Source organism: Chenopodium album, chromosome 1 (assembly GCF_948465745.1).
Source record: "Chenopodium album chromosome 1, dcCheAlbu1.1, whole genome shotgun sequence".
NCBI lineage: Eukaryota > Viridiplantae > Streptophyta > Magnoliopsida > Caryophyllales > Amaranthaceae > Chenopodium > Chenopodium album.
In genome coordinates this window covers 8,947,047-9,011,757 of record NC_137834.1, presented here as the reverse complement: position 1 = coordinate 9,011,757, position 64,711 = coordinate 8,947,047, and the positions used below count along the sequence as shown (strand labels likewise).

At 34.7% G+C, this 64,711-nt stretch overlaps 1 protein-coding gene and 1 long non-coding RNA gene across 2 annotated transcripts; one reads left to right on the top strand and one right to left on the bottom strand.

Annotated features, from left to right (window-relative positions):
• Nucleotides 1-13,893: 13,893 nt before the first annotated feature.
• On the bottom strand, nucleotides 13,894-15,422 carry LOC145627867 (uncharacterized). The gene is made up of 3 exons (XM_081680211.1): nucleotides 15,327-15,422; nucleotides 14,678-15,182; nucleotides 13,894-14,594 (listed from the first exon to the last, which is right to left on the bottom strand). Exons 1-3 carry the CDS (start codon nucleotides 15,420-15,422, stop codon nucleotides 13,894-13,896), a joined length of 1,302 nt encoding a protein of 433 aa, XP_081536337.1.
• A 20,516-nt stretch (nucleotides 15,423-35,938) lies between these two features.
• On the top strand, nucleotides 35,939-40,036 carry LOC145557698 (uncharacterized). The gene is made up of 3 exons (XR_014092316.1): nucleotides 35,939-36,117; nucleotides 36,796-36,878; nucleotides 39,799-40,036. It is a non-coding gene; the product is annotated as an uncharacterized LOC145557698 (long non-coding RNA).
• The last annotated feature ends 24,675 nt before the right edge of the window (nucleotides 40,037-64,711 follow it).

Sequence of the window (64,711 nt, the reverse complement as noted above, 5' to 3'; positions counted from 1 at the left end):
CTCTCCTATCTCCTTTTTCTTTCTTTCTCTGTTGCCATGTTAGCTTTTTTTTTTTTCCTTTTTTGATGAGTTAACATGAAGTTCCACCATGAAATTCAACATAGATTATGAATTCCACCGTATAATTGACCATGGTTTCGGAGTTAGGGGTTTATAAGTCGAATTCGACTATGAAAAATCCAGATCTGGAGTTTTCAAGGTCGAATTTGACCAATCAAGTAAGCCCATAGAAGAAGAAATTTGAGAAAGGTATGTTGTTTTTGTGTAATTTTTGTTATTTTTGTTGTGCTCTATGTTTATTTTCGTTTCTTTGGTGTATTTTTTTAATTATGTCGGTTTATTTTTTATATTTAGGTTTTTAATTGCATTTTTATTTTGTTATTTTTGTTTTCGTTATTTCTTGGTTTCGATTTCAGTTTTTGTTAATTTTGTTTGATTTCGATTTATGTTTAATTCTGGTTTATTTATGTTTTCGTTTCATTAATTTCTTTTATTTTCTTTTAATTTTTGTTTCTTTATGTTTATTTTTGATATTTTCATTTATTTTTGATATTTTTTATTTGTTTTAATTTCGATTTTGTTATTTTCATTTCATTCCGATTTATATTTGTTTCAGTTGTCATAATATTTGTTTTTTTTGGTTAATTTCAGATCTACAATATGTGTTTGGGTATTTGTGTTTTTGGGTTTCATTTAGAGGTTTTTGGTGATTATTGGTGGCGATAGGTGGTTTGGGATGATGGGGTAGGTAGTTTGTGCTGGCGGTTAAGGGTTACTGTGGGTGAAGGGGCAAGAGTGGGTTTCTTTTTTATTTTTATTTTTTGCAATGACTGGCCGTTGCTAAAAATTGTTTTTTGCGACAGTTTCTTTAAGTGTTGTAAATTGCGACGGCTATAATATGTCGTAAGTTTATTATTGCGATAAAATACAAAATTGTCGTTGAAATTAGTAAAACCGTCGAAATTATTTTTTACGACAGCCAAACTGTCATAAAAATGAAATTTTACAACAATTTTCATTACGACAAACTTATTACGATGGTTGACTGTATCGTAACTATTTTTTGCGACGATTTCAGGTATTTCAGCAACGGGTTTTGGCTGTCACAAAACTGTTAATTTCTTGTAGTGGATTTTTCTTTTATTATGGTCTCTTTGTGAATAAAATAGGGGATTTGTATAGTTGTTTGTTCTTCAACCTCTTCGGTGGCTCATCAATTGTGGTGTCTCTTCAACAAAACAAGGACCAAAGGCTATTCTTAATGTCGCTCGAAAGGAATTCTGTTAATCCCGACGGTAAAGGTAAAGTTAAGGTTAGGGTTTCCTCGCTTTTTCCAAGGTTCGGTTCAGTGAGGTACCATGTTTCTTGCGTTGTCCTTAACGATTGTTCTTGCTGTAAGGTTGGTTACTGCTAGTGAGGTTTAATTTGGTTCTCATTGCTTTCCTTTGATCCAGGAATTTCCTGGTGTTCGTGTGCTTGTTTTCTTCCCTTTAGTTGGTTGTGATTAGTTTCTTGTTTTTGGTTTACCTTAGTTCAATTTTGTTGTCCTTGTGTAATTTGCTGTTTTGGTTGTTGTTTTTTTTAATAATTCTCTTTCTCTGATTGGTCATGAGTTAGAGTTCCATAGGGTTGTTTTGGTTATGGAGGTTAATGAAGTTTTATCGTTGTTCTTGGAGCCTTGTTGGTTAGTTTTAGGGGTTGTAAGGTTAAACAATCCCTTGCTATTTGGGTTGGTGGTTTGTGTGGTTGCCTTTTCGGGGTGTGACTATGTTCCCCTGTTTGTTAAAGTTTTTTGATCGGGTGAAGGAGAGTTCTCAATCAGGTTTTGGGGTTTCTTTCTTCGGGAGTATGGGTGGTTTTCCTTGTTTCGTTTTCCAAGGGGTCAAGTTACGTATGCAGTTGGAAGAGTTCACTTGCAATTGGAGATTGCAAAGGAGTGTAGTATTGAGAGAAGCGGTTTGGTTGCAGTCCGTGTTGCTTGGTTGTGGGAAGACATGGGCATTCATACAATTGCTATCATCCCTTCGTTGTTTATCTTGGTGATGACAAAGTCAGTCATTGCTGTAAATCAAAATCATCTTTAGTGTTTGTGATAAGTAAAGTCCTCCACTTTCTTTCGGCCACTTCACAAAATCACATACATTACTGAACTGAGTTGAACTGAACTGATTGGAGCTGAACTAAACTGAATAGAGTTAAAATTAATATTTTATGAGAAAAGGAAATTAGGAGTTGAACTGAACTGAACTAAACGAAACTAATTAGAGTTGAGCTGAACTAAACCAAACTAAATAGAGCTGGGATAAATATTTTATGAGAAAAAGAAATTAGGAGCTGAACTGAACTGAATTGAACTAAACTGATTGGAGATGAATTGAACAGATTATAACCAAATTGGAGCTGAACTGAACTGAACTAAAATTAAGCTGATCTAAAGTGAACAGGCCCTAAGTCTTGTTCTCTTCATTCTATTTTATTGATAAACTGAAATTATGTATATTGAAATAAAATTATTTTTTTAAAACTGAAATTAATTTTACCAATTTGTCTAATTTATTTCGAAATAATTCCCAACACATGTATTTAAACGGGTATTTACATATACGCGAAATTAGTAAAAAAAAACTTGTAATAAATATGTACTACCTTCGTTAACTATTATTTGCAACAAAGGGGTATTATTTGTGAGATATAAAATATTCCTTTGTTGCAAATAATAGTTAACAGAGGTAGTATATAAATATTCGAAAATCAAAATGTGTATAAGTACATAGTTTTAATAATTTTTCCGCAAAATAAAAATGTGTTTTTAAATTTAAATGTTATTTACAAAAATTTTCAAAAAACTAATATTTGAAATTTATGTTAGAATATATATTTTTTTTTTATTTATATACTAGGTTAGAACCCGTGCGATGCACATTTTAAATAAAACCTATTTTTAATTTGTACATTTTAAAAATAAATCGCTATTATACATGAATATAAATAAGAATTACGTATATTTTGTAATTTTTTATTTTAATCAAAATTATGATATATCTGTTCAACGTTTTCTAATTCACAATTTAATGTATGAGGTCATTTATTAGTGTGATATTTTAAATTTGTTCAATTTTCTATGATAAATTGATAGATTTTAGTTGTAATATAGAATCTTCCAATATTTAAATTTAAAAAATGTTTAATATGATAGCTGTAGGGAATATTTCAAGCATTATATATCCCAAACTTGAACCCCACTGTGATCATACACTTAAGCATGGTGGCGTCCAAAGGGAAGGAAGCTAGAGCAAAAGAGTTGCCAACAAGGTTTAGGAACTTGTAAATTGTTCACAGGGTGAAGGTTACACCCCGGCCTTAACGATCCAAGAGATCGTTAACTCCAATAGGTCTGGAACCAAGACTAGAAGTTCGGGGATGAAGGTACAAATTTAATCTAAAAGAGAAAGAACCTTCCCTAATAATAGACCTCTACTTTATTCTTCTCGTAATCATGTGCACTTTCTGACTAACATGCAATCAATAGGTTTACCCTAAACCTGTTTATCTATGTTGGTTGAATATTAATGCACAAATAAAACTATTATTGACGATCACTTGAATTATAATCATATTAACCCTAAACAAGATTATTAATTATCTTATTAAGCGTGATTACAAGTACAAATTCCCTTTAAACATGCATAAAAGGTATGATCAAGCAATAACAATAAATCAAGCAACATAATAATCATCATCATAATAGCAAAATCTTAGGCATGATACTAACAAAATTAATAACAAACCCTAGAATGTCACTAAACAATAAAAATCAAAGCTTTAACCCTAACATGATACTAACATGATATTAGGAAAGAAAATAGGAAGCATCATAGAAATCATAATTAATTTAAGGAACTTATTCTTACCCTAAACATCATACTAAGAAAAACATCCTAACATGATACTAGGAAAAGCATCCTAACATGATACTAGGAATCAAAATAACAACCTACATATGATTTCTATATCATAATATCAATAAAATAATTAAATAACTTACTTGGATGCCTCGTATCTCTTTCTAATAACAAAATACGCACGTTAGTAATTTCAAGGAAAATATAAAATCAAACAAATTAAATTAAATAATTGAAATAGAGATTAGGGATCAAACCCTCAGAAATATCAAACCTTTCACGTCTAGGGAGAAGGCAACATCGAATTATGCTAGGTGTGTCTAGATCTTGTGAATGCGGAAATTTTTTTGTACAAAGTTGGTTTAGACAGAGAGAAAGGGAGTATCAAGAATTTCTTGATGAGAGTTGGTTAGACTTAGATGGAGAATTGACGAGAATTGATAATTAAAAACGGAGGTCTAAGGACGCTATTTATAATGAAAATAGTCCGGATTTGATAAAAAAAGAATCAGAGTTTGCAAAGGAATAAAAAACGACGCTGTCGCCGCAACTGCCCTTGTCGCCGCGCGACAGGCCTATCGTCCGGCGCTGCAGGACAGTTTTTGCGTATTTTGCTTTTATCATATCTTTTGATCCAGAAGTCCAAATAAGGCATATAATATGTCGTTGAAAAGATCTTGAAGTCTACTTTCCAAACCAATAAGAATAAGATTAAAATATTTTTTAGATAAAAAGATATGGACGAAATAGTGGAAGGATGTCAGTTTTGGATAAAGTTTCATATTCCATTCATATCTTTTTCGTTATAGCTTGGATTTAATATTATAATATATCATTGGAAAGATAATTTCAATATCTATCCAACCATATAAAATTTGGATAAAGATTACGAGACACGAAAATATTATCTGAATATATTTCATCTCGTACAAAACAAGGATTCTTAAAAGGAGTATTTTTATTCAATTTCAAACTCTTTGAAACATAATTATCAATCTTAACTCTATTAGGATTTAAGAGAACCTTCTAAAATATTCTAAAGGACTATAATAAATCCTAAATCCTAATATCTTTAGGAATGATAATTAATAATAGGCCCTCCTCTAGATTATTGGGCCGTATGTAAGAACCAAACCGGACCCAGTTTAGTATTTAGGCCATAACTTCCTCATTATTCATCGGAATTAGGCTTATAATATATCGTTGGAAAGGTCTTTTCAAGCCCCACCCAACTACACTATTATTGGACCCATATAATGGACCAAACTAAACTAGAATGCACATTTTTCATAAATAGGGTAAGAAAAGAAATATTTTCAAAAATAGAAAGAAGAGATATTTTAATAAACACAAAGTTTTATATGTGGCTGGCCACACCATGTGGCCAGCCACAATTTTTTTTTAATTTTTTAAAAATTCTTTCTCTCTCCTCTCTATTCTCTTTCTCTCTCCTCTTTTCTTCTTCTTCAAGCCATAAGCTTCAGAGAACGTAACACAAATTTCGCAATCGTCATCGAAAGTCGTCTTCATGGTTCATTCGTCGGTGGTTCATTCGTCGGAAGTAGTGGTTTAACTGGGAGGGTAGTGGTGGTTTGGTGACTTCGTCGTCGGAAAACAAGTTCAAAGTTTTTAAGGCCAAATTCAGCCATGAAAACTCTAGATCTAGAATTTTCATGGTCGAATTTGGCCTTTTTAGCTATATTTCAAGTGATATTCGAAACCATTGTTAACATTTTAAGGTATTTGTTTGATTTGATTATTTTTTTAATGGTTTGGTTGGATCGGGGTTTGTTTGTGGGTTAGGGGCTAGTGGCAAGGCGTTTAGGTTGGTAGTGGTTTGTTGGTGGTGGTTAAGGGGTTACTAGGTGGTCCAGTTAGGGGTTACTAGGTCGGCGGTCAGGGGTTACTTGGGGTTACTAGGTCGGGGTTTATTAGGTCGGTTAGGGGTTACTTCGGGTTACTAGGTCGGCGGCCAGGGGTTACTTGGGCTTAATAGGTCAGGGGTTACTAGGTCGGTTAGGGGTTACTAGGTCGGGGGTTACTTGGGGTTACTAGAGGTTACTAGGTCGGGGGTTACTAGGTCGGTTAGGGGTTACTTGGGGTTACTAGAGGTTACTAGGTGGGGGGTTACTAGGTTGGTTAGGGGTTACTAGGTCGGGGGTTACCAGGTCGGTTAGGGGTTACTTGGGATTACTAGGTCGGGGGTTACCAGGTCAGTTAGGGGTTACTTGGGGTTACTAGGGGTTACTAGGTCAGGGGTTACTAGGGTAGTCAGGGGTTACTTGGTCAGGGGTTACTAGATCAGTCAGGGGTTACTTTTATCTTGGGGTTACTTTATCTGGGGGTTACTTTGTCATTTGCTGATTTGACAACCTGCCGCATGGTGCGGCCAGCCGCACCAGAAGCCCACTGTTTAATAAAAACATCCTCATCACTAGACTTTTCACACTTTCACTTCATTCGATTTATGATTCGACGTGAAAGATATTCATCACCGGGGCTGGTTTTGGGGAGACACAAATGGATGTCTACAATAGCTTTCCTAAAAAAATGACATCATTATTGCATTTAGGCGGGAAATTTTTTTTAAAAGCGCGACACATGGACAATGATGATATCAGCAACTATTATTTTAGTAATAGTTAATAGATATCTTTTAGTTACCATGAAAAAATATCTATCATGAAAGAAATCAAACCTGCGAGTATTTCATTTTAATAAGTGAATATATACAAAGTTAAAAGCATAAATTTAGGCTACCTATCAGTTAAGTGATTGCACCAAAAAAAAAAAAAAAAAAAAAAAAAAAAAAAAAAAACAAAACATAGCTAACTGATTTGCTAAATTTTAGAGTTGACTAACTAAAAGATACCTTAAAATAATTATGGAAACTAAAAGATACATACCAATAATTACATTATTTATTCTAAATATATTCTAACAATTTAAATGTTATGTTTTAATATTTTTACAAATTATTGTTGGCAAAGATAATTAAGGATAGAATTAAAAGAAAATACAATGATTTAAGGAAAACTTAACACACAAACTTTTTTTTGACACTATACATTACTCAAAAATAATTTGTTTCAATTTTAAATTGAAAATAAAAAAGAAATTATTAGAACATACTGCTGAAAACTACGTATTGAAAGGTTTTTTTTTTTTTCAGAAAATAAACTTTAGATTAGTGTATTAGAATATGTTATCTTTAAATTATTAGAATTATTATCTTTAAATTATTAGAGTTTTGGACAAAAAAAAAAATCGTTGAAGATGGAGTGCGCCAATAAAGAAGGTTGAATATGATGTGCACCATTAAAAAAAATTAAAATTTATGAAGCTTTTAATATGGGGATGAAACTGCAATTTTTTTTTTTCTTTTTTTAAAAAAAAATTTGGACAACTTTTATCAATTTTATAATTTATAAGAATTTTTGTTTATAATATTATAATTTGGAAAAGAAAAAAAAAATTACTCTCTAAAAGTAAGAAAAACAAATAACACTTTGTTGACTGGTCGCTGACTTATCATGACTTAAATGAAGTATATCTTTGATTTTTCAATTTTTTTAAAAAAATCTTTCAAGGAAAATATCAACGGTTCAGATTTAGTCTCTTATTGTATTCGACCATAGTCATCCATAGTCAACGACTACGTTAGTTACATCTAATGGTTTAGTTTTAACTTTTACTTTTTTATTTTTTAGTTTAACTTGTGATAATTTAATTTTGTAATTTTCCTTAACAATGTACAAACTTTTAATTTATATTATTAAATTCTAATTTATTTATTTTTTTTGAAAATTCTGATTTTAATTATATTATTGTTATTGCTATGTATATCTTTTTTAAGCATAAATAAATAAATTGATTGCTCCAGGTTCCCTCTAGGTTTTCTCCTTGGGAGAGTTTTTTGGTTCCCTTTAGGGTTTTCCCTTGGGAGAATTTTTCTAGCCTCCATTGCTAGATATGTTCAAGTTGTTTTTTTTTTTTTTTTTTTTTTTTTTTTTTTTGTAAGGTTTTCCTTCATTCTTTTCCTTTTTTTTTTCTTTTCTTTTCCATCTCTTTTCTTTTGATCTCAATTGTAAATTTTTGTAAGGGCTTTCACCGGTGGGTTTACCGGTGGTAAGCCCCAAAAAACTTTTTAATTGCTTTCAATAAATGGATCTCATCTTTATGATGGGGTTTATTCAATTAAACTTATTTTTTTGTTTGTTCGTGTGCTAAAGATTGAAGATTTAGGGTTTCATCGTCTCCAAAAGTATCTAGAAGGCCTTATAAGAATCTTCATCCAAACAACTACTCATTTGTGGTTCTCATGCCGAATTAGAGCTAACTCACAAATTGTATTGATAAAGATGAAGTTTTTTATTAAGGTGACATTTGATCGAATCTGTGACTTAACTAGTTCTAAGGTGATTTTTACTTGTATTGGAATTTTATATTTCCTAGGAATTGTTTGTAAGTGCCGTTTTGCTATCTTTCATTAATGAATTCCTTTTTCTTCCCGTCAGAAAAAAAATTGTATTATTATTATAAATTATTATTATTATTATTATTATTATTATTATTATTATTATTATTATTATTATTATTATTATTATTATTATTATTATTATTATTATTATTGTTGTTGTTGTTATTATTATTGTTGTTATTATTATTATTATTATTATTATTATTATTATTATTATTATTATTATTATTATTATTATTATTATTATTATTATTATTATTATTATTATTATTATTATTATTATTATTATTATTATTATTATTATTATTATTGGATTAATTAGGTATATTCATTGTGCGGTATTAGGTATAAGGAACCGTGACATTAGGGTATTTGCACCGTGGCATTAAGTATGCAAACCGTTGCATTAGGTATCATAGCTAATGCCACGACTATAATGTTGTCGTTGGATCAGGTATTGATCTAAAGTCACATATCATTAATGCCATGAAATTAGGTGTCAATTGGCGTTGCATTAGACCTACTAAACGCCAACAGATGCCACGGTACATAGTTGTTGCATTAGACCTAATGCCACCGATTTTGACGCCTTATGCAATGGATTTGAGGGTTGTAATAGGTCAAAAATTTAGCAGTGTAATTTCTTTCGCTTACTCTCAAATGAACTCGTAATTCTAAGCTTGTTAATTTACTTGAATAAATCGAGCTTGTTTACTGTTTTACTCAAGCTTAGCGGCTCACTCTGGTTTTTTTTCCTATTGTTGTTGTTGTTGTTGTTGTACGTATTCTTGCTCTGTAATTCATTTTGAAATCTAATAAAGTAATTAGAGGTAATAGTAATCTTAGCTACCTCTTGCATTATATATAATTATAATACAATAATAATAGTAATATTAGAAAAAAAATTCTCTGTTAAAAGTTAAAGTAGTACATGGTACTATCGTTGATGTATGTTAATCTATGCTTATGTAATTTATCTAATTTATTAAAAAAGTAATTTTAGGGTCTATTTAGTTCACCTTACGGAGTATTCTTGTTATAAGACAAATTATAACCATTTGGGGGCTACACAAAGTTAAGTATTTTTTTTATGCATGAAAATTAGTTAAGATCATGAGATGAGACTGTGAAAAATTAATTGGAAATTCTCATCGATGACCCTCAACTTCTAGTACGCACAAATGGTGACCCTCTTGAAAATCAATTTTATAAAATCACCTTAGTAAAATTTATCTCACTTCTAATCTTATTTCATTAAATAGTAAAGTAAAATTAAGGAAAAATTGCCCATAATAATCCCACCTTTAGGCCATCCGCTGAAAATAATCCCACCTTTGGATTATTTTTAAATAATTCGACCTTTATACTCAATTCGCTCAGAATGGTTCCAAGTGACCTGTGGGGTTGACCCGAACCCACAATCTTGGGCTAAGGTTGAACATTTCTTAACCCGTAATCTAAAATGATTCTATCCGAAATGACTCATGACCCGACCCGATTGACAGGTCTACACACAATATTAAAATTAAATTAGATTGTGAAGTATATTATTTGAATTGATTAGAATATATTACAAATAGATGTTGTAAATTTTGAACTACTTGCTTTGCTCCAATAAATTTAAATGATAACTATTAAGAGTTATAATATAATACTATTTTGAATAAAATTATAATTCAATTTGTATTTATGAAATATTCGTATTTTATTGAAAATAAAACTCTAAACTAACAATTTTATCCTTAAATCATGGTGCGACACTTGGCGAAAAACTTAAATGCCAAGTGTCAATATATATATATATATATATATATAATGAGAACCAAGGCTAAAATAAGATCTAAGAACTAATCTAGCCCCTTAGATCATGTTAATCAGACGGTTCACATGTTTCCCATGTCGTTAATGGCATTTTTGTAATATTTTAACTTTATAAAGTAGTTTCTAGTTTTATTTCTGAAAAGTAAATGAAAATTTAGAATAGTAAATAATATTAGTCTTAAAGTAATTGAAATTGCCTTAAAAGTTAAAAAAACTTGAAAAAGTTTTAAAACAGCAAAATTACGAGAATGTCATCAATGAGAACGAGTGCAACATGAGCCACTAGATGGAGTGCGATCAATGACTAAGATTAGTTTCTAATTCCTATTATTCACCTTGGTTCTCACATGATCTCAATTCTAAATAGTCATTTCAAATAATCTATTTTCGAGAGGGACATTATGTGTGCGTAGCAGAAGTTGCGGGTTGTTAAGATGGAGAAAATATTGGAGAAAACGGCTTGCCTTCTGTATTCCATTAATCACAAATATGTACCCCATACAATAGAATACCTAACTTGCCTAAAACTCCTAAACAAGATAAACTTTCCAAATATACAATATTAACATATATAACAAACCAAACTCTAATACTCCCCCTCAAGTTGGAGCATGTAAATCACGAATGCCCAACTTGTGTAAGAGAAAACCAAACTGTTGTCGTCCAAGAGCCTTGGTGAGTATATCTGCCAACTGATTACCTGTCAAAACATATGAGGTAGAAATATTACCGTTTATCAGCTCATCACGAACAAAATGACAGTCTACCTCTATATGTTTCGTTCGTTCATGAAGCACTGGATTCTTAGCAATATGCAAAGCCGACTGATTATCACAAAACAACTGCATAGGCTTTGAATGCTTAACACCAAGAACAAACAACAACATTTTCAACCATTTCAGCTCACGAGAAGTGAGATCCATATACCTATATTCGGCTTCAGAAGAAGATGTGGCTACAGTAGGCTGTTTCTTAGTCTTCCAAGAAACAGGGGAACGACCTAAGAAAACAAAATAACCTGACAGGGAACGCCGACTCAAGAGGGACGCCGCCCAAGCACTATCACGAAATGCTGTCAATTGTAAATCCTTCGTAGGTCGCAACAAAATACCCTGTCCCGGACTATCGTTAAGATAGCGCAAGACACGTATGGCCGCATCCCAATGTGAAACCTGCGGTACACTAAAAAACTGAGCAAAAACATGAACCGAATAACTCAAATCCGGTCGAGTAACCGACAAGTATACCAAACGACCAACCAAACGACGATACTGTTCCGGATGAGCAAGCGGCTCATCGGAAGCATGGGCAAGACGATGATTCTGCTCCATCGAAGTATCAATGGGTTTACAACCCAACATTCCTGCCTCAGTCAAAATATCTAGAGCATACTTTCGTTGAGAAAGAAAGATGCCCTCAGGACTTCGAGCAACCTCAATGCCTAAGAAGTACTTAAGCAAACCTAAATCCTTCATATAGAAGCATTTGCTCAATAGGCTTTAAAACGAACAATGGCATCATGAGAGGAGCCTGCAATGATCAAGTCATCGACATATACAAGAACATGCAAAGAGATACTGCCCTGTACATAGCTAAATAGAGAGTAATCAGCATGAGAGTTTTTAAACCTGAAACCTCGCAGAGCACTTGACAGTTTTAAAAACCACTGTCTCGGGGCTTGTTTCAAGACATATAAATATTTCTTCAACCTGCAAACTTTGCCAGGTGTCGGAGTACCGTACCCTGGAGAAAACTGCATGTATACTTCTTCATCCAAATCACCATGAAGAAATGCATTATGAACATCCATCTGATGTAACTCCCAATTTAAAGACACGGCAACATCTAACAGAATACGTACCGTAGTCATCTTTGCAACTGGAGCGAACGTCTCATTATAATCAACACCTTCAACCCGACGGTTGCCATAAACAACCAAACGAGCCTTGAGACGTTCCACTTTTGATTTGTCGGTATACTTGATTTTATACACCCAACCACTACCAATAGCTCTCTTGCCTGGAGGAAGGTCTACAACAGACCATGTGCGATTGCGTTCTAAAGCATCAATCTCATCTTGCATAGCCTTATGCCAACCGACGTCTATAACCGCCTCTTTGAATGAAGACGGTTCCTTTCCCTTAGTGATCGTTGCCAGAAAACACCTGTGTCTGTTAGAAAAACGATTATATTCAACATGACAAGCTATAGGGAAAGGTTTACCTGAGGAATGTAATTAAGGAGGGTCGATATTTGTCGTGGAGGGGTCTATATTTTCAGTAATGATAGTATGAGTAACATAATTCTGATGCCACGAAGGAGGTCTCTTTTCACGATGCCCACGACCCAAATTATTATCCGACGAACTCCCCCTTAAATATTCCGGGTTTATGGAAATATTACCACCGTCTAATTCGCTCTCAAGAACAATACCCGAGCTAAAATGTTGATTTTCAACCTCATCGGAGCTCATTGGAACTTTCTCCGGCGAGGCAGCCACCATCGATGGCTGGATAGGTGGCTGGACTGTCGCCAGCCACTGCTGGGTGGTGGCAGGCAACAGCAGCTGGCAGTCGCGACCTTGTTGCTGCTGCTGGCCAGACCTGCGGGCATTGGAAATCCTGCGGGCTGATCCCGCGGCTGGCAGCAGCCTTCGTGGAACTGCTCGCAGGATCCTGCGGGCGCATGCTGATCCCGCGGCTGGGCAGTCCTGACGAGGAAGGAGCAGCACCCGCAGGATAGAACCGTGGGGTTGGCTGCGGGGCTGTGGGAGTGCCTTCCTCGGCCGGTGCACGTCTCAAATGCACCTCTCGTTCCCCTAAACCGTCACCATCAAAATCCTCCCACAATGGGGGATTTGCAAAATATTTTTTCCACAACAAACGCCGTTCATCCGGAAGAGACTCAAGATATGGAAATTTTTCCTCGAAAAATTGCTCATCCCGACTTACAAAAAATTCATGCGTCTCTAAATCATAAAGACGCCAACCTTTCTTTCCATGAGGATAACCAACAAAAATGCATTTTCGGGAACGAGAATCAAACTTATCTTTAACCCAAGGACGATTCGCAGCATAAGCCAGGCAACCAAAAACACGCAAACTGTCATATGAATGCAATTGACCAAATAGAAGCTCATGAGGGGTTTTACCTTTCAACACCGGAGTAGGAGTGCGATTAATGAGATGCACCGCAGTCATAACACACTCACCCCAAAAATATTTGGGCAACTTAAGCCACATTCAAAATGTGACGATGTTTACGCTCAACTCTACCATTCTGCTGAGCCGTGTCAACACACGACGTTTGATGTAAAATGCCCTTCTGTGCAAAGAATGACCCCAAACTCAGAAATTCTTGGCCATTGTCACTACGAACCACCTTCACTTTCTTACCAAATTGAGTCTTTGCCATAGCACAAAACTCACGAACTAACAGAGAAGCCTGATATTTACCAACCATCAAAAACACCCAAGTAGCACGAGAAAAATCATCAACAATGGTTAGAAAATAACGAGCATCAAAACTAGAAACAATCTTATTCGGACCCCAAATATCACAATGAACTAAATCAAAAATTCCAGATGTTTTATTCATACTTAACGGAAAAGAGTTTCGGGGTTGCTTCCCCATAAAACAAATGTCACAATCAAAAGAACAAACAGAGTGACTACTATGACTACTAGAAACTCACGGAAGAGAGCTCACAACTTGCATTGACGGATGCCCGAGACGTCTATGCCATAACAAACTCGCATCTGAAATAACCACTTTGTTCGCCTGCAGATTTCGAGCAAGAACCGGACGAAAAATATAGACCCCATCACATTGGACCCCCGCTCCAATCAGGTTCCTCAAACTGTGGTCCTGAATAATGCATAGCTTGTCAGTGAACATAATAAAATAGCACTGTTTTTCTAACAATTGAGACACAGATAACAAGTTGCATGTAAGAGCAGGAACATATAAAACATTATCAAGAGTTAAATTATCAGACAGAATAACTCTTCCTTCCTTCGTTGTTGTCGTACTCTTCCCATTGGGTAAACTAACAGGCGAAGAGATGTCATGTAAATCAGTGAAAAGATCAATATTAATTACCAGACATATGATTTGAAGCTCCAGTGTGAATAAGCTAATCAATGGAATTATACGTACCAATATGTTGCCATCTGATGAAGAACCAGACTTGGCACCCTTTACTGCAGACATGAGTTCCTTCCATTGAGCATCAGTAATCGTTGGAACACTCCCACGATCAGAATCAGAAACCGGCTCATTATTACCACGAGAATTTCCAGCAGCACCAGCAAACTCACTCTTGCCCTTACCAGAAGACCGACCACCACTGCCACCACGATCTCCACGCCCCCACCCGGGAAGCCATGAAGCTGATAACAATGGTCCTTATCATGACCTGACCGCTTACAATAAGTACACTCAATCCGTTCGAAGGTTCGACCGGAAGCCGTACCTGTTGCATTAAAACCAACAGTCGTAAAAGAAGAAGAGGTCTCATGTGCCTCAGACACAGATTGCTTACGCTCATCAGCAACAACTTTAGCATAAGCAACATTCATAGAAGGCAAAGGGTCACTCATCAACAAAGTAGACACCACAGAACCAAACTTCTTAGGTTCCAAACCAAGATAAAGCTGATGCAACAACTCATTCTCATGCAACTTAGCATATTCTTTCGCGGCGGAACAAGTATAAACAGGCAATTTCACATAACTAGACAACAAATTATGCAATTTATTCAATTCACCATAATAAACCGCAACAGAGCGACCACGTTGTTTACAATCAGCAATATCATGTTTCAATTCAAAAATACGAGGACCGTTACCAAGAGAATAACGATCACGCAAATCATCCCATAAAGTTTTAGCATCATCAGGAATAATAACAGTAGAACGAATAGAAACATCAAGAGTATTATAAATCCAAGAAACAACAGTAGAATTAATAATACCCCACTACCGAAAATCAGGATGCTTAAGATCGGGTTGAACAATAGAGCCATCGACAAACCCAAGCTTGCTCTTGGACCGAAGATTGTTGCGAAATGACCTTGACCAGTCTTCATAGTTGTCGACAGTAAGCAACACCGGACATATCACCAATTGAGAACCTTCACTCGGATGAAGATAATAATCGGTGAAAGGCTCATACTTAGAAGGAGGAGGAGGGGGCGTTTGATCATTACCACCAGCCATCACACACGCAAGACAATAAAACAAAGGGGCAACACACTACGAGCAACACACTCGACACCTTGCAGCACCTACCTAGCACCTACCTAGCACCACGCACAAGACACCAACACCACACAGCACCACACGCACCTTGCAGCACAAGGCAGCACAAGAACAGGAGCAGCACGCAAGCACCACACCACGAGAACACCACGCAACAATGCAGCACACTCCAGCACCTAGCAGCACGCAAGCAGATGCGCACCACACATAGGCACAAGCAGCGAACTTGATGAAAACACCAAACCCAAACCGAGCAGAAATTAGGGATTGAAGAACCCTAATTCCGTAAAAAAAAAAAAAATTGAACTTTGTGAAATATGTGAAAAAAGAAAAAAAAAATCGAAGCCTAAGCTCACAAACAAATTTAATTTGCGGAATTAATGAGAAATCAAACCAAGGTTCGAAAAATTCTCTAGAAATTAGAGAGGCTGTGATACCATGTTAAGATGGAGAAAATATTGGAGAAAACGGCTTACCTTCTGTATTCCATTAATCACAAATATATACCCCATACAATAGAATATCTAACTTGCCTAAAACTCCTAAACAAGATAAACTTTCCAAATATACAATATTAACATATATAACAAACCAAACTCTAATACGGGTCACCATTGAGAATCTGCCTTCAATATATTGTGGTTAATATTTTGTCACAATATATTGTATTAATAAATCAAATTTTATAAGCATTTAAATTACAACTACTAGTATATCTTTTCTGTATTAATAATGTGGATATTATCAACAACTATATCTTTTCTGTTTTGACATAGACGCAAAATTACAACGGGCCTTTCACAAAATTACAACAAGTAATAACGAAATGAGATGTCGCAACAATCACTAAATTGCATAGGATCCCACATCAAGAAACATGCCGTTAAAAAAGAATAAAAGCTAACTAGCATTCTTAATTCTTATTCGTATATTTCATATGCCTATATAATAGCCCACACCTTATTTAGCCATAAATCAATGAAGTATCAATGTATCGTTTATAATTCATCACCTCTTAGAATTTATTTATTATTTTTTTTACTTTTACCTCCTTGCATCAAATTAAAGACTAATTATAAATTCATCAATATTTCTAACAAAATGAGCAACATAAAAGTGAAGAAATCAGCCATGGTGCGTCCAGCTGAGGAGACACCAAAAGGTAGTCTTTGGCCATTAAAGTTAGACATGATCATACTCCAACCTTACTCACACACTAATGCTATCAAAGTTAGACATGATCATATTCACACAAAATTAGACATGTGCTATTTTGTACATCACATGTATTAATCCCCACGAAAATGACCGACGACTAATGAAAGGTAACCCCTCTAAACAACTTTCCTTATTCTCCATATAGCTTTGATTTTGTTCAATAGATATTCAGACTACAGGTAAAAAAATTATATTGGCTTTTATTAATACTCCCTCTATTTTTAAATACTTATTCTATTTTTCTATGCACTGAGTGTTAAGAGAACTTGGGGAAAGTAACACTTCCTCCATCCCCAAAAGTTCGACTCTTTTGGCTTAATTTTAGTCGCAAAATTTATTTTAAAAAATTAAGATAAACCGTGCATCGCACGGATTTCATCTAGTATCCACCATTTTACAACAATATTTGTGCAAAATTGACTTCTCCATATAAAATTTTGTTTTCTCATGTATTTTTAATACTTTTTCTCTCAACTCTTTTACAAATCCAATGTCAATTTATATTTCCAATATGTTTTTACTTATTTATTTTACTTTCTTAATACCCGCGAAATCAACCCAAAATAGTCGTTTTTTGCGGAGACAGAGGGATTAAAATACAGAAATAGTGGGATAAGTGGAAGATAAATCGGAGGGAACAGAATACAAAAGTAATAAATTGGCTCTTACTAGTTGAAATAAATGAATTAAATATTACTCCCTCCATTTCATAATGTTAGTCCCATATAAAATCAATCACATAAAATAAGAAAACAAGTATATTTGCAATCTAACATTAAAGTACAACATAATTCATAATTAGTTTACCTATTTAACTTTTTTGATTTTTTATTAGGAAAGCACAAGTCATAATTGCATAATTTAAGGTAAAAATTTCCTTATTTAGAGTTATATCATTAATCCACAATCAATTAATCCCAAAAAAAATCAAGATATAAATGAAATATATTCAATATGGGTAGATCTTTTTGAAATGCCCAAAATAGTATATGGGACTAACATTATGAAACGGAGGGAGTATAAAAGTTTTCCAAATAAGAAAAAAGAACAAGTATTTAAAAACCGCTGCAAAATAAAGTGGAGCAAATATTTAAAAACAGAAGGAGTACTACGGTTTTCACTTATCTTAACAGTAACAATTTGCACTTTAAAGCATTTATTAAGCAAATTTAGACTCGGCTGATTAAATTTTTGATTTAGAATCTTAACAATTAAATGGGGGTGATTGAAGGTGACGACACTGCTATGGTTTTTTTTTTTAGTTGATTAAATTGTTTTATATTAGTGATATTTTAATTATTTTTTTTTTTCTTAAGTGGTGTTGTGTCTCCGTCTCAATTGACATTGTCTTTTAACAAAGTACACTAATTATTCCTCAATAAAAAAAAAAAAAAAAAAAAAAAAAAAAAAAAAAAAAAAAAAAAAAAAAAACCTACATGTAGAAGGCCGCTTTCCTCAAGATCATATGTAAAATGGTACGTTGTTTCCATTTAATATAAACACTAATCTTAGAGACACAAAAATGTTTCGAAAAAAAAAAAACAGTCAAATACTCTCTTCGTTTTTAAATAGTTGTTCTATTTCTCCATGCGCGAAGTTTTAGGAGAAAGTGGAGAAAGTAATAAAATATGGAGATAGTGGGTATGGGTGAGCAAACCGGGTACCCTGTCAAAATTTTAGGACCCGGACTTGGAATTGGTTGGAACCGGATCCTAAAATTCGAATCCAGAATTGGAATTGGTTCAACCGGGTCCTAAAATTTAGGAATTGGTATTGGAACCACCGGGTGCTGGTTCCGGTTCTTATGTATGTAATTGTTAAAATATAATACAAATTATAATTCTTATTTTAGTTAGGTTCATTTTTAGCATCTAATACTTATATTTATAAATGCATTAAGCTATTTGTATTTATGTTAGGTATTAATAATACTTTTTAAATTTACAAATTAGATACATTCATCATACTTTTATTATTTAAAATTTATTTAGTTTAGCATATATTAGGCAACCGGGTCCTTAATTTATTACCCATAATTGGAACCACCGGGTCCAATTCCGATTCCAGACCCGCCGGTTCCTAACCGGTTTCGGTTCCAATTCCGGATACTCGAAATTTTTGCTCACCCCTAATAGTGGGTAGGTGGAAAAATAAAAAAATTGTAAAAAGTAAAAGTAGTGGAGAATATTAGAAAGGAGATAATATGATAATAATAATACATGATTTATGGTGGGTCCACTAGGTGAGATAAATTAATTAAATATTAATAAAATTTTCCAAATAAGAAAATTGAGCAAATATTTAAAAATGGTCGAAAAATAAAAATAGAACAAGTATTTAAAAACGGGGAGTAAATATCTAATTAAATTGTGTGTACGTAATCTTGTAAAGATAAGATGGGACACATGACATAAATCGTTGCAAATAATATATAACTAGTTGTTGTATTGTGCCTACCATTCCTGCGAATGAATAACAATGGGACAAGTGATTGAACAAAAAATAGGTCCACCATCCCATCCAAAATCTAGGTCTACCATCCCATCCAAATTCGATTTCATAACAATGTAATCTAGCCCGTTGATTTGTAATAAAATTTGGACAAACATCCGTAGGCCATACTTTTATGGCCTACCATTCCTGCGAATGAATAAGAGCCATTTATTCCATTTAAATAAATGCCTCGTGAATCATGCTACATACCACAAAGATTTGCACGATGTGACAACTTTGCCCTCTTCTCCACATGTTGCACCCAGTTGTTGGCTCCATCTATCTCACCCGATAAAAAATTATTATGCAAGATTTTCACTTGTTCCTTTAAGGTCCCGTTCTTTAAAGCTGCTTTGCTCTGCAGTGGCGGAGCCAGAATTTCTAAGTGAGGGGGGTCAAGATTATACCTACGTATTACATTTACTTTAAAAAAAAAAAAACAAATTTTGTTAGCTTCAAGATTTGATCCCTTGACAACTTTCATACTATCACATGGAAAAAATCAACTCCTCTACACCAAAATTAGTGACAATTAAGAGTAAATATAATTAATATCTTGAGCCAAGGGGAAGGCCAAGGCCCCCGCCAACCCCCTGGCTCCGCCCTCGCTGCTCTGCTCTGCTTTGCTCTACTCTGCTTAAATCAAATTTGCCTGCTCTGCTCTGCTAAAAAAAAATCTGCTCTGCACTGCTTTGCTATGCTCTACTCTATTTTCAAATAATAATTAATAATAATTAATATTCAATAATAATAATTAATATTGTATTAATGATAATAATTTATTATTTTGAATAATTATAATAATTATTAATATTAAATAAAAAAATTAATAATTATTAATATAAATAATTATTAATATTTATTAATCATAATAATAATTAATAATAATAGTTATCATTATTAATATTTAATAATTCAAACTATTAATAATTAATATTTAATAATATTATTAATTAATAATTTCTAATAATTATAACAATTCTTTCAAAAAAATAAATAATAATAATAACAATTAATATTAATTTCTTTTATAAACATTTGATATTAGAATCACAATGTGTAGAAACATTTTATGTATGTGGGTATTGATTGTTAATTCATTGAGTTGAATTATTTTTCAAATCTTTCCATACAATTTAAGAATTAAAAAAAAAAAGTGGTTGTTTTCAAGTAGTACTTTGTATATCATTATTATTTTTAGGGTTAAAAAATATATGATTAAGACAAATTTATAAGTAAAATCATTATTAATCATTAAATCATTTTATTTTAAAATTTTTGTGAAATAAATATAAGTAAACCGTTTTCTTTTATCTTTCTACTGTTAACATAAGTAGTAGGATAATAATAATAAAAATAAAAATAATAAAAATAATAATAATAATAATAATAATAATAATAATAATAATAATAATAATAATAATAATAATAATAACAACAACATTAATAATAATAATAATAACAACAACAACAACAACAACAACAACAACAACAACAACAACAACAACAACAACAACAACAACAACAACAACAACAACAACAACAACAACAACATTAATAATAATAACATTAATAGCAGTAGTAGTAGTAGTAGTAGTAGTAGCAACAACATTAATAATAGTATTAATAATAATGTTGAAATTTGCTATGCTCGGCTCGGCTCGGCTCGGCTCTGCTCTGCGCGGCTCGGCTCTGCTCTGTAGTAGTAGTAGTAGTAGTAGTAGTAGTAGTAGTAGTAGTAGTAGCAGCAACAACAACAACATTAATAATAGTATTAATAATAATGTTGAAATCTGCTATGCTCGGCTCGGCTCGGCTCTGCTCTGCTCTGCTCGGATCGACTCTATTATGCTATCCTGAAATCTGCTCTGCTCTACTGAAATTTAATCTGCTCTGCTGACCCCTGCTCTGCTCTGCCTGAGAAGCTCAAAAGAACAAGGCCTAAGTATAATATCACGAAGGGTTGATCTAATTGGTTGATTATTGATTATAAGAAAACAGTTTTTAATTCAAAAGGTTAATTTAAATTATTGATTATAGAAAGGAAACATTTTCCTTCTAAAATCGCGAGGTTAAACACTTTTGATTTTAGTAAACAACACAACTACTCCTTAAACTTAGCCAAAAGTTGCAGTTAGCTCACTGAATTTTCAAAAGTTGTAAGTTACCCATTGTAACCTATTTTGGCCTTCATTTACAAATTAATTGGTAGAGCTCTCTAAACTTTCTAACATAAAAATCAACAACATCCTAAACTTTCGGACGTAAAAATTAGTGCACACCCTAAACTTTCCTATAACTCCCTAAACTTCCTCACTTGATTTTTAATTAACTAGCCATAATAATAATAATAATAATAATAATAATAATAATAATAATAATAATAATAATAATAATAATAATAATAATAATAATAATAATAATAATAATAATAATAATAATAATAATAATAATAATTACTTACGACTTCTACTGTTGTTTTGGATCGGATTAGGAGTTTTTCTCGTGGCACATCATGTGGTAGGGATGGTTTGCGTGCTCAACATTTTATGGATTTCTTGAGTGGTGTTGCTGTGGTAGTCTCAGATGAGTTGGTTAGTTCTATTACTGGGGTGGTTAATCTTTTTCTATCTGGAAGATGTCCTACGGAATTAGGAGAGTATATTGCTAGTGTTCCTCTTACACCACTTGTCAAGCCCGGTGGTGGTATTCGTCCTATTGCTGTGGGTACGATTTGGCGGCGTCTAGTTTCGAAGGTGGGTGTTGTTATGGTTGGTCAGTCTTTATAGAGTTACTTTGATGGTCTTCAATTTGGTGTTGGGGTTTCTTCAGGGGGTGAGGAAATTCTTCATGCAGTGAATCGATTGATTGAGGATCGTGGTTCTGATGTTGGTCTTTTTATGTTGTTGGTGGATTTTCAAAAACGCCTTCAATTTAGTTGATCGTTCGGTCACATTACATGAAGTACGTTATCGTTGTCCCGGAATTTCGAGATGGGTTGAATTCTGCTATTCTAATCCAGCTAGATTATATTATGGGGACAAAACCTTATGGTCGTCTCAAGGGGTGCAGCAGGGTGATCCCCTTGGTCCTTTGCTTTTTGCTTTGGTTTTACAACCCCATTTGTGTAAAATCAGATATACTTTTGATGTATGACTTCAGGCTTGGTATTTGGATGACGGGACTATTATTGGTGACACGTTGGTGGTGGGGAAGGTTCTGTAGTTGATTATGAAGGAAGGGCCTCGTTCTAGGTTACATCTTAACGTGGAAAAAAAATTGAAGTTTTCTGGCCTACAGAAGACCCTCGAAGCAGGCATGTGGGTGTTTTTCCACCTAACATTGCTCGCCCTTTGCGTGGTGTTAAGTTTCTTGGTGGTCCCGCTAGTTCCGATTCTAGTTTTAGTGGTGAGCTTGTAATGCAGAGGATGACCAAGACCATTGCCCTTATGGATCAGGTTGCTATATTGGATGATCCTCAATGTGAGTTGTAGTTACTTAGGGCATGTACCAGAGTTTCTAAACTATCTACTTTACATTGCGTACTTTTCCTCCTAGTACTTTTGAGGCGGCTCAGCGCACTTTCGATGGGGCTCTTTGATCTTCCTTGGAGCGTATTGTTACTGCTTCGGGGCCCTGGTTTTGGCGATTGGCAGTGGCAGCTTGCCACCTTGCCATTTGCGTTTGGAGGGCTGGGTGTTTATTCCGCAGGTGATGTTCGTCATTATGCTTTTCTTGCCTCTCGGTTGCTGTCTGCTGGGTTGCAGACACAACTTCTACGACATGCTGGAATTGTTGGTCTTGGACATGCTTTTGAGGATGCGTTGAGTCTGTTTAATGGAACGGTGGCGTATGACATTTTGAGTAACCCTAGTGAGGTCGGTGCCCATAAACTCATGAAGAAATTGGCAAATGTATATTTCACAAAGGTGCAAAATCCGCTTATTCTTTAACTCCTCGACAGTTTGCCTTATGGAAAACACAACAAGGCGATCATACCTCTGCTTGGGTTCAGGCGGTCCCTATTTCGGGGTTGGTTCAAACTATGAACGCTAAAACTTATCGTTGTGTGCTGTGCTACCGGTTGGGTGTTTCTTTGTTCTCTATCTTGACACCGTGCTCTGGTTGTTCAAGGGTTTTTGCTGGGGATATTTTTGGTGATCATATGCGGTGTCTTGTGCTAGTATTGTGGGCATTAAACATTGACATAATGTTGTTCGGGATACCCTTGTTGATGTTTGCTATCGGTTAGGGATTTCAGCTAGAAAGGAGGTAGACATTGGGTTATCTGGAAGGAACGACGGGGCTCTCAGACCTGCAGATGTGTTACTGGTCGGGTCTAAATCTACCGCAAGTGTACGAGTCAATTACAGTAAATATAGGGTGAGCAAGGTATCGTATCCACAAGGAGGTCTACTCAAGTACCAAATTAAGAAACTAGAATATTATTTAGAAGACGAAAATATGAGAAAAGTAGTACTAAACTATAAACGATTAAGGCTTGCAAACTAATAAAACGATAGACAATAATAAGAAGTAGTTCTAGATTTCGGGTTTCGCCAATTACTCTCTATAATGAAATTAAACTAATTGCAGGGTTGAACATATATAATATAACAATAATCGAATTACCAATAGTATGTAATCTCCTCTTCCAAGGTAGAAAACGCATATTTAAATCAACATTATGTCTACTTCCGTGATCACAACAATTGAAATAAACTCATTAAGAATAGGAATTCAAAAAGACCACCCCAAGTGTATAACTATTCCTAAAATTATACTACTTGACGTTTAATAATCCCACGAACTAGTATTGAAATTTCACTTCCGCTAATAATCCAATACCTTAAACATAAAATCAATTGGCCAGATTAAGAGTACGAATTAAAACAAGATTATCAAATTGCAATTATATAAATCAAACCCAAACAAAGTAATTCAATTCATTGATAGATAATAAAGGACTACATCCCTAACCTAGAACAAACGAAATTAGCTAGAAATGGAAATCAAGAGAACACAACTAATTAATGAAGAGTCAATACTAAACATATAAAATCAAGCAAAAACCAGTCAATTGCATAAAATTCAGTCACGGCTCTCGCGAGGTGCTGTTGCTCCGTCCTTAATCTCCGGCTGCTCTTCATCTCTTCGTGTGTGAGTGATACCCCCTTCTGCTGCGTGGCTGCTCTTCTATATCAGTGAGTTTTTTGAGGGTTTTTCGTAGGTTTGCCTCTTGCTGCCGCCGCTACTTTCTTTTGGAAGTTTTGAGGTAATGGGTTTTCAATCCACTTTCATTCTTTCTTTGGTGAAGTGTATCACGTTAGGAAGTCAAGTGGGCTTTCTTTGTTTAATTATTTTCTTTTGCTTTATTTCACTTAACTAATGAACATTGACTTGAGCTCCTTTCCCTAAAATAATAAAAATAGATTATGCTCATTATAATTATCAATTGGAAAACATATTAAAATACAAGGGAAATCAAATTCATTGATTAATTCTTAAAACGAGCTTATTATGAGTATAATTCACTAAATCCAGTATTACAATATAAAATCTCATAATAAGACAACAAAGCATTATAATTTTATAAATTTATACTCTAAAATAGCATTAAAATGATATAATAAAGTATATAAAATATTGACTTATCAGTTACTTTATCCTTGGGATCGTGGTCGTGATGTCTGTGTTGACTTGACAGGGTCTTCTCCATTGACATAGTCTGGGCTTTCTGACTTTTTTCCTGGACGGGTAGTGACTGATGCGGCCAATCGGAAGCGGGTCAAGTACGAATCCAGTTGACGAGCAATTGGTATGGCTTCCTATCTTTCTTTTTCTCTTCCCTTGGGGAGTTGGAAAAGGAGGCTGTTGCATTGCTAAAGCGAATCCAAAAGTTCTCGAAGAATCAGGACATTGTGGCACGTGCTGCAACTCATATCTTTTCTAGGTTAAGCTTTTCTATAGCTAAAGGAGTGGGGGCCCAGATTTTATCTCAGCTTCCCACTAATTTTCTATAGGTTTTATAAATTTGTATGTTTTTGTGATATAATAATAATAATAATAATAATAATAATAATAATAATAATAATAATAATAATAATAATAATCGATTATTATACATAAAAAAATTCTAACAGTAGCTATATATATACTCCGATGTATTTTCGATACTCTGTTATTATTTTGTAAAATAGAAAGTGAAGAAAGCTCCCCCCAAAAAAATGAATTATTCTGTTAAAATGAAACAAAAAAATGGCTACTATAGCAAAGTCTTTTTTCTTGAATAGATAGCTAATTCTAGTTTTCCTTCCTTTAATAATTATTATCAATCTGCTTTAGCTCCTGTAAAAAAAATAATTTTAAATAAATAAATAACTTTATATATATTCCCTTCGTTTTTTTTATTTGCATCACTTTTCTTTTTGGGGTGTTTTTTTAAAATACATCACTTCTTTTTTTTGGTAAATTTATACTATATTTTATCATTACTCTCTCCTACTTTAAACCCCACTTAACTTATTTTATCATTTCTCCATCCCTCTTCCATGGTCCCCACTAAAATAATAAAAATATATATATCCTCTCTCACATACTTTTTCTTTCATGATCCCCATCTTACTTTTACTATAATAATTTATTCACTCAGTTACAATATTATATTACTCTCCTAAAACTTTGTGCAATCCAAAGTGATGTTAATTAAAAAAACGGAGGGAATAGTGACAAAACATGAAAACAACGGAGTTTTTTTTACCAAAATGACTAATTTATTAAATATATCTACCAAATCAACTATTTATATACTTTAATTTCATAACTAGCTAAAATTTTTATTTGGAAGGAAGTTATTTATTCATCTCCTTTAAATTGGTTTAGTTCAATTTTTTTGGTTTTTTATTTATATTTTTGGTTTTTTTTTTTTAATTTTATGTTTTTGGGCTTTTTATTTAAAAAATTTTTATAGCCACGTACTAATATAAGTAAACAACCGCTAGTAAGCAACCCTAATATCAACAACACAAAAAATTCTAAACTTTTTTCTAATTCATGATCGTATCAGAAAAAAAAAATGGAATTATAAGTAGTTCTTTTTTTTTTTTAATTAATTTTCATCTTTTATATCAATGCACACAACTGCAAATTCATACGACGATGAAGGATTTTTTTTAGGAGACGATAAGAGATTTTTAGTATTATATTCTCTGCTACAGTCTGCTAATTATAAATTTTATTGAGTTTAATGTGTATAATAAATCAAACATTCAAACTAATTACTACTTTGTATGTGATATATAATGGTACACAATGAATAATATGCTCATCTTGTTCGAAGAAAAATCTGATTCCTGATTGTTTGATTTGGTAAGTCATTCTTTCTCCTCTGAGGGCAGCGATAGGCTAGGTTTCCACGTTCTTTTTCCGGCAGATTCTCCGGCGCTTCCCGACGACCAGGTCAGTGCGTATTGGTCAGGAGTGGGTTCTCGGTGTTTTGGTCCAGTTTTCTCGTCATTTTGGTGCAGTTTTGGGTTGGTTTGGTGCAATTTCCACGTTGATTTGGTGCAGTTCTGAGGCGTATTTCCGGCAACATCTCCGACGTAAGATCAGAATAGGTGAGTGGTTATCAGTGAGGGGTATATCAGGCGGTTTTTAGGCGATTTTTAGGCGTGTTTTCCGGGCAGTTTTTAGGGCTGGTTTTAGGCAATTTTCGAGCTGGTTTCAGGCGTTTTCCGGGCTGGTTTCAGGTGTTTTCAGGGCAGGTTTCAGGCGGGTTATAGCAAGGTCAATTTGAGGTCGGTTTTTCTGGTCTTTTTGGTGCAGTTGCTGGTGCAGTTTTGGTGTAATTTAAGTGTAGTTTTTAGTGCTTTTTTGGTGTGGTTTTAGTGTGCAGTTTGGGTGCCTTTTTGGGTCATTTTTGGTCCAGTATATGGTGTGTTGTTTTGTGTCTTTCTTGTGGCTATTGTGGGTTTTTTGTTGTGTGTAGCTTAGACAACGGCCATGGTGCAATTTCATTATCCCTTTAAGGGGCTTAGTGGTTGTCAAGATGGGTATGGAAATGGCCTTACTAAAAGTTCTTTAATCAAGCATCTTCATGATTGTCATCGTTCTATTGGTGCGCGGGATATTATGCGGCATTCTCTTACTTCTAATTTGGCCGTTTATACTGAGGCACAAGCTACCTTTAATTTTCCCGTATGGGGATTTGGTTATGTGGGGTTTGTTACAAAACTCATTCGGTTCGTTCTAAGTGTCGTCATAGTGTGGGTGAGGATGTGTCGCCCCCTGATGAAGGAGATGGTATTGTTCATTTTGTGCTTTATAATTTCTCCAAGCCACAAGCTCCCTCTTCTCCGGCTCGTATTGGACATGTGGATGGTTTAGTGCGAGATCAGTTCGGTGGTTTTGATGTGGCTCTCCTTAATTGTTTGTTCTCTAAGGGGTTTCACACTGTGATGTCTATCCCTCCCAAATGTCGTTTGGGGTTCTCTCGGGTTTTTAAAGGTGCTCTTGATAAGGTCATCTCTAAGCCTGATGACATTTCTAGTTGGGTCTCGTTATTGGTGTTACCTCTTTGCACCCTTAAAACCTTTCGCCCTCGGAGTAGTCGTGAGTCTAGGTCTTTCGTAAAGCGTCGGCATCAAGAGGAGAGTATTTCTCGTGCTATATGCTCTTGGAGTTCACCAGGTGGTTGTGAGCAGCTTGTGAGGGAAACTTTGGCAGGGGATTTTCTTACTTTGTCGGTGGTTGATGATGAGGACCTTGATTTGGATGAGCGTAATATCAAGCAATGTCGTCGGAAGATTTGTGATGGACATTACACAGCTGCAGTCCGGGTTCTTTCTTCTTCGGGGGTTGCTCCGTATAATGAGTCCACTCTTGCAGATTTACAGTCAAAACACCCTTCTTATCCAGCTCCATCCTTGCCTACTGATATACCTGTTGATCAACTTCATCTCGTTGCTACCTCTGCTATTGTTTTGGATCATATTAAGAGTTTTCCGCATGGTACTTCATGTGGTAGGGACGGTTTACGTGCTCAACACCTTATGGAGTATTTGAGTGGTGCTGATGTGGCTGTCTCAGATGAGTTAATTGCCTCTATTTTCGAGGTGGTTAATCTCTTTCTTGCTGGCAGAAGTCCTATGGAACTAGGAGAGCATATTGCTAGTGCTCCTCTCACACCACTTATCAAACCTGGTGGTGGTATACGTCCTATAGTTGTCGGTATTGTTTGGCGACGTTTGGTTTCGAAGGTCGGTGCTTTTATGGTTGGCCAGTCTTTTGGCAGTTACTTTGATGGTCTTCAATTTGGCGTTGGGGTTTCTTCAGGGGGTGAGGCTATTCTTCATGCTGTGAATCGGTTGATTGAGGATCGTGGTTCTGACGCTGGTCTATCTATGTTGTTGATGGATTTTCGAAATGCCTTCAATCTAGTTGATCGTTCGGTCATGTTACGTGAAGTCCGTCGCCGTTGTCCGGGTATTTCGCGGTGGGTTAAATTCTGCTACTCTAATCTAGCCAAATTGTATTATGGGGACCATACATTATGGTCGTCTCAGGGGGTGCAGCAGGGTGATCCCCTTGGTCCTCTCCTTTTTTCTTTGGTTTTACAACCTCTTGTGTGTAAAATCAGAGAGACTTTTGAGGTATGTCTTCAGGCGTGGTATTTGGATGACGGCACTATTATTGGAGACACTTTGGTGGTAGGGAAGGTTCTAGAGTTGATTATGGAGGAAGGACCTCGTTCTGGGTTACTTCTTAACGTAGAAAAAACAGAAGTATTCTGGCCTACAGAAGACCCTCAAAGTAGGCTTGTGGGTGTTTTTCCACCTAATATTGCTCGACCTTTGCGTGGTGTTAAGTTGCTTGGTGGTCCCGTTAGTTCTGATTCTGGTTTTAGTGGTGAGCTTGTGATGCAGAGGGTTACCAAGATCATTGCGCTTATGGATAAGGTTGATATGCTGGATGATCCTTAGTGTGAGCTGTTGTTACTTAGGGCATGTACTAGAGTTTCTAAACTCTACTATGCCTTGCGTACTTGTCCTCCAGGTGCTTTCGAGGAGGCTCAGCGCGCTTTCGACGAGGCTCTTCGATCTTCCTTGGAGTGTATTGTTATTGCTTTGGGGCCCGGGTTTGATGATTGGCAGTGGTTGCTCGCCACCTTACCATTTGCGTTCGGAGGGCTTGGTGTCTATTCCGCAGGTGATGTTCGTCATTATGCTTTTCTTGCTTCTAGGTTGCAGTCTGCTGGGTTGCAGACACAACTTCTGCGTCGTACTAGTATCGTTGGTCTTGGTTGAGCTTTTGAGGATGCGTTGGGTCTGTTTAATGGATCGGTGGAGTTTGACATTTTGAGTAATCCTAGTGAGGTCGCTGCCCCTAAAATCATGAAGAAATTGACAGATATATATTTCACAAAGGTTATCGGTTCTACAGAATCCACCTTTTCTTTGTCTCCTCGGTAGACGGCATTGTGGAAGCCGCAACAGGGTGATCACACCTCTGCTTGGCTTCGGGCAATCCCTATTTCTGGATTGGGTCAGATGATGAACGCTAAGACATACCGATGTGTGTTGTGTTATCGGATGGGTGTTCCATAGTTCTCTGTCTCGACACCGTGCTCTGCTTGTTCGAGGGTTTTTGCTGGGGATATTTTCGGTGATCATGCGGTGTCTTTTGCTAGTATTGTGGGTATTAAACATCAGCATAATGTTGTTCGGGATACACTTGTTGATGTTTGCTATCGGTCAGGGATTTCAGCAAGAAAGGAGGTTGACATAGGGTTGCCTAGAGGGAATGACGGGGCCCTCAGACCTGCTGATGTGTTATTTTATTCATGGGATCGTGGTCGAGATGTCTGTGTTGACTTGATAGGGTCTTCTCCATTGACACAAACAGGGCTTTCTGACTTTGTTCCAGGACGGGTTTTGGCTGATGCGGCTCATCAGAAACGGGTTCAGTATGAAGCTCGTTGTCTGGTGATTGGATATGGTTTCATTCCCTTTTCTTTTTCTTCGCTTGGGGAATTGGAGAAGGAGGTCGTTGCGTTGCTGAAGCGGATTAAGAGGTTCTCGACGATGCAAGATATAGGGGCTCGTGCTGCGGCTCATATATTTACTAGGATAGGCTTTGCTATTGCTAGAGGAGTGGGGGCCCATATTGTATCTCGGCTTCCCACTAATTTAATGTAGGTTGTATGACTTTTGCTTTTGAGATATAATAATAATAATAATAATAATAATAATAATAATAATAATAATAATAATAATAATAATAATAATAATAATAATAATAATAATAATAATAATAATAATAATAAAAGAACTAAATTAGTGTAAAGAAAAAATAAATAAATAATTTTCTTCCAAGTCAAAAAATTAGTTAGTTTTAGACTTTAAATTTAGCTAGAGTTCCTATTAGCTTATTACAAATGTATGATTAGATTGTTAAATTGAGAATTATATATATATATATATATATATATATATATATATATATATATATATATATATATATATATATATATATATATATATATATATTAAAAAAAAAAAAAAAACCAAAGTTTAGGGAGTATACCTATTTGTACAATAGTTTAGGCAAAGTTTAGGGAGTTAACATGCTATATCAGGTTACTACTTAAAAAATGACCTCCAGCCACTTGAGTAGTGAGTAACTTGCAACTTTAAAGATTTTAGTGAGTAAAGTACAACTTATGGCTAAGTTTAGGGAGTAGATGTATGCTTTACTCCTTGTAATTTTGCTTCCTCACAAATTCAGCATTCTCAAGGAAACAAAATTTTAAATAGATTTGGCTCACATTAATTTATGGATAACTAATAGTTTCTAATTATAAATTTGTAATTCAAACATAAAGGTTGTTATATTAATAAAAAAAAAAACTATGTTAAAATAAAAGTTATTATAATAAAATAAAATTTAGGCAAATTGGCCTTATCACCAAATTTAGGTTGGGTTTAGAGAATAGCCCATCCTAGATTGGTTGCACTCTACATCACTAACTGTTAAGTTTGGTGCAGAAAAATGTCATAAATGAGATCAAGAAGTGTATTTTTTTATTTTAATATTTTTTTAACCAATATTCACCCTTTTGTTTAACTTATTTTGTAATGGCATTCATGAGGAATTACAACAAATGTCTTATGTTTGGAAAAATAAAGTTTTCTAGCAGGTGTCATAAACCAAAATCTCAAGACACAAATTATAGAAATTCATCCAAACAACACATCAAGCTCAACAAATCATCATAGCACCAATCAATACATTTATTTCATAAAAGAAAAGGTATTGCGTGCATACGGACGCATGAACTGTTTGGTGCGGGAGGCTTGACTGATATATTTTACTCGTTGGCTGATATGTTTCATTTGTTGGCTGATATATTCCTTTTGTTGGCTGATATGTGTTTTTTTTTCCTTTTGTTAGCTGATATCTGACATAATTTAGCTTATATGTTTCTTTAGTTGGCTGATATATTTATTTTGTTGGCTGATATGTATATATTAATTGTTGGATTATAAGTTCGTCTTGATTGCTAATATGTTTATTTTGTTGGTTTACCTGTTGCTTTTATTTCATCATTTTGTTGGCTGATACGCTTCGTTTGTCGGCTGATATGTTCCTTCGATTTGTTGGCTAATATGTATATTTTGTTGGATGATATATACCTCTCATTGGCTTATATGAATCTTTTGTTGGCTAATATATTCCTCTGATTGGCTGATACATTTTTATTAATGTTTGATATGTCCCTAATATAATGTTGATTGATATCAGAAATCAATTGGCTGATATATTCATCTTAATAGCTAATGTACTTCTTTTATTGACTAATATTAACAACATACCCACAATCATTTCTTTCTCTCTCCTCTTTCCCCCTCTAGCTTCCTCTCTTACTTTCTCAAATAACCCACAAATCCACGCCATCCTAGGCCATTGATCCCATTACACCCATCAATAGTATATTCTATACTAGGGGTGAGGAAAAAATAGATAAATTATCTTGTGAGAGGAATGGTGTCCTTCGAACAAGTATACGTATTATTCCGACCAAGGATTCAGAATTAATTTCGAAGCTAATTATTTAGTTAAGTCAAGTGATTGGAATGCCTAGCTAGTCCTTCGAATAAGTGTACGTATTATTCCGACCAAGGATTCAAAATTAATTTCGATGTTACTTATTCAGTGAAGTCAAGTAATCAGATTGCCTAGATAGAGGCCGCTTTCGATTAGTGAAATTAATTAATTAATCTCACGGCTTGCTCTTGACTGAACCCAGCAGGTCACACCCAAAGAACGTAACCATAAGAAGCAATGAATTAAGCCGGAAGGCTAAACTACGTCGATAAATATATTTAAGACTCAAATGTTGGATTTCGAGCATCAAACGTTCAAATGATTCAAGAAATCGGATTAACAAAGAAAATCATTTAGAGACATGACGTGCTAGGATCGCAAGCCTAGAATGAGGACTTGCCACACCACACCACGCATGTGGGGGCAAGGCCCATGTGGTGGCAAGGCCAAACCACAAGCCCAGGACCTCGCATTAGCCTAGCATGGTGATGGTCACGCATATGGGGTTGGGCGAGCTATCATAACTACTAGCTAGACGCTAGCATGATTGGGCTAGGCGCTAGCACATGATAACATTTCTAGCATTCTAGAGCCCAACCGTCTCTAGCATGTTGTGCGCTCATCAAGGGGCCATCACTCCTAGCCAGCCCTTGCGGCAAGGCAGCTAGCTAGCAGCGCACACAGCCTAGTAGGCTTGCACTAGGCCTGTACTGCGTGCTGGGAGACCTTACCGAGAGCACAAGGCAGCCAGGCCTTCAAGGCCTAGCTGACCAAAAGTGGCAAGCAACCCTTTTGCCTTGATCTCCAAGGGATGGGTGGTCCTCCCACCTACCCATTCCCTTGTAATATTCTATTTCTCTTTGGTAAAATGCAATAAAAGTTATCATCATTGGTAATCTTTTATTAATTATACTAATTTAATTATAACATTATAACTTTTTAACCATGGTTAAGTTGCTAATGACAAATGAAAAATAAAATGACATAATTGCCCCATTTATTTTCTACACACCCATCTCTTTTAACTTGCATTGTTTAATCATCTTTCTTTCCAATCTCTTTCACCAAATTAACCATTCACAACCTAGCTAAATCACTAACAAACATCTCCCTCCTCTGTAGGTCCTCCTTCACCAAACACCAGATTACCACAAAAACGACTACCAACCCAATGTGTGGTTCCTACACCCAGGTGTATCATACAAGTAGGGATGGCAGTGGGTCGGGTTAAATGGGAGATCCGTCCCATCCCCGCCCAAATGGGGTGATGATGGAGGGAGGTTTAGCAGGTGATGGAGCGGAGATGGGTATAAATGTGTACCCACCATGGGTGATGGAGTGGGTATGGATTTTAGAGTAGACCCGCCCCATATCCACCCCGCCCCGCCCCGTACCCACCTTATGCCCGCACCATATTTCTTTTAGAAGAGTTTAGAATTTATGAAACTTGATACCCCTTAAGACCCAATAAGCTTGAATAGTGAAAGTCCTAATTTTCTTAACCTGATTTGATATAATTGTCATTAATTTGATACAATAAAGCATCATGGCAATGAGTTTGGGACGATTTTGGGGCGGGTATGAATATCCAAGTGGGTGATGGGGTAGGGATGGATCCTATCTTGTATCCGGTGGGGCAGGTATGGATGTGGATATATATTGTACCCGCCACGGGTAGTGGGGCGGGGATGGGTATAAGATTGTTTGGCGGGTATGGGTATGGAGGTAGCATCATCCGCATCCGACCCGCCCCATTGCCATCCCTCCATACAAGTGTACCATGCCCTGGATCTAAACAACATGCCCAAAAGAATAAAATACCTGCTAATTAGAGCAGAGAGAGGCGGAAAAGAACATTAGGTATAGATAAAAAGAACACGACATTAAATATGAATATTCAGTTTCCTTTAATTTAGGAAAAGATAATTACTAATTGATTTTTAATTACTCAGACATTAACTGTCATATCTTTTCAAAATATTTGACTTTTCCAAATTCGTTTTTTTTTTTCTCTTCATATTAAAATATTCAAACTTTTCATAAACAAAATGTTCAAATTTGTATTTGGAATTTTTTTTCAATAAAAAAAATTATATCCCTGTATTTTTTTTAAAAAAAAAGTTCATATTTTTCACTTTAAAATCCTCTCTTTAAATTTAATTAGTTTAGATCTTGTGATGGTAGTCTAAATTATGATCATGTGTATCTCATGTAATGTTAATTAGATGATTTAATAATGTTCTTTATTGGAAAATATGATGTACTTTATATTTGTTTGTAATGTATAACTAGATAATAATAGTATAGAGTATTATTTTTGCATGTTCGTTATTATATCATATATTGTATGTTCATTATTCGATCTTTTGGTAAACTATTTTAAATATGCATGTTCATCAATTGTAATCGTAATGTACTTTTACTATCCCATAACTAACGTTCATTGCTTGTTGTAAATTGTTATTTAAATTTTTTCTTATAATCATAGTGATTAATTAATGAATTATTCATTACATGATAGTATCATGTTCTTTATTAATAACAAGAATATCCTTTATTAATATTATGGATGTTTAATATTTGAAAGTCCATCATTGTCCCAAAAACTTCGTTCTCATCATCAACCTCGGCAATCCTAATTACAAAAAAGGGAAAAAAATTATTAGATGATATTCTAAATTAATATAAAACAATAAAAATTCAAATAACATAAAAGAACATAAGGATAAATCAAAACAATATGGATACAAAATAATAATAATAATAATAATAATAATAATAATAATAATAATAATAATAATAATAATAATAATAATAACAATAATAACAATAATAATAATAATAATAATAATAATAATAATAATAATAATAATAATTTAAGGGATAACTAGACAAACATGTTTACGTATAATACTCTATTTTTCTCTAAAAATAAAAATAAAAAAGCAAAAGAACATGAGCATGAAAGTATAAGAATATACTATTAAGTAGAAAGAACATTCTTGGTACTATCGAAACCCAAATAACATTTTTAATTAACCTATACCTTAAACAACATAATTGGTAATTTAAAGACTCAAATAACATATGGTTTAATCACAAATAACATATATTAATCAAACTAAAAAGTTTCTATTTCTCTTTACAAAAATATGGATCGAACAAATTAAAAATATTAAATGTAGTTTGAAAAACATCATCTTCAATTTCTGAAATTAATACAAATTAGACTTAGAAAAAAATGCAAAAAATTAAAAATAGGTGAAAAATAGATACTTTCAATAACGAATTTGTTATTAAGGATCAATGAACAAATATAAATTATCATCAACAAACATCAAAATTATGAAATTTCAAATATAATTAAAAAATCTAAAATTACCTTTTAATGGGGTCACAAATCACTACTACAAATCCCTTAGTTTTTGGACGCTATTGACTCGACGTTGTGAATGTGACGTCACTGTAAAAATAGATTCCTTTTTTTTTATGCTTTTATGTGCCAAAATAGTTTCGTGACGAGAAAAAGCGTCGACAACTTCGTTTGATTTGCACGTGATTCAAGGCAACCTAAAAACAGTGTACAAGAAAAAAAGAAATATCAAAACCGCCTTATACCCATAGTTCTAAACGCATAATTCTCTATCTTTCTTCTCTTTCTTTCTCTCTATAACTCTAGATCTCAGCACTTCAAACAATTTATACCTAATTGTTCATCATTACCCTTCATTTTTATACGATCTCAGTTCATCTTTTGAAATCGCATGAAATTTAGCGAATTTGGGTGGAAGCCATGATATAATTTCCTTCCTCTCCTTGTCAATTTCTTCAATCTAAGGTAATCTCATTCTTCTCCTCATCAATTTCCATGATTTTGTGCTAAAACACCATTTAGATTTAATTTGTTACATATAATTGTTGTGAAATAGCTTTGAATTTGTAGTTATTGTATAGAAGTAGAAAGTTATTGTATTGAAATGTAGGGTTTTTTGTATGTCGTGCTGGGTGCAGGGAATTTATCATTTTTGGTTGTTAATTTTGTTTAGACTTAGAAATTCATGTATTTTTTTTAATTTTGGGTCTAATTGAAATTCTTTCAGAAATTCTTTGTGGGTGTTTCAATTTAGGTTTTAATTGCTTAGCATTAGTACACATATATCTCCAATTGTTCTTCTTTTTCCTTTAATCTCTAGTTTATGTCCTTAAATATCTATGTTTGGTTACTTATCTGAGCTAATTCATAGCATTTTGGTATTCCAAGGCACGTCAAAATAATATTGAGAGTGAAAAGGGTATTAAATAGCATCTGATTATTGCATAAATGCTCCCAGCTGCCTGATGTCAAGGATCAAAAGCAGATTTAATTTTTAGTTGGCTATTTGTAGTGTGGATTACAGACTAGATTTACCTAGTTTAGAAGCTCTAACTGTTGGAGCCAGTTTAATGCATACTTGGTTGAGGACTTCAGGTTTTGGTTTGTAAGTGCATGTTTTGATACATATTATTCTTGTTTCAGGCTGGTTTCTTCTATATCTCATTTTGCTAATAAAGTTTGCTATTGTTTCGACACTCTCTACAAACTGGTTAGTGTCCACTAAGGTTTGCACCTCCTGAATTAATATGCTATATATAATCCTACTTGAAAAAACACAATACATATTTGATTGCTTTTATCCTACTTGAAGGATTATAGTACATATTTGATCGCTCAAATCCTACTCAAAGGATTAGAAATTTACAATACATATTTGTTTGCTTGAATCCTACTTGAAGGATTACAAATTTACAATACAGATTTGTTTGCTTGAATCCTACTTAAAGGAACACATGTTAAATTTTAAAAAATTTATTGCTTTATTTATAGTATTAGTAACTGATATTCACTATTGCTTGTTCATTACTGATCATGCACAAATAAAGATTCTAGGGAATTAACAAATTAAAAGAGTATTATATAAGTCAATAGAACTCTAAAGTATACAACTGAGAGTTGGCGAATAAGATCAGAACTCCAAACTATCATTTTAGTTGTTTCATAATTGTTTTGGGTTTAGCGGATTTGTCAGATCCCTTTTTTTAAAAAAAAAAAAAAAAATCTTCGCAACTTTACTAGTACAGGAGATATTCCATCATCATTTTGTCAATCTATTTGGTGCTTAGTTATCAACCCCGAGATTTTCCCTTTTCAACTGAATTGTATGATGTTTTGATAGAGGTGTATGCTGAAACATTTTTTGTGGCCCTTGTTTTAGCACCTTTATATATGAAATATCATGAATGTTAGTCTATTTTGTAACTATTTAGATTTTGTACTATAATTGAATGGATAATGAAGAAGGATATACCGATATATGTCTATCTCGACTCATTAATGAATCAGGTCATGAACATAATTCTTATTTAGTGTGAAATATTTGACTTTGATATGAAAAGCTGGTTTGATTGTTTAATTTTTTTCAGCTACTTGGCCCCTTCTCTTTCATCTCTCTCTCGAGAATTTTATTTAGCTCTTGTTTGTCTTCTCAATCTTTCTCTTTTTTTTATTATTATTTTTATTGATCTGTTTGATATTACTGGATTAATTTGTCTTCATTAAATACAAATTACTATATAGATTCAACTCGATTTGTTCCGATTCAATTCAATCATTACTTATTGTTTGTAGAGAAAGCTTCAAAGTTTGTTGATTTGGTAATTGTAAATTTTATGCGTGTAAGGGGTTAAGATTTGTGTATTCAGATTCAAGCTATGGTGGATGACTCAAAGAATGGGTAATTGTGGAGGGGACATTCCATTTGAAAATTAATTCTTGATGATTGAAGCAATAACCACTCTATTAGCTCTAAATGGCATCAACAACCTATGTTATGATATTACCTATTTTATTGACCTAACTCTAGAGCTATGCTCAAATGAATGCCCAAGATGAGCTCAAAATATGCCTTGAAATTGTTATGTCAAACTTAATTACTCACTTATTCTGTGTCAATTTTACATATCATCGAAATAACACATGTATCGGTTGGCATGGCAGGGTGAAGTTGATATTTTTTGTGGGACTCGTGTGCTGTATGTGGCTAGTAGTTTTATCCTTTTTGCTGTATGTGGTGTAGGAGTTTATAGTTACTAATTGCGGAATAAACATGAATCATATTCATACAGTACCTAATCCCAAGATCTAATGCATAACACATAAAGAATATATAATTGTACCTTTGAAGCGTGATTCCACGTGCGATCGAGCAAGAGCAATTGGAGATAAAGAACCCCAAGCGTGATTCCTCTACTTGGTCCACGGGCACATATTAAGACCTCTACTAATGCTAGTTAGTTGCAATTGAACCCTTCAATTGACCTCTACGGAGAAGAATGAGCAACGAACCACCATGAACCACCACGAACCACCACACGCACCACCAAGGGTGGCCGGCCGCACGGACAAAGGGAGGAGAGAGATAGCCGTGAGATAGAGAGAGGAATTAGGGTTTTTTGGATTGGTTGCCTTGACGTCAAAATACACTGTGTGTGAATTATGACTGCTTGCAAGCAACCCTAGGCATAGATCTTATTTAATTTATAGATCTCATCTCTAAATAAGAGCCCATGTCAAAAGCCCAAAACCTAATTCTCATCTAACTATGCTAGCCCAATCCATTTCATGATTAGTTAAATGCTCATGAGGCCCATTAATGGGCCTCTAACTTGCTTAACCTAATACCCTTGTGTGACCTCATAGGATCCATTCTAGCGAGCTTTGGACTATTTGACTAGTCCAAAGATCATCTCTCATAGTCTAGCAACAGATGATGACGACCCAAGAACACGAACTTATTATCTCCATAATAGTGATCCTTGATATATCTAGTAATTGCACTTATCAAAGACACAACTCCTTCATGTGGGTGTGTATTGTACTTTTATTTTAAGAAGTTCTACAGCTTTATTATTCATGCTGATATTAGATATAGAATTACAGTGGAGTCCTGCTTCTCTCCTTAAATTGACGAGGTCATATATTTTTCTTTGAAGGATGGTTGCCGAATTCTTAACCTTGAACATATTCTTTTGGTGTACATGGTTTATAGGTCAATAATATACTTAAAATTAGGGCCTGAAAATGGATGCATGTAGGCTGTAATGTTAGTTACGTTTACGAGATATTTTAACTTAGACTGTTAGATATACAGGTATGGAATAATATGCTTTAGCTTGCATAACAAATGTGCAGGCCATGGCTCCAATGTATGTTAAATTTTGAGCCAATCGTGACATATTAAATACTAGCTAATGATGTCTTGTCTTCCGAGTATGAATGCCTTGATACTGTTGGCAAGTTTTCTACTCCGTAATTGCATAGGCTTTGAAAGTTGGTTGTGATTTTAGTTTGATTAGGTGAAAAATGTTTTTAAGAAAATGTATTCTTTATGTTTTTTGGCATATCGCTTCCTAGTGTTATTAATTTTGGTATATCTTTTTTGTGCTTTAAGAAAAGCTAATTTTGGTCTATTATTTTATTTAGATTCGTTTGGTGATGTCTTGATGCAAATGCTGAACTTAGTGCAGAGTCAAAAAATTATGTGACATGTATGAATACTAAGACGCAATAGAAAAGGTATATTATCTAATGGTGCAAGATTACAAGGACGGAAGAAAGATATTTTTTTAACGTATAAACTGTAATTATATTTGTTGTAATGGAAAACTCATTACTATGAGAGTATGAGATATTGTACATATATATAATAAATTTATTTATATGTGTAGACACCCAATTGTGTCTCCCCAAAACCAAACCCAGTGATGAATACCTTTCATGTCGTTTGATTGTCGAATGAAGTTAAAGTGCGAAAAGTCTAGTGTTGCGGTAGTTTTTATTAAAAATCTCTCTTTCTGTTTTCGAAAACCTACTCTATTTTATGAAAATGGCCAGTCCAATTTAGTTTTATCCATGACAAGGTTCCAATAATAGGGTAGTTGGATAGGGCTCGAAAAGATCTTTCCAACGATATATTATAAGCCCAATTCCGATGAATAATGAGGAAGTTATGACCAAAATACTAAATTGGGCCATTTTTTTCTTACATGCGGCCCAATGATCTAGAGGAGGGCCTATTATTAATTATTATTCCTAAAGCTAGTAAAATTGATTATAGTCTTCTATAATTATGTAGAAGGTTCTCTTTTATCCTAGTAGGATTAGGATTGATAATTATTATTTTAAAGAGTTTTATTTGGAATAAAATAAGTGTTTTATGATAAAACGGATTTTAAAACTGATAAACGCGGATTCTAATTACTTAATTATATTAGGAAAAAGATTCACTATAAGCGGATTTTTATCTTTTAAACAGCGCCAGGCGACGAGCTTCGTCGCCAGGTGACAGGCTCCGTTGCCTGGCGACAGCTTTGCAACAGAACCAATTTTATTCTAATTTAAACTTAAACTCTTTTCTATCGAATTTCGGACTTTTTTTCCTTATAAATAGGGTCATTGGACCTCCGTTTTCAATCAACCAATTCTGATTAAGAGTTCTCTAATTATCTCTCTTCTCTCTTGAGCAATATATCTTTCTGTTCTCACTCTTTCTAAACCAACCTTTTTGCAAGCACAATTCGTATTCACAAGTTCTAGACACACCTAGCCAAGTTCGAAGTTGTCTTCACCCTAGACGTGAAAGGTTGATAATTTCTGAGGGTTTGGTCCCAAATCCAGTCTAAACCTTTTTAACTTTTTCTTTCAATTATTTGATTTAATTGTTTGATTTATTATTTTCCTTGAAGTTACTAACATGTGTATTTTGTTATTAGAAAAAGGTACAAGGCATCAAAGTAAGTAATTTAATTACTTATCTATTATTTCGATGTAGAAAGCATGCTTAGATTGTTTTATTACTTCCTAGTATCATGTTAGGATGTTATTATTGCTTTCTAGTATCATGTTTAGGATGTTTTTTATGCTTTCTAATATCATGTTAGTATCATGTTAGGGCTAAAGCTTTAATCTTTATTATTTAGTGACATGCTATGGTTTGTTATTAATCATGTTAGTATCATGCCTAGATCTTGCTATTAATATTATGAAATTTTGTGTAGAACTACCCTAAATATAGGGTCATTTGTGAACAACTACCATTTTTTTTTTATTTGTGTAGAGCTATCCACAAGTTTGAAAACATTTGGGTAGCACTACCCATTGACATTTTTCGTCCAATTAAGACGTTATCAGAACCCACTTTTTTCACTTTTTCCACCCAATTAACTCTCCCAGTTTGTATAAAGGTTCTAATTTACCTTAATTAACCTAATTAGGGTTTTAATTAGAATTCATTTTAGGGTTCATGAGTTTAGTATTATTTGGGTATTTTGAATTCTAAGGTTTGGGGGTTTAATTGAATTGGGATTTTTGCTTATTTTAGCATTAGTTGGCTAATGTAATTGATAAAAGTGAAAAATATAGCCAAAACAACGTTTGAATTGGACGGAAAACATTAATGAGTAGTGTTACCCAAATATTTCCAAACTTGCGGGTAGTTATAAACAAATAAAAAAATTGGGTATTTGTTCACAAATGACCCTATCTTTAGGGTAGTTTTACACAAAATTTCCTTAATAATATGCTCAATTGAAATTATGATTATGATGATGATGATTGTTGTGTCGAATTTTATGTTTCACGTAATTTGTTAATTTACAAATTGTTTACGTAATTTTTAATTTACGAATTGTTTCACCCAACACTACTACAAAAACTAGAATATGAAACGCAAGATACAAAACGGTTAATTTAGATAAGCGTTCTTTATGAATATATAGAACGTCATTCACTTTTAACCGTTTAGTAAGTGGACAAATAGAGAATGTTATGTACATAACAGTTCTATCTTGTCCCCCCACCCCCCAAAAAAATAATAGAAAATATTACTCATTAATTATGAAGAACGACTCTTTAATTAACTGTTGTGTATGAGCTTCATTACTCTATGTTTAGAATAATTTTTATAGCTTTGACTTTTTTTTAAAAAAATATGTTTTACAGCCTGTCTTGCTACATGTTCCCCTCTTTATTTTTATACAAAATATTTAATTGTATCAACAATCTCTTTTGCTCCTCAACCCTAAAACTTCTCGCCTCCCTTTATTATAATTATCACTTTTAATTAGCTTAACCCTTTCATTAGAATTTTCCAAGTCATGGGTGGAATTTTCCAAAATATTGATATTATTAATGGTGGGTTTTCTCAATTTCTCAATTTTTGTATATGAATTCATGGCTAATTATGGTTACAGAAGGTGTTTTGATTGATCTCCTCCTCCGCCTATTTCCGTTTCCATTGATGGTGATCTTGTCATGCAGATTAATTGGTCATGACCATTGACGCTTCACCAATGATTTTTAATTATATATGATTTTAGATGATTAAACTTGATATTTAACATTTTTAGTCAATGAGATGATATGTTTAATTTAACTTAGATTGAATTTACGGAAACAATAATCATTCGTTAGTATAGTTTTGAGATGCTGGGTTCAATTTTTTTTGGTTTTTTGAAAAACATGATTTCAATTGATATGAAGTTTATACTGTTTAATCCTTTTTATGATGTTCTTTTTGAAATTAATTTTAAATGATTTCTTTTCTTTCAATTTGAGTAAATATGTTGTATATTTTGATCTATTATCTAATTATGCTTTTGTTGTTGCAGAATTTACATAGTCGAAAAGCATTTGAAGCCAAAAGCACTATTCAACATAGCCGAAAGAACTATTCATCAATATAACAAAGATCGATTTTCCCGTATCAAATGCCAGTAGTTGAGAAATTGATGGAATAAATTGATAGTACATGACATTTTTATAGCCTTTAATTTTAAGGGTTTAATTTAAATTTCTAATTTGTATATATGAAATACAGGATAATTTAGTCATCTAATAATAAAATAATTCTCAATTCAATCTATATTTTGTACCTACTGAATTATTTTTACTTTTTTAGGTTAATACTGCTGCCAAAACTACTGAAAGATGTTGGCAATTTTTTTTTAATTTATTTAAAAAATAGTATAGAACTGTTAACCCACATAACCTTTCTCTTTGATAAGACAAAACAAATCAGTCAAGTAGGATAACCGTTCTCTATTCCTTCTTTATTTTAAAATTTTCGGATGGGTATAGACAACGGTTGTTCCTACGGACCGTTCCCTATGTCTTGGCAAACACAACGCTTCATTAACCCGTTCTATAAAGTTTATACATCGCTTAGCAGAAGAACGGCTGTAAGGCGTTCTGTAAGACCTATTTCAACAGTTCTCTAAGCCCTTTTTTTGTTGTAGTGCAATTTGTTAATTTACGAATTGTTTTTTGTAATTTATTAATTTACGAATTATCTCATGTTATTTGTTAATTGACGAATAATTTACATATAATTTGATGATATTATATTGCTTGATATATTGTTTGATATATTGTTATTGTTTGATCATGCCTTTTATGCAAGTTTAAAGGGAATTTGTACTAGTAATCACGCTTAATAAGATAATTAATAATCTTGTTTAGGTTAATTTGATTATAATTCAAGTGATCGCCAATAATAGTTTTGTTTGTGCTTTAAAATTCAACCAACATAGATTAAACATGTTTAGGTTTAATCTATTGATTGTATTTTAATCAGAAAGCGCATATGAATACGAGAAGAATAAAGTAGATGCCTTTTTTTAGGTTAGATTTGTAACTTCATCCCTGAACTTCCAGTCATGGTTACAGACCTATTGGAGTTAACAATCTCCTGGATCGTTAAGGGGTTTATCTTTCACTTTGTGAACGGTTTACAAGTTCCTAAAACTTATTGGTGACTCTTTTACTTTAGCTTCCTTCCTTTTAGACGCCACCATTCTTAAGTGTATGATCACACTAGGGCTCAATTGTGGGATGCTTGAAATATTCCCTACAATATGCAATAAAAAATATTTTGGCCTAATATATATACTTCCTCCGTTCTGTTAATATTGCAACAAGGAGGAAATTACGCATCCCGAAACACCTTTTATATGCTAAATATCTATAATTGTGTAAGAGTAAAAATTATAAAAAGTTGATATTTTGAAAGTATTTTATGAGACGAATCCAACAAGATCCCACTTGACCATATTTTGCTTAACGTATAACTCATATTATATGGTCAAACAAGAGTGATGAATAGTGCAAAAAGTCCATTGTTGCAATATTAATAGAACGGAGGAAGTATTATTTATATTTTGGTAATCCTAGTATACAAGTAATAATTATTAGTGTGAAATACTCGTATTTTTGGTAATTATGTTCTAGATTTATTTTAAAGAATATGGACAAGAAAAAGCGTCCCAACTTGGTAAATATAGACAGAAAAAAGCATCGCCAAAATGATAAACATCAAATATATGAAGCTTTGTACACTAAAAAGCGCCGCCAGTTAATATATGATCGCCAATAATAGTTTTGTTTATGCTTTAATATTCAACCAACATATATTAAACAGGTTTAGGGTTAATCTATTGGTTGTATGTTAGTCAGAAAACGCACATGAATACGAGAAGAATAAAGTAGATGCCTTTTTTTAGGGCAAGTTCAATCTCTTTTAGGTTAGATTTGTACCTTTATCCCCGAACTTCCAGTCATGGTTCCAGACCTATTGGAGTTAACGATATCATCTCCTGGATCGTTAAGGGGTATATCCTTCACACTGTGAACGGTTTACAAGTTCCTAAAACTTGTTGGCGACTCTTTTACTCTAGCTTCCTTCCCTTTAGACGCCACCATGCTTAAGTGTATGATCATGGTGGGGCTCAAGTGTGGGATGCTTGAAATATTCCCTACAATATGCAATAAAAAATATTTTGGCCTAATATATATATTATTTATATTTTGGTAATACTAGTATACAAATAATAATTATTAGTGTAAAATATTCGTTTTTTGGTAATTATGTTCTAGATTTATTTTAAAGAATATGGACAAGAAAAAGCATCCCAACTTGGTAAATATAGACATAAAAAAGCATCGCCAAAATGATAAACATCAAATATATGAAGCTCTGTACACTAAAAAGCGCCGCCAGTTAAGATTCTAGACACAAAAAAGCGTCGCTAAAGTTGAGAAAGTGCGCCAATTATTGCCAATTTTGACACTTCGTATAAAAACTTGGACACAACATAGTGTTGAGATTTGCAACGCTTTTTTATGACGCTTAATTTTCTCGACTCACTTATTCTTGACGCTTTTGACGTCGAAAAAAAGCTTAAAAATTAAAGCGTCCAAAAAGAATGGATTTTCTAGTAGTGAATTCCTCATTTTTTCATTCTCAAAAACATTATTCTCATAAGTGTTCATAGGAGATCATTAAACGTAATCGTAATGAAATTCACCATGCTTTATCATTTCTCTCTATGTAAAACTTTTTTTCTCTAAATTTTTTTTCTCTATATCTCATAAATTAAATTGTAGAAATTTACGGAGATTAATATTTTAGAAGCTATAAATATGGAAAAGAATTAACAAATTCCTTTGATAAAGGAAGACATATTAAAAACTTGTTTCTTTTTTCAAAAAAAAAAAAAAAAAAAAAATTAAAAAATAAAGCGTTGTAGTTTTTCATCTTGGTGTACCAAGCATGGTACAAATGGGTGTATTAAAAAAATTTCACTACCCACATCGTACCAACAACTCCCAACTACATTGCTCTTCAAATTAACGAATTCCAGCCTTTGTTTTGCAAGGGTGCTCGAAAATCCTAGCGAAGGCCTAGCTTAGACCGATTTTGCTCAAGCGAACCATAAGTTCAGATAACATTATTACCATCAATCCTTCCATTTAGATAAAACCCACCCTCCTAACCCCTAAACTCGAACCCATTTCCTTTTACACATTCAATTCCAACTCCAATTTCTTTAGTCTGATCAAATAAACTTTCATTCTCAACTCCAATTTCTTCACACTAGTAGAAAAAACATTATGGGAAGCGGCTCAAACCCCCAAATGGGAAGCGGTTCTGAACCGCATGGGTTTAGGGGGCTTCCCAATTGCCATGTAAATGGCAAGCGGTTCAGAACCGCTTCCCATTTGGGGGGGAATGGCAAGCGGTTTGGCGCCTAAACCGCTTGCCATTTGCACTTCACATAACATTATGTCCAGTGCAAATGGCAAGCGGTTTTGGCGCCAAACCGCTTCCCATTTGCAATTTTTTTTTTATATATAAATATAATAATTAATAATAATAATAATATTACTAGTGACCTGTTTTGATATGCACATTAATCTGTAATTTTAAAAATTATTATTATTATTATTATTAATATTATTATTAATTAATATTAATAATTAATAACAATTAATTAAAAATATTACAAATTTTGGAATAATAATAATTCAATAACAATAAAATGCATAATAATAATAACATATATAAAACTCATAAATAATGTATAGTACTAATTACAAATAAGTAATATAATGTACATATGGATTTAATAAAAATAAAAAAGATATAGTAACTAAATATTAATTGTTCATAAATAAAAAAAAATCAATCTCATTCATTATCTAACTAACACATATATATTATATATTATACCTAGATGCCATCAAATGTCACAAAAAAAGCCCACATGTTGCGAATTTCATCAACTTCTTCCTTTGTCAAAGGGCCTTCCCTTTGAATCTTACAAACCTTTGAAAAGAAAAAAATACCAAACATTAAACATAATAATTCATATATTACATAAAATTCAAACTAATAATTTAAAAATAATAATGTATATATGTTAAATATTTCAAACATCATTCTAATTTGCCCGATTTAGCATTCTACTAAGTTTTAGGACGACTTTTACCAAAAATCGCCTATTTCACTACTACTTTGCCCGTTTTCTACATTTCTTATCTAATGAGCTATTTATCTATCATAACATGTCAATTACAACTAGTCTTAGGTGTCTAATATTTGAAATCATAGCAACTTAGCATTCTACTAAGTTTTAGGACGACTTTTACCCGAAATCGCCTATTTCACAACTACTTTGCCCGTTTTCTACATTTCTTATCTAATGAGATATTTCTCTATCATAACATGTCAATTACAACTAGTCTTAGGTGTCTAATATTTGAAATCATAGCAACTTAGCATTCTACTAAGTTTTAGGACGACTTTTACCCGAAATCGCCTATTTCACAACTACTTTGCCCGTTTTCTACATTTCTTATCTAATGAGCTATTTATCTATCATAACATGTCAATTACAACTATTCTTAGGTGTTTAATGTTTGAAATCATAGCAAATTAGCATTATACTAAGTTTTAGGACGACTTTTACCAAAAATCGCCTATTTCACTACTACTTTGCCCGTTTTCTACATTTCATATCTAATGAGCTATTTATCTATCATAACATGCCAATTAAAACTAGTCTTAGGTGTCTAATGATTGAAATCATAGCAAATTAGCATTCTACTAAGTTTTAGGACGGCTTTTACCCGAAATCGCCTATTTCACTACTACTGTGCCCAATTTTTACATTTCTTATCTAATGAGCTATTTATATATCATAACATGTCAATTACAACTAGTCTTAGGTGTCTAATGTTTGAAATCATAGCAAATTAGCATTCTACTAAGTTTTAGGACGACTTTTACCTGAAATCGCCTATTTCACCACTACTTTGCCCGTTTTCTACATTTCTTATCTAATGAGCTATTTATATATCATAACATGTCAATTACAACTAGTCTTAGGTGTCTAATGTTTGAAATCATAGCAACTTAGCATTCTACTAAGTTTTAGGACGGCTTTTACCCGAAATCGCCTATTTCACTACTACTTTGCCCGTTTTCTACATTTCTTATCTAATGAGCTATTTATCTATCATAACATGTCAATTACAACTAGTCTTAGGTGTCTAATGTTTGAAATCATAGCAACTTAGCATTCTACTAAGTTTTAGGACGGCTTTTACCAAAAATCGCCTATTTGACTTCTACTTTGCCCGATTTCTACATTTCTTATCTAATGAGCTATTTCTTTATCATAACATGTCAATTACAACTAGTATTAGGTGTCTAATGTTTGGAATCATAGCAAATTAGCATTATACTTAGTTTTAGGACGGCTTTTACTTGAAATCGAACCGGAAAAAAGTAAAAACAAGTAACTCCTCAATGTGTTGGGCTTCAGTGCACCTATTGACTATGTGATGTATTCATTTTATATAGTATTTTACCCCCGTCCCTTGGTCATAATTAGTAGTGTTTTTGGCTCTTTAGAGCCACTTTTATTACTAATTGGTGTTTTCTAGTGTTTTCGTAGATTTGGTTGACTTTTGCAGGGATTTATGCTTTTGGAGTATTTTCCCGAGATATTTAGGAGCAATCACGAGCATTGGAAAAACACGACCAGATTTTATAGCCCAGGGCCGGTTAGAGCCATCGAACCGGTGATTAAGGGCTCGGTAGAGGTGATACTGGGGCATTTGGACCGAGTATTCAAGACCCAAAGAGGAAACCCAGGTTGGCCCGAAGAATTTGAGCCCAATCGAAGTCCAAATATTGGCCCAAATGATCCGCCCGGCCAAAAAGGCTGGCGCCCGGAGGCGCGCCCGGCCGGGCGGGAGAAGCGCCCGGTGACGCGCCCGGCCGGGCGCGAGATTGCTATTAGAGATAAAAAAGGCGCGCCCGATCGGGCGGTGCCTCGCCCGATCGGGCGCGTGTATTTTTAGGGGACGATTAGCGTCGTTTTAATTTGTTTTAGTTTAGGATTTTTGTACGGAGTATAAATACTCCTCCGTAATACGTTTTTAGATTGTCTCTTCTTTTGGGAGGAGATCTTCTTCTCTCTTCTTCTTCTCTTAATCTTTTCTCTTAGACTTTCTCTCTCTACTTAGTTTTCTCTCTCTTAATCTCTCTCTAAACCTTTGTTATTATTTCTTTAATTAATTTCAGAATTATTTTGGTAACGATTTCTCTTCCCTTAATCTTAGTTATTTATTTTATTCCTTTGATCATGATTTATTTTATTGCTTTGCTTAGTTTATATTTAATTATGTGTGAGTAGTTTAAATTCTAGGGTTTATGGGGATCTAATAAATAATATGAAGGGGTAAATTATTGTTGTTGATTATCAATGCTAGATTAATTTCCTATTGATTGATTTAATGCTCTGTGACTAGATTAGGCCTATCTTTTATGCATGAGTTTGACAATATTGATTCAAGAATCGAGAGATGAGAATTAATGTTTAGGTCTAGTTTCAATAGGCAAGTTAATTTATAAATGGTTAAGTCAAGATTCGAGAGATGAGATTTAATACCGATAAATTAATTGTGTGATTGTAATAAGTAGCGAGAGCCCTTTACAATCTGGTTAATTGATGCATTGATGATTGACTATTATTGATTGTTGGTATTGCATGATGATTTCTTATTGGATTGTTTTAATGTTTTACAATTGCGGCTTGTAAAAGTATAGCAATATTAAATTGATGAATCGAGCAGATGTTAATTTGATATTAAAGGCTATTTTCAATAAGAACTTAGATCTAGTAAATTGCAAGAGCCTGTTAGATCTATGTTGATTAATAAATTGCGAGAGCCTGTTAATCATGTTATTTATGCAATGTCAATGATTGATTACCCTATTTTACCCCGGAGTATTATTTATTGGTGAACCTATGCCCTAGATCCTTTTATATATTATTTTCTCCCTTTTCCTACTCTTTTTAGTTTAGTTTCATATTCAACTTTTAATATTGGTTACTTAAATAATTTAGATTATAATATTTAATTAGGAGTAAAAAGACTTGTTTCCCTGTGGAGATCGACCCTACTTCCCTATCTACTTTAGTTAGTGAATTAGGTAATTATTTTTGATTAGGGGATACGACTTTACCCTGTCAAAATTTGGCGCCGTTGCCGGGGAAACGGTTTTATTTTTATTTCTAATTATTATTAGAGTCTAGATTATTTTTAATTTTTTTTTTTATTATTATTATTTTTTTTAATTTTTAATTTTATTTTTTTTATGAGTTGAAAATATCCATGCTTATGTCACTACAAGAATTATATAATTTTTATGCAGCACCTAACTACTGTAGTTGTCAACGTCTTTGTCATGAAAATCCTGAATGCCCTTATAGTGAGTTTTTTGTGCGTGCTCCGGATGATTTTAGAGTCTTTCCATATACATATGATCATATTCGGAAACGATTAGTTGCTAATGAAAGTTATTGGAAAGATCTTGATGAAAAAGTCTACGGACACTATAATAATAATATGAATGTTATTGAGGATGAAGAACCGTCGGTTATAGAATTTGTGGTTGAAAAATCATTGGTTGACGAATCGGTGATTGAAAAATCATTAGTTGTAGAAACGGTGGTTGAAAATTCCTTTGTTGATGATGAGGTTATTCGTAAGGGTGAAATTTTCAAGTCATTATTGGATGATAAAGACAATGACTACCTCCATGTTCGTTCTATTAATTCTAAATTTTTAGCGGAGGAAGTAGAAGGTTGTGGTGTATTTTCATCTCCCTCTTTTGATTTTTCTTTCTACTTTGAGTTCTCTTTATGTGCTCCTAACCTTTTCTTTGTAGGAATTAATGTGCTTGCAATTAAGCCCTATATAGTGTTTAATGAAATGTTTGCAGGAGCGTTTGATAAGTTACTCAAGGCGTTGAATTCTTCCGATTGAGAGAAAGAGTATGGTCGAGCGGGACCTTGATAAACTAGCGCTTTGCGGGAGGCAACCCGAACTTTAATTTGCTTTTTAGTTTAGTTTTTTTTTTTTTCTTATTTTTGTGTGTGTGTTTTATTTTATTTTATTTTTTATTTTTTTTTTATAGAGAGGTAGAGAGAGTGTAACTTATGCTTGTGGGAGTTTATTTTTGTGCAGATTTTGAGCTAGAGAAGGCTTCAATCACGCTGGAACTGCACTCGTATTCGATCGGGCAGAGCTCGCCCGATCGGGCGCGCGTACGCGTCAGCAAACTACGTCAACTTCGACAGGCCATAACTTTTGCGTTTCTTATCCGATTTTTGCGTGTGACCTGTCGTTGGAAAGCTATTCAAGTCTAGTTTCCAATGCAATTGAAATAACTGCATTATCATTTTTATATCAAAAGTTATGATCAGAATAGTGCACCTGACTCAAATTTGAACTTTTTCCCACTAACACTTTGTTTCTTTCTTGCCCAATTTTGTTCCAAAGAGATGTATTGCAATCCTCGAGACTTTGGTGACATTGATGTGGTGATGATGAAGAGTAGTCACCTTGACTACTAGCTTCCCTTTAAGACAATGAGGACATTGTCTGATTTAGCTTGGGGGGAGGTTCTCGTGTTCGTATGGTACATCTTTCACTCTCTCTCTTCTCTTTTTACTTTTATTTTTCTTAGTACAGATTTTATTGCTTTCTTAGGTTAGTTTTATTCCAATGAATTATGAATCATGCTTTCCTGTGCCCCTTGATGAAAATTTTTCGAAATTGTTTTGATTCTTGGTTATTGATGATAAATATTGTGGATTAGTTGATCATGATTTGATGTTTGATTGCCTTGAAACCTTAACATGCGTCAATTTTGTCCAACTACTTGTGAATATAGTGCTTGACTAGTTGATTTGGTAAGGAATGTGTGATAGTTCCATAGTTCCTGGTATGTCAATGAATTTGAGTATTGGTTTGCAACTATTAGTAATATTTATATGATTTATTATTATGCACATTGTGGAGGACGAAGGTATTTGTTCTTTTAGGTAGCCTCCAGACATTGTAGATACATTTGTTCCCTTCTTGCTACCCATGTTGTTGCCTTGACTTTTTATTGTTTATTAGCCATATTACAAGCCTATTTTGCCCCATTGGTTACTAGTCCCAAGCTTGGCTTGGGGAAGCTATTAGTGAGTGAGGTGAGGGAGTTTGTAGTGTGCTTATTATTTGCACAATTTGGGTGGGGTTTGAGAAGTTGTTTTGTTGTTATTCATGTTTATTTTTGATGAGTATGAGAGTTATATTTTCTTGAAAAAAATAAAGCATGATGTTATGAAAAAATAGAAGTTCAAAGAAATAAAAAAATGTGAAAAAATAAGTGAACTTCGAAAGAAAAAAAAATGTTCAAATGTTCTAGTTGGAGGTTGATCAAAGAAAAATAATTTTGAGCCTCAATGAAAAATATTCAAGTTTGGAAAATAAAGTTTGTTTATTCACTCTACTTCTTCATTATTATATCTTATGAGTGAAATTGAAGAGTTGGGATTATTTATTATGATTGGAGTATATTTGGTTGATGTTAGAATTGGTTATGTAGGAGATGTTGATCATTATTTATTTTTGATCATGGGTTTTATTAGGATATTGCTCCCTTAAGCATAGCTTTTCTCTCACGTATTTCCAAATTTATCCTACCCTTTACCCTAGCCTTACATTACAAGCTTTAAAGACCTTCCGACCTTTGTGCATATAATTGTATGAATGAGAAAGTGTTGTTTATCAATGCAAGTTATGATTTGGCATATTTCGAGTCGACTAGTAGGATTGAGCGTTCATTGTTTTTATACACACGAGAGTGTGAGTTGGGAGGGCATTGTTCACATTAAAGGGGTGGTTGGAGAGCGATCGAGTACATCTTTTACTCGCCACATAAATGAGAATCGAGTGTGTGAGCACTAGTCTTGAATTCTATATGCTCTTGTGGTTTGCTCTGTTTGACAATTGTTAGGGAAGAAAGGTAATTGGATGGATTTGATTGGTTGACTCTGAAGCGTGTTTATTTGATTTACCCTGGATCGCTTGTGCTTGATTTTTACTTATTGGGGTGAAGCATATTTATTGATTCATTGATGAGATCTTTGCTTAGGGACAAGCAAAGGTTTGGCTTGGGGGAGTTTGATGTATTCATTTTATATAGTATTTTACCCCCGTCCCTTGGTCATAATTAGTAGTGTTTTTGGCTCTTTAGAGCCACTTTTATTACTAATTGGTGTTTTCTAGTGTTTTCGTAGATTTGGTTGACTTTTGCAGGGATTTATGCTTTTGGAGTATTTTCCCGAGATATTTAGGAGCAATCACGAGCATTGGAAAAACACGACCAGATTTTATAGCCCAGGGCCGGTTAGAGCCATCGAACCGGTGATTAAGGGCTCGGTAGAGGTGATACCGGGGCATTTGGACCGAGTATTCAAGACCCAAAGAGGAAACCCAGGTTGGCCCGAAGAATTTGAGCCCAATCGAAGTCCAAATATTGGCCCAAATGATCCGCCCGGCCAAAAAGGCTGGCGCCCGGAGGCGCGCCCGGCCGGGCGGGAGAAGCGCCCGGTGACGCGCCCGACCGGGCGCGAGATTGCTATTAGAGATAAAAAAGGCGCGCCCGATCGGGCGGTGCCTCGCCCGATCGAGCGCGTGTATTTTTAGGGGACGATTAGCGTCATTTTAATTTGTTTTAGTTTAGGATTTTTGTACGGAGTATAAATACTCCTCCGTAATACGTTTTTAGATTGTCTCTTCTTTTGGGAGGAGATCTTCTTCTCTCTTCTTCTTCTCTTAATCTTTTCTCTTAGACTTTCTCTCTCTACTTAGTTTTCTCTCTCTTAATCTCTCTCTAAACCTTTGTTATTATTTCTTTAATTAATTTCAGAATTATTTTGGTAACGATTTCTCTTCCCTTAATCTTAGTTATTTATTTTATTCCTTTGATCATGATTTATTTTATTGCTTTGCTTAGTTTATATTTAATTATGTGTGAGTAGTTTAATTTCTAGGGTTTATGGGGATCTAATAAATAATATGAAGGGGTAAATTATTGTTGTTGATTATCAATGCTAGATTAATTTCCTATTGATTGATTTAATGCTCTGTGACTAGATTAGGCCTATCTTTTATGCATGAGTTTGACAATATTGATTCAAGAATCGAGAGATGAGAATTAATGTTTAGGTCTAGTTTCAATAGGCAAGTTAATTTATAAATGGTTAAGTCAAGATTCGAGAGATGAGATTTAATACCGATAAATTAATTGTGTGATTGTAATAAGTAGCGAGAGCCCTTTACAATCTGGTTAATTGATGCATTGATGATTGACTATTATTGATTGTTGGTATTGCATGATGATTTCTTATTGGATTGTTTTAATGTTTTACAATTGCGGCTTGTAAAAGTATAGCAATATTAAATTGATGAATCGAGCAGATGTTAATTTGATATTAAAGACTATTTTCAATAAGAACTTAGATCTAGTAAATTGCGAGAGCCTGTTAGATCTATGTTGATTAATAAATTGCGAGAGCCTGTTAATCATGTTATTTATGCAATGTCAATGATTGATTACCCTATTTTACCCCGGAGTATTATTTATTGGTGAACCTATGCCCTAGATCCTTTTATATATTATTTTCTCCCTTTTCCTACTCTTTTTAGTTTAGTTTCATATTCAACTTTTAATATTGGTTACTTAAATAATTTAGATTATAATATTTAATTAGGAGTAAAAAGACTTGTTTCCCTGTGGAGATCGACCCTACTTCCCTATCTACTTTAGTTAGTGAATTAGGTAATTATTTTTGATTAGGGGATACGACTTTACCTTGTCACTATGTCATGCATAAACCTCATCACGTAGAGGGCACAGTCAACGCCGTTGTCTTGTTGCGCACACTAACATGACATAAAGTTAAAATAGTCATGCATAGCCATAACTCAAGGCAATTTTATTAAATAAATCAATATATCAAGGCTTTACCTTCGCATATTTCCACGTGGGACCCGTAACCGAACGACAATTCAACTTCATCATAACACTTCAAAAAAATAAAAAACAAACGATTTAGGAACATAGCCACTCAATCACTTAGGTGATGATACAAAACAATATATATGAAGCGGTATGTACCTATTCAATAGGTTATTCACTAGCAACTTCATTCCTTGGTGGCCATATACGAGCCGAGTCAAAGTAGTAGATTGTGTTATTGGAAACACAAATAACCATAAGGCTCCAATGTAGACTACATGTATACTAAAGCAAATATCAATCCATTAATTGTTATGCGTCAACATCTATACTTAACAAACAAATTAAGAGTGACATATTTAAACTTACTCCTCAAAACAAGGGGCTAATAAGAACTTGTTTCCCGCACGCATTGATTCTCTAATACCCCGCTCAAGGTAATCTATCAAATCACGAGGGTTATGCAAGCATTTGGTTACGGAGGTCTGCTCGGGGCATAACCACCCAACTGCTGCTTCACCATCGGGTTTACTAGCAAGGAGCTCCTGTAGTGACCTTCAAGAAAGTAATGTGTGCAAGTAATTACTAGTTGCATTGTTTTGGTACGAAAATATCAAAAATACAATATGTTTAGAAATAGTCTCGTTAATTTACCTCATGAAAGTTTGAATGATGGAAATGTTAAGCATGGAACCGGTTAGAAATTCCGTCACATCCTCTCTAGAAATGTATGCGATCGCATCCTCATCATAGTGGAACAATGCCTTAGGCAAGTTCACTTGAATGTGTGTACCCGTAGGCAACTCACTAACACGGTTGTGAAGAAAAGTACATGCTTTCGAAAGCGACCTAAGGACATTGGCTTCTACCAGTGGAGTACATGAAGCTCTCGAACTCTTCTTCGACATTTGTCCTTGTTCCATCTTCGGAGGACCTTCTTCCTTGGATTTTGGCTTCTCCACCTTCTTCCTTTTAGCGGACTGAATTTCCATAGTAATCTAGTAGCATAAAAGAACATGGTCATTGCACAAAGCACATGGTAATCTAGTTACATACAAGTAGTGTTTACTTACCCCTCCTACCAACCTCAACCGATCACGTGGCCATTGCACAAAGCTCCCGGTCGCGTCACGCAGCTTAAAAAAATCATATTCCTCTCTAGGCACCGGTAGTGGTAAGTCCTCAAACCCAACAACTATAGAATCGATCCCGACCGAGATGTAATGGGTGCTAGTATTAGACTTAAAATGGACCTTGTCAAAAGGTTGTGCACTACCATACCCCACCAACTGCAACTGTCCACCGGTGTTTTCCCCGGGGTGAAGAAGCTCACAAGGCGTCTCTTCCTACATATTTGATTAGGAGTTAGGACATAAGTTATGAAATAACAAACGAAAGCCTAACATAAGAAAAGCTGATTACGTAGTGAAGTTCACCTTAACATCTGGGAAGGGTTCAGGCATCGGATTTGCTCTCTTCAGTGACTCTGCATCCAAAGGACTAGGATCCTGCAAAAGTAAAATAATTAAACATGCAAACGACCTCATTAGACGAACTTCATATGATGTAATTCGTAGTTGTACTAAAATTACCTCTCTCTCAACTACTGGATCGTCCTCGGGGCCTCCTGGGTGACTACATGAGTCTACTGGGGTACTCGAGGGAAATGGCAAAGGCGGCAAGTTCATGTGCTTCATAATGACATTGAATTGACTTTGCATCTGTTCTTGCAGCTCCGTGCGTCTCTCCGCCTTAATTGATTCCTTTTCCTTCTCATCAATCCGATGTGGCGAATTAACACTTGATCTGCTTTTTGCTGATTTGGTGTATTCTGAACCCATCACCTTCTCCCACCCTAGTTGTTTCTCGCCAAAACTAATTACTCGCCTAGGGTGGTATGGTTTTCCCAAAGCTAAGGTGAAAGGATCATGTTCGATGCTTGGAGTCAGCTTGCCTTCAATCAATTCCAAAGTATGCTCGAGTTTTAACAACACAAAAATTTATCAGATCTAAGTACAATGTACTTGACAAAGAAATATAATTAATAAGTAGAAAAATTTGCTTACAAGTGCATCTGCTACTACTTTCTTATCCGGTTGCATGACATACTTGCCAGTTTCCTTGTCCATCCCATGCATAGCACACCACCAGTCAATTGCACGATTAACCAAAGTTGTGACCGTGGAAGAAAGTGGTTTATCAGTTGATGACATTATGGATTTGGGGTATAGACCCGCTTTGACCCACTTTGGTCTTGACTCCGCAAAGGTCTTACAACCCATATGATGGCTATACAATTTCTTTCCGGCATTGATTCTAGCTTGTTCGCTTTTTTCCTACACATTCAGAATTATATGTTAGCATCAGTCATTGTAAGAAACTAAATGTGAGTAGCCGACTCTATTGATAAATAAAAACATACAAGTGCGGTCCTAGTGGAAGACTTTTCCACAAACTTCTCCCAATCATCCACCGTTATTTGTGGATATAAATCCCACGGTTTCTTATCAGGTTTCTCTTCTTCTCCATCTGCAGGCACATTTTTCTTTAGTCTTCTCTTTCTTCTCTTATGGATCCATCTCGTCCTCAAGTAACTCTTGAAGTTTTTGAATCTCTCTTGTACAAAAGCTTCAAAGACTTTTCTCTTGGCCGGCTCATCAGGAATATGGAACATACTCTGTAATTGGCATAAACATCCACGTTAGGCAAGAGAAAAAAAATGAAAAAAAGGGGAAAAAAACCCGGGAATCGGGCAAGGCAACAGCCGAGGCAGTAGTCGAGGCAGCTGCAGTAGCCCGGGCTACTGCCCAGGCAACTGCAGCACCCAGGCAGCTGCAGCAGCCCAGGTAGCTGCAGCAGCCCAGGCTACTGCCCCGGGCAGCTGCAGCACCCAGGCAGCAGCCCCGGGCAGCTGCCGGCTGCAGCCCTCGGGTTAGGCCTAGGGGAGGTTTTTGCAATTTTTTTTTTTTTGCAAGATATATATGAATTTATAAGAAAACTGTGATTGAAATAAATACTTACCATAGTATCGTCCCAAAATGTTTGAAGCAACCTGTGAGGTATATCGGCAAACTCAAGTGTGATTGGTATTTTACGAGTTAGAATGCCAACTTGACTAGAAAATTTGTCGCACCATTGGCCAGTAGGTTGACCTAACTCATCAAACTCAAGCACCATAGGAACGCCGGGTTTCTTGAAAGCTTTAGTAGCACCCCTACTCCTTCTGTTCACCGGTGGCTTTACCCCTCCTCCACCACCGGTTTTTTTCACTTGCCTTTGCATTTGAGTTTCACAATGTGAATCACCTACAACTTCGGTAACCACATTATCATCAATAGGTGGGGCAGTTTCAGCTATACGCTCAAATTCATCAAGCTTATGTTGGAACTCGTCACAAGCTTGGTCTTCCGGTTCCCCCATATCCGTCTCCTTATTAACATCATACAACTCGTCACCATCATCATCATCCATATCCTCATCAGAATGAAGGTTCTCATCAGGATCCATGATATGTGCACACCTACAGTAAACAAGCAAAGCATGTTTTTAGTCATCAGTAATGGCAATCAAATCTGAGGCACGAAGAAAGACAAACACTTACCCAACTTCTTTGGTTTCATAACAAATTCACATATAATCCTCTAAACAATTCATATATTTAGTTCATATTACATGCTTATACGTTGAAAATACAAAAAAATAAAACACTTCCCGAAATAAAAAAAGTTGTTGGAGCATAAGATATTTAGTAAATAAAACATGCATTAATAAAAGTACCTCATTCGTGTATTCCCTCATTGTGATCAGATCGAATATAAGATCTATCATCATCTATATCAGCTGCTACATCAAGTGTAGGAGCAGTGAAAGGGGGAGAATCATCAAATGCATCATATTCTTCCTCGTCCTCAACCTCTCCAACCCCTAATATTCTCCTTTTGCCAGCCAGGACGATGGACCATCTTGGATCGGACGGGTCAGTTACATAGAACACTTGCTTAGCTTGAGATGCAAGGATGAATGGTTCAAGACTATCCCGCAAGTGGCCAAGATCTACAAGAGTGAAGTCATCATTTCTCACGTTGCACCTATTATTATCGACCCATTTACAATTGAATAGACCAACCCTGAAGTCACGGTAATCTAGTTCCAATATTTCCTGAATTCGTCCATAGTATGATAATAGTGCGTCAACTGGTGATGTATCCTTCTGTAGACACCCATTTGTGTCTCCCCAAAACCAAACCCGGTGATGAGTGCCTTTCACGTCGAATCATAATCGAATGAAACGAAAGTGTGGAAAGGTCTAGTGTTGCGGAAAGTTTTATTTCTTTTTCTCTTCTCCCTGTTTTTGAAAACTTTATTTTAAGAAAACAGCTAATCCAGTTTTGTTTGTCCATGATATGGGTCCAATAATGGTGTAGTTGGATGGGGCTTGCAAAGACATTTCCAACGATATATTATAAGCCCAATTCCGATGAATATTGAGGAAGTTATGGCCAATTTACTAAACTGGGCCCGGTTTGAGCTTTAAGTACAGCCTAATGATCTAGGGGAGGGCCTAATATAATTTATCATTCCTAATGTAATTAGGAATGGTTTTAGTCTTATAGAACATTCTAGAAGGTTCTTATCATTCTTAATTCAATTAGGACTCTTCAGAGTTTAAATCAAGATCAAATAGCATTTTCGATTGGAATTATATTATTTTATCTTCCAGTAAAGGAAATTTATCAGATTTTCGAAAACTCGTTAAAAATCAGTTTGGCGTCCAACCCCAGGCCTTGACGCCCGGAACTAGGATTGGCGCCAGGCGTTAGCCACTGGTGTTGGCGCCAACTAGCCAGGGCTGGCGCCAAGGTTGTTTTTCGATCTTCAGACTCTGTTTTGTTAAATTATCTTTTTTGGATGATTTTCTCTATAAATATCGTATTAAAAACTCCGTTTTCATTCACGAATTCTCATCAACAACTAGTTTTAATTAGCATTCATCAACTCTCTTTATTCACCAACTATCTTCATCATTCATCAACAAGCATTAGTTCTTTTCATTCATTCATCAACTTTCAATAATATTAATTCATTGGCATTCTTTTCTTTTCTAAACCTTGCCTTTTAATACAAAATTCCGCATTCACAAGATCTAGAAACACTTAGCCATATTCGAAGTTGCCTTCGCCCTAGACGTGAAAAGTTTTAATTTCTGAGGGTTTGGTCCCAAATCTCTCTTTCAATTATTTAATTTAATTGTTTTGATTATTATTTTCCTTGAAGTTACTAACGCGTGTATTTTGTTATTAGAAAGAGGTACGAGACATCCAAGTAAGTACTTTAATGGTTTGATTGATACTATGATATAGATATCATGCTTAGATTGTTATTTTAATTCCTAGTATCATGTCTAGGGTAACTTTAATATTAAGTATGATTAAAATTACGATGCTTCCTATGTTCTTCCTAATATTTATGATTGTTAGAATCATGTTAGGGTTAAAGATTTGATTTTTATTGCTTAGTGACATGCTAGGGTTTGTTATTAATCTTGTTAGTATTATGCCTAGGATCTTACTTTTATTATGCTTTAACATGAATATTGTTATAATTATGATTGCTATGATTATGATATTCGTTATTGTTCATGATTATTTTATTCATAATTGATTATGTTGCTTGATTTTTATTATTTATTGCTTGATCACCTTTATTGCATGTTTAAAGGGAATTTGTACTTGTAACCACGCTTAATAAGATATTAATAATCTTGTTAGGGTTAATTGTGATTATAATTCAAGTGATCGCCAATAATAGTTTATTTGTGCATTAATATTCAACCAACAAAGATAAACAGGTTTAGGGTTAATCCTATTGATTGTATGTTAATCAGAAAGCGCACATGAATATGAGCAGAATAAAGTAGAGGCCTATTATTAGGGCAGGTTCAATCTCTTTTAGGTTGGATTTGTACCATCATCCCCGAACCCTTATTTGGTTCATGACCTTATGGAGTTGACGATCTCTTGGATCGTTAAGGGGTGTAAACTTCACCTTGTGAACGGTTTACAAGTTCCTTAAAAACTTGTTGGCGACTCTTTTGCTCTATCTTCTTCCCTTTTGGACGCCACCGTACTTTAGTGTATGATCACAGTGGGGTTCAAGCTAGTGGGATTTTAAAGGCTTGAAATTATTCCCTACAGTTTTTGGCGACTCCACTGGGGAGGATTTCTATTTTAATTCCTGAATTTGTTTCGGCAATGATTTAGAATGAGTGGATGAGACTCGAAAAGTTCTAAGTATTTCATGTGCGTAATTTTGATTAACATTATTGTCATATGCATAAAAAGGTTCTCATTGGAAAGACCATCCGTAATGAGTCAAAACATAGGATTTTACACGTAGGAAATTTGAGAAATGTCTTTCACAACTAGGACTGAAATAACACCGCGCGAAATTAGATGATTTTATTGAGCACAGAAAGCTGCTGAGGCATGTGGGAAGTAGCGTCAGGGGCCAGAGCTTGGCGCCATACTTTTAGCCGTTGCGCTAGACGGCAGTATTGGCGCCAGGCGCTATAGTTAAAAGGTGGCGCCAGTCTCTGTTTGCTGGCGCCAATTTCCCCCAATACCGAGCCAGAAATATGTGTTCTAATTTTGACCGGTTTTTCGTATTGTTTGCTCGATCCTGCTTCCTGATTGAATTTTTTCTCACTTTTCTGAAACCCATATGTGTTCTACATATGGACATAACCCTCTGGGAATTCATGCTCTATCTACCCGATTGAACGCTCCTGGCAACAAAGGGTACATCTGAGAGGTTGAATTCACCAAACCATGGAAGTGAGTTTTTTCTAAAAACTCGCGGTGTCCTATCCACACGCGTTAACCCTTCACGGTTAGGCTTCTACGCGGTGCATTTGGACAATTAACCATGGACCCTATTTGACTAAACCATATCCCGAACTTTAGAGAACTAGAGCCATGGTTAGGTTGCGAACTCATTGCATCATATTGTGCCTACTTGACTAATTGTGCATTATTTGTTGTGCATATATATTCTATGTTTCTCTTAACCGTTTGTTGATTTGTGTTGAGATTAAAATTAATGACTTAAAGAACTTTGCCTAATTAATTAACTAATTAATTAATTTGAGTCAACAAAGTTTTTTCTTTTTTTAATCGGAATTGACCTAGTACGACTTTAGGCATACCCCAGTTGACTAATAATACCGAAAATAGTCCCAGACCAAAGCTCCAATATTGGCGCCAAAGTCTGAGCTGTAGCGCCACTGTATGGTGTGTAGCGCCAGACATTAACTAAAACGTCTGGCACCAATCACTATATTGTGACGCCAGTCCTGTCGCTCGGCCGACAGTTCGGATTATTTGTCGAGTCATCACCTAGGGTCTAATTAACCATTTTGCTAATTAATTCGGTTAATTTTCGCCGTCAATAACACCTTGTCAAGTCATTAATCGAGTCTTTGTCACATAGTCTAGCCACATGGTCATGACACGAGTCTTAATATGTCACCTACACTCACTAATCTTAGCACACACTTTGAGTACACATCACCATGACCATGTCGTAGGTCCATGCATGAGTCGGTCTTTCCGTCATTTGAGTTGGGGGGTACATTCTATTCCTAATTCTTCTTATCCCTCCACCTAAATCTTCTTTCACATTTTATTCCAATTTTTCTTCATTTCCTCCATCCATCGCATGTTGAATAAAGTTTGAGTCAAATAATTAACAATAAGTATCCCCAAATTCCCTTTCCACAGTACTTGGTCGAGGAGAGAAGGGCGATTAATCAAGGACAACCTCTTTATTCAAGTCTCGCTTTTTGATAAACCGATTCGTCAAAAGAGGGAGGCTAAGAAGATAATGACAACTCAAGAAGAAGTCAATGATCTTAAGAATCAACTGGCTACTGTGACTGAGACACTGAAGCTACTCGCACTCAAGATCGATGATCCCGTAAAGCAACAACGGATGGACCTCATGCAAGAAAGCTTGAGCAAGCTATCTAGTGACTATAAATTTCAGGGCATGAGTTCACAAGGGGTCTCGCTGGACAAAGAACTTCTTCCGCATAAGTTCGACGCCACTGACATCCCTAAATTCAAGGCAACAGATAACCCTTACTTCCACTTAAAAGCTTTTGAAACTATAATGAGCATTAAGGGTATCGATAAGAAGGTTTTCCCCTCTCTGTTCCCACTATCTCTCGAAACCGTTTGTCAACAATGGTTCTTTTCTCTCGAGAAAGAAAAAACCTCTTCTTGGGAGTCGATAACAAACGCTTTCATAGATAGATATAAGTGCAACATCCAAGACGAGACAGACCACAGACAACTTGAGATGTTAAAACAAAAGGAAAACGAAGGGTTCACTTCTTTCTTCACTAAATGGAGGGAAACTTCTGCTAATATGATCAAGGCTCCTACCGAAAAATAATTTGTGAGGATGTTTATCAAGAATCTCCAAGGGAAGTATTCAAAGCACTTAAAGTACCAACACAACTTGAATACTTTCAAAGCTGTCTATAATATAGGCATTGACATTGAAGATGACCTTCTGAAAGATAATAGTGCGAGAGGAAAGAAGAGCGACCATCCTTCTTCTTCCTCTAATGAGGTACATGCTACAAACACCTCTAAACCACGAATCCAAAGATCAAAAAGGGTGTTCACTCCACTTGGTATAAGTTATGAAACGGCTTTCGAGAAGCTACATCACAAAGGACTAGTCATGCCCATAGGGCCCATCAAAGATCCGGTTCCAGAAGCCAGGCCACCTAAGTGGGATCCTAATAAGCATTGCAAATATCACCAAGGAAAGGGTCACGACACTGAAGAGTGTTGGAAACTCAAAGAAGCTATTCAAGATCTGATCGATGATAATGAAACTTCCGAGATTCTAGCCATCAAAGATGACCAAGCATCTTTTGATCCATCACTTCTTATCACACCTGTAGGAGAGCCTGTGATCGAGACAGCTTACATGACCTCTCTCGATGAAGTGGCCATAATCGAGGAGGATGAAAGTCTTTTCTTAGATAATACCAAGGAAGACTCGTTAAGTCTAAAAGAGGACATTCGAAAACTACAAGATGTCATTGCCGTGCTCTTGAATGTGGTAGAAGGATTAGCAAATCGGGTGATGGCCATTGAACAAAATTCTCGCCAAGGGTTTAATGACGAACTCAATGCTCCTAAGCCACAAGCAAAACGGACCATTGTAGAATACACACCAATAGAAATGACTTACAATGAAGCTTTTGACCGTCTTCACGATCAAGGTCTCATTCACTCCATTGGTCCCAGTCAAGACCGTCCATCTGAAAAACGTTCTCCTAATTGGGATCCAAATTCCTATTGTCGATACCATAAAGGTCGCGGTCACACTACTGAAAAGTGTCTCGCCCTCAAGGATCGTGTTCAAGACTGCATTGATTCAAATCTCCTTCATGTTCCTCCGCGCGACAAGAAGGCCAAGATTAGTAACAATGGTAACAGTGGCTGTAAAGGGAAGAAGAACGACTATCCTTCTTCTTCCGAAAACACCTACTCTAGTAGTAGTGTTGGTACTTTTGACCTTAGCGAGATCCTAGCCATGGGTAGTCGAAAGCAACCGAAAAGGGAATTTACCCCTATTGGAAGTAGCTACGATGATGCTTTCAATCGACTCCAT

What these genes read in the sequence shown, in the direction of transcription:
- LOC145627867 (XM_081680211.1), bottom strand. Translation starts at nt 15,422, where the DNA reads ATGGCTGGTGGTAATGATCAAACGCCCCCTCCTCCTCCTTCTAAGTAT. An exon ending in CGAGTGAAGGTTCTCAATTG is followed by an intron (nt 15,183 to 15,326) that starts GTGATATGTCCG and finishes GATTTTCGGTAG; the next exon opens with TGGGGTATTATTAATTCTAC. An exon ending in TGTTGGTTTTAATGCAACAG is followed by an intron (nt 14,595 to 14,677) that starts GTACGGCTTCCG and finishes CATTGTTATCAG; the next exon opens with CTTCATGGCTTCCCGGGTGG.